Here is a 72,089-nt window from a genome sequence, read left to right as displayed (position 1 = left end):
GAAGTGGGGACTCGCCCCCAAAGGCAGAAGACCCATCCCACCTCAGTGTCTCAGGAAACTTGTATACAACCTTAGCCAGGTAGAGGAGACTCGCCCATCCAGGCTGGAGACCCCTCAAACCTGGCAGTCTGTGGGAGCTCATATACCACCAAAGCCACAGTAGAATGTACTTGCACCTCTTGGAGAAAGACCCCTCCAACCAGGGTGTCAAGGGGAACTCAAATACCACCACAGACAGGATATATAGGACTCACCCCTCCATGAGGGAGACCCCTCCCAACTGGGTGTCTGAGGGAGCTTTTATACCTCCGCAGCCAGGGTAGAGGGGACTCGCTGCTCAAGTCAGGAGACAATTCCCACCTGTGTGTCAGGGGATCTCCTGTACCGCTACAGACAGGATAGAGGAAACTTTCCCCTCCAGGTGGGAGACCTCTCCCACCTGGGTGTGGGGGGAAGATACTAAACTTCCACATCCAGGGTAGAGGAGATTCACCCCTCCAGGCATGATACCCCTTCCACCTGGGTTTTAGAGGGAGCTCCTATACAACCTCATGCAGTGTAGAGGGGACTCTACCCACCAGGCGGGAGACTCCTCAAACCTGGCTGTCATGGGAACTCCTAAACTTCAGCAGCCAGGGTAGAGGGGACTTGCCCCTCCTGACAAGAGACCCCTCCTGAAAGAAAAATGACCACAACACTCAGAGTGACCAAGAGAGCTTTATTGCAGCAGTGCAACAGAGGAGAAAAGAGAGAAAGAGAGAGAGAGAGAGAGAGAGAGAGAGAAAGCACATGCAAGAGAGAGACAGAGAAAGCAAGAGAGAGAACAAGAGAGAGAGCAAGAGAGAGAGGGGCCCCGAAGGAGGGAGCTTTTATAGCCCAAATCTAATGAGGTCTCTGGGTCTGCAAGCTGCCTTGTTGGCACAAGGGGGGGGGTAATTGTTCGGCCTTCAGCAGGGGGTTGAGTGTTCAGCCTTGAGCGGGGGCTTGGGCATTTGGGCTTGAAGCAAATAGTTGATAAAGAACCAGACAGAGGGTTTAAGTGGCCAGGTCATCCTGCAGCTAACTTTGTTTGACATGCCCTGCAGAAAGCTTACTCAGCCTGTCCTGCACCTAATATTTTTCCCTTTTTGTTTTTCTAAGTGATACAGGGGATGGCATAAAGTCCTCTGGTTACTTCCTGCTTAATGGTGGGCCTAGAAGGTTAAGTGGAGGAATGTTCGGAGGACAGTTCTGAAAACACCAGGGCAGCCAAAAATAACACTCAGTGGCTATAGATAACTACTTTGATAGGGGTAAAGTCCTCAAAAGTTCCTTGAAGCCACAAGTCATCGATGGCATCAAACCAGTTTTGAGCAGAGGAGATTCTTGGTATTAGCCATTGGTCCTGTTGTAGGGACTCTAGGAAGTATTGGAGGTGGCTCAGTTGAATCCAGTAATGTTAAGGGTGATAGCCTGATTGCAGCCAGTGGAAGGACAATCACCTTGACCCATAAACTGAGAGTGGGTGGTGTCATCCTGGTGGCTTGGTTGTAGAAGCAGCATCTGTGGTTTGAGATAAAAACTTGAGAGAGAATAATGATTAATAAAAGAAGAAAAGAGTTGGCAAAAAATTTTGAGTTTAGTGGTCATGGTGGAAATACAGGACTGGATATTTGGCACAGTTGCCTTTTTAAAGTGGGAGACATAGTACCAGGGAGAGTGTCTAAAAGCTTGGTCACCATTGGGGTAGTAAGTAAGACTGTATGGGGTCCTGTCCAGGGAGGTTCCAATGACTGAGAATGCAGTTCCTGAAGTAAGACTGAGTCACCCAGTTGAAGAGGGTCCAATTCAGTTCCTGGTTGTGCTGGGGATGAGGCAATGAATGGCGCAGGAAGGCACTGGTCTGCGTGTTCCCTGAGAAGTGAGGGCTGGATGGTTGTCTGACTGGGTGGAGGTGGGAAGTCTGAACCTGGGAATGATCTCCTCAATTAGGATGGAGGCAATGGTGTCAGCAATTTCCCTGTATGTATGGAAGGCTTCTATCCAATCTGAAAAAGTATCAACCAAAGTAAGTAGGTAGCGAAGCTTTTTGTGCCTAGGCATGTGAGTAAAGTCTTCGCCTGGCTAGTGGCTCCTCATCTGATGTGTGGGGAGTTTAGGTTTGATGCTTCTTTATGGGGATGCTGTAGAGAAGACAGAACAAGCAGAGTGGACCTGCTGGAGAGTAGTTCTAATTCCTAGGAAGGGAAAAAGGGGTTGTAAAATCTGGAAAGGGGGTTAGAGTGGGTTTTATGTGGGGGCAGAGTCTCTGAAGTTAGAGGAGTTGGTCATGAGTCCCAGTTGTCCATCTTGGGCATCAGGTGATAGTAGTTGATTGACTGACTGGTTGGTGAATTTGTGTATCTGATCTTGCAGGAACTTCTGTAGGCGATTTAATAGACATGGTCCCATTAGGAGAAAGATAAAGAGGACTAATAGGGGTCATGCAAGGGGGAGGAGCCAAGGCCATACTTGACTGAACATTCACCATTGAGACTGTTGGCCTGGTTGCTGTCTCCTCTTTTCTAGCTGTTCTTGTCCTTCATTACTCCCAGGAATGACTGTTTTGGCTTAACTGTTTTGGGTAGGTGTTTAAGATTAAGCTGGTCAAAATTGTCTTTGTTTCTATCTATTTTTAAGGGTCTCTCATGGGGGAACTTGAGAACAACTTCTTAGTTCTGATAGTGCCATTTGCACTAGGATGGGTCCAGGTCTTGCTTGACCATGTGGCTTCCCTTGAAAGAATCAGGGATGTCTCCTGTCTCTAATGACCCTCCTACTCACAGCAAGTGCATTGATTGGCTTTTCATTCTCTGGTGGTCTCAATAATCTCCCTGATCAGGAGGTTATGTGAATCAGAGTTGCAAAGCTCTTTAGAAAATTTTCCTGTTCCCTAGATTCAGACTGACTCAGAGGGCCAGAGTCAAATTTTTTTGGCCATTTTAATTTAAATTTAAGTCTTGATCATAAACATCCAGCAAAGTCAGTTTCACCTTAATTAAGAGTACTGGGCTTTAGCTGAAGTCTGGCCTACTTTGGAGTCATTCTGTCATGTAGTAAGATGGGAGGCACAGCCTTATCTCAGGTAAGACAGGGCTCTTTATAAATCTTAGGTAAAGTGTTCTAGTATTGAAATTGATCTTTGTTTCTTAAGTATCAATTTATAAAGTTTACATATATTGTTGCTTGATGTCACATGAATACTAGCTAACACAATATGATATTACATTCAAAATGTACCCCAGTGTATAGAACTTTATATTTATCTTATTGATAACAGGTCCAGTTATAGAAAATTAAATGATATAAATAAATTTCCAATATATTATTTTTATAAGCCTAAAATTACCATGCAGCCTTTTGGAGAACATCAGCTTAATATAATTTTTAAAGCTTCTATCTTAATGATTTATTTACCTGGAAAATATGAACACATTTAATATACAAACAAGAGTAATAGTACCACAATTACTATTGACGTTTTTATATTAATCAAGTTTAGCTCTTAAAGAAATAACAAATTACAATATTGCAAAATAACAATTGTTGTTTAACCATACTTGTATAATTCTTAATTCTTTCAAGGTTACTTGCTCAAAATACTTACATATATAGCTAACATACACAGATCTTCTTTATCACTTACTTAAACCAATATAGCCAACGTACACAGACCTTCTTTATCACTTGCTTAAACCCTCTTATTTACTTAATCATATAGACCCTCTTATCCAGAAACACATTTTCCTACTATTAAATCTATACCTACAACCTTCTAACTGCTCTTTCCCATCTGTTAATTCCTTCTTTATTCACACTTTGAAACAATCCTTGTAAATTTCTTAATTTAGGCAAATTATTCTATTTTAATAAGAGATATTTTGTTATCTGCAGTACACAATTAATCACATCTGTTTACCATTTCATGAAAACATTTACACTGTTTAAGTATATAGAATTATACTGTTGAATGTTTAAGTATATAGAATTATACTGTTGTAGGGACGGACAAGGCAAGGCACCTAAGATAGCAGTGAAGATAGAGAAACAGTCTTATTTGGTTGCAGCCAGATTCAGAGTGCAAAGCTTCTGCTGTAATCAATTAATTCCCTGAACCCCAAGATTAGGTAGTTTCAGAATTTTGCACCCAGCATGTAAAGGGAGGGGCCCAGAAGTTTATAGTCTACAGAAGTTCAAAAAAAGCAGTTTTTTTTCTGTTCTGGGCAAGTTAATCCTTTAAGGACACCTGGGAAGGGGAGAATTTTTTTTTCTTTTTCTTTCCTCCCCCTGCCAGCTGTTATCATGGAGCCCAGTTAGTAACTCCCTTATCTTAGAATTGTAGCCATCTCTGTTAAGCCCAGCTCAAGGCCAGAGGCCTTGTTTACATATTTTATGAAAAACTAGTAAGGGGGTGTCCAGCACCTAAAGTGCTGATTTTTTCCAGCCAGTGGCCAAGTAAAACAGGACAACACGAAAAGAGGAAGTTTATCTACATTAAACTCTTTTGCAGAGATTCTTTTGCTGAAAGTCCTAAAATCAGCCATGATGAATATTGCTGGAGAAGGTCAGTTAAGACTTTTCTGTGGGCCTAGGTAGGGAGGGGGAAGATGGGAAGGTGGGGCTGAGAGCAGCTTCTGTGGATCTAAGAATAAGGAAGGTGATGTAAAATAATAATGGGAAAGGGGTTTGGGATTTTCCCTAGCAAGGAAAACTTGAGCAGCAGAACAGGTAGAGCAGAGGGGAAGACAGGAGTGAATATACCCAAAAGCCTGTAAGAAACAATTTTTAGTAACCTTGTTTTCAGTGATGACAAAGCAACTTTAAAGGTAATTTTCACCAGATCTTGGATAGGGGTCTGAGGGCTCTCCTCAGCTAGTTTGAGCTTTGGGTTAGCTGGTAAGAGGACCTGGTAGGACTGGACAGGGTGTGGGCACTGACAGGAGAAGAGAGAAATGAGTGAGTGGGTGGATTCCTTCAGTAACTGCTACCTCAGCAAGGGGCAATGGTCTGAGGAAGGGTGGCAGTGTAAGTACTAGGTTTTGATCTAGTACTTAGAGGGGGGAAAGCAGGTTACTGAGGTGGGAGTGATGGTGGAGAGTCTGGGACACAAGGCTGAGGGTGAGGATCTGTTGGAGCCGGGTGATAGGATGGAGGTTCATTAGCAGGGTCAAAAGTAGTGAATGAGTCCAGAGGAGGAGAAAGTTGGGGATTGGTGGTTGGGGGGGTTGGTTTGCAGGCTAGAAGAATTTGTAGAGGTTTGAAAGAGGTGCAGAGAGCAGGATTGGAAGAAATCTTGGACATAAACAATCTCTACACATTTTTTCAAACTCTCACAGTAATTGTAGAGATCCCTTATAATGGAGGGATCCAGGGACCCAAAAGGGGGCTATCTGTTTTGGTTGTTTAAGGGATAAGTGGGCCAGGCCTGGGTGCCATATTTGATCAATTTGGGGGTTTGATGTCTTGTGTCAAGAAGAGGGTTTTGAGGTTATCCAAGAGGCATTGTAGGGAAGAGTCGACCGGCAGAGAGGACACATTACCCATGTTGCAAAGGTAGTATAAAGAGGAGGGGAGAGGATACAAACGTAGTATAGGGGAGAAGGAAGGAAATGCAAACATAGTATAAGGGAGAGGGAAGGAGACGCAAAGATCATATAAGAGAGAAGGAGGAAACTGATTTATTGGCAAAAGGGGTGTCCCCGCTAGAACCAAAAATCAGGAGTGCCTTAGTGGCAGGTTCGAGCTGCAGAGATTGGTCATCACCAAATCCTGACAGTTGAAGCTCTCATCCTGGATGGAGCTGGAGCCATGGGAGACCTTGGCCAAGGCTTTTCGGGACCCCTCCTGGAGAGATTGGATATGCCCAGGGCCAGAAAGAGGGGAAAGAGAGAGACAGGGGGAAGAGAGAGGAAGGGGAGGGTAAACGTCTCTCTAGTGGCTGAGTCTTGAAGGTAAGAGGACTAGGACTTTAGGGGAGCCACAGAAACTGTGAAGATCTGGGTGGGGTGATGTTCAGTTCTCTGTTATGTGTCCCTGGAGGCTCGACAGTCCTTTGAGGGAGACCTATAAAGCCTATGCTGGTAAACTACCAGCTGGGAAGGGAAGGGAATAATTTTGAACACAGGAGTCTATTCTGCCCAAGGAAGGAGTACCTGAGGGCCATCTTAGCCTTAAAGGCTATGGTGGGGTGTTTTCCTCCCCACAGGTGGGCACAGAGGTTTGCCAGACAATCAACAGTCAATCCTCCTGATACCACCATTGGGTTTAGGACTCCAGGAAGGGGAAACTCACCAATTGATGGCCAGTTGTGGATGTAGTTCTGGCGGTCAAGAAAATGGGTTCAGGCTGTCTAGTGAGTGGCACTTCTGAAGGAAGAGGGATCCAAAAGTGGGTTTTAATACTCTCCTGGGTTTCGGCACCAATGAAAGAAAAGTGACCACAACACTCAGAGTGACCAAGAGACCTTTATTGCAGCAATGCAACATAAGAGGAGAGAGAGAGAGAGAGAGAGAGAGAGAGAGAGAGAGAGAGAGAGAGAGAGAGAGAGAGAGAGAGGAAGCACGCACAAGAGAGACAGAGAAAGCAAGAGAGCGAGCAAGAGAGAGAGGGTCCGGCAGGATGGACTTTTTATAGCCCAAATCTAATGAGGTCTCTGGGTCTGCAAGATGCCTTGTTCGCACAAGGGGGGGTAAGTTTTCGGCCTTGAGCAGGGGGTTGAGTGTTCATCCTTGAGCGGGGGCTTGGGCGTTTGTGCTTGAAGCAAATAGTTGATTAAGAACCAGACAGAGGGTTTGATTGGCCATGTCATCCAGCAGCTAACTTTGTTTGGCATGCCCTGCAGACAGCTTACTCAGCCTGTCCTGTACCTAAAACCTCCCACCTGGGTGTCAGAGGTGGCTCTTATATACCTGCAGCCAAGGTAGAGGGGACTAGCAACTCCAGGCAAGAGACACCTCTCATATGAGTGTGGGAGGTGGAGTTCCTATACCAGCCAAGTTACTGGGGACTTGCCCCTCCAGTCAGGAGACTTCTCACTCCTGGGTTTCACAGGGGAACTTGAATACCATCTTAGCCAGGATAGAGGGACTCCCACCTTGGTGTCCAGGGGAGCTCATATACCACTGGAGCCAAGGTAGAGGGCTCTTTCCCCTTCAGACAGGAGACCCCTCCCAACAGGGTTTCAGGAGGATCTCTTATGCAGCAGCTAGGGTAGAGAGGACTGACCTCTCTATGTGGGAGACCCCTGCCACCTAGATATGGGAGTGGGAGCTCCTATACCTCTGCAGTTAAGGCAGAGCAGACTCGCCCCTCCAGGCGGAAGTCCCCTCCCACCTGAGTGTAGGGGGTGGAGCTTATATACCCCTGCAGCTAGGGTAGTGGGAACTCACCCCTCCAGGCAGGAGAACCCTTCCACCTGGGTGTCAGGGAGCGCTCTTATACCACCAGAGTCATGGTATAGGGTACTTTCCCCTTCAGCCAGGAGACAGCTTCCATCTGGGTGTCCTGGGGAACTACTATACCACTGCAGCAAGATAGACGGGACTCTAGCCCCCTGGAGGGAGACTTCTCCCAATTCGATGTCAGGGGAGCTTCTATACCGCTGCAATCAGGGTAGAGCAGATTTTCCCTTCCAGTCAGGAGACCCCTCTCACCTGGGTGTCTGAGTGAGCTCCTATACCTCCACATTCAGGGTAGAGGAGACTTGCCCCTCCAATAGGGAGATTCTTCCCACCTGGGTGTCCAGGAAAGCTTGATTACTGCAGCAGCCAGGGTAGAGGGGACTCGCCCCTACAGGTGGGAGACCACTCCTACCTGGGTGTGTGGGGGAAGGTCCTATACTGCCACAGCCAGGGTAGCAGGAACACACACTTGCTGGTGCAAGACCCCTCCCACTGGGTGTACTGGGAGCTCTAATATGGCAAGAGCTAAAGTAAAGGGGACTCCCTCTTCCAGGGGATACCCCTCCCACCTGAGTGTTGGGGGAGCTTGTATTCCACCAATATCAGGGTAGAGGGAACTCGGCTGTCCAAGGGGAAGACCACTCCCAGCTGTGTGTAGGGGGGCGCTTGAATAGCACCTTAGCCAGGGTAGAGAAAACTTGCCCCCCCCCAGGCATGAGAACCCTCCCACTTGGGTGTCCGGTGGAGCTCGTATATCCCAGCAGCCAGGGTAGAAGCAACTCACACATATAAGTGAGAGATACCTATCACTTGAGAATGGGGATAACTCCTCTACCACCTTTTCCCGGGTAGAGGGGACTCGCCCCTCCAGTAGGGAGACCACATAAACTGGGTGTCAGAGATCTCCTATAAGGCCAGAGCCAGGGGAGAGAGGACTCGACCCTCCAGGCAAAATATCCCTTCCACCTGGTTTTCAGGGGTGTTCATATATTTTCACAAGCAGGGTAGAGGGGATTCGCCACTGGAGGCAGGAGATCTCTCCCACCTGGGTGTAGGGGGGCCTCCTATACCACTGCAGGCAGGGTAGAGGGACCTCAGCTATCCAGGCTGGAGACACTCCCACCTGGGTGTCAAGGGGAGATTATTTACTGATTTACTGTCAGGGAAAGCTAGTAAACCTCTCCAGCCAGGGTAAAGGGGACTTGCCCCTTCAGGTGGGAGAACCCTTCCATCTGGGTTTCGGGGGAGCTCTTATACCACAGCAGCAGAAATAGACGGGACTCGCCCCTCCAAGCAGGAGGCCCCTCCCATCTGGGTGTATGGGAGAGCTGGTACACCCCTTCAGCCAGGGTAGAGGAAAGTCACCTCTCTAGGCGGGAGACCCCTCCTACCTGGGTGTCAGCAGAGTAGAGGGGACTCTAGCCTCCTGGCTGGAGACTCCTTCCAATTGGGTGTCAGGGGAGTTCCTATACTGCAGCAGCCAGAGTAGAGGGGCCTCCTAGCTCTAGGAGGGAGGCCCCTCCCACCTGGGTGTCAGGGGGAGTTCCTTTACCACTGCAGCCACGGTAGAGTGGACTTGCCCTTCCAGTCCAGAGAACCCCTCCCACCTCAGTGTCTAGGTGAGCTCCTATATCTCCACAACCAGGGTAGTGGGGACTTGCCCCTCCAATCAGGAAACCCCTCCCTCCTGGGTATCCAGGGGAGCTTAATTGCTGCAGCAGCCAGTGTAGAGGAGACTCGCTCCTATAGGCGGGAGACCCCTACCATCTAAGTGTCATGGGAGCTCCCATACCGCCACAGCCAGGGTAGAGGGAACATGCCCCTGCAGGTGGAAGACTCCTCACACCTTGGTGTACTGGGAAGTCTTACATGGTAAGAGCTAAATTAGAGGGGACTAGCCTTCCAGGCAGGATACCCCTCCTACCTGGGTGTCTGGAAGAGCTTGTATATAGCCACAGCCATGGTAAGGGGACTCATTGCTGGAGATGGGAGACCTCTAACACCTGGGTGTCTGGGGGAGCTCATATATCTCCACAGCCAGTGTAGAGGGGACTCTCCCCTCCAGGCGGAAGACCCCTCCACCTGGATGTTAGGTGGAGCTCATATAGCCCAGCATCCAAGGTAGAGGCAACTCACAACTCCAGGTGACAGGCACCTCCCACTTGGGAATGGAGGTAACTCTTATACTGCCTTAACCAGGGTAGAAGGGACACACCCCACCAGGAGGAAGACCCCTCTCACATGGGTGTCTGGCGAGGGGGAGTTCATATACAGCTGAAGCTGTGGTAGCAGCTACTCACCCATCCAGGCGGGGGACCTGTTCTTACTGAGGGTAGGAGGGGGCTCTTATACCCTGCAGCCATGGTTGAGCAGGATAGCCCCTTCAGGCGGGAGACCTGGGTGTCACGGGGAACTTGGGTGTTGCAGGGAACTTGTATACCACCTTAGCCAGGGTAGAAGAGACTCGCCCATCCATGAGTGAGACCCCTCCAACCTGGCTTTCAGCGGGAGCTTATATACCACCACAGCCAGGGTAAAAAGTACTTTCCCCTTCTGGTGGGAGACCCCCTCCCACCAGGGTGTCAGGGGGAGCTCATATATCGCCCCAGCGAGGATAGAGGGGACTCACCCCTACATGCGGGAGACCCCTCCACCTGGGTGTCAGGGGAGCTCCTATGCATCCACAGCCAGGGTAGATGGGACTCACCCCTCCAGGTGCGAGACCCCTCCATCTGGGTTTCAGGGGGAGCTTATACCGCTGCAGCCAGGGTAGAGAGGACTTGCCCTTCCACTCGGGATACCCCTCCCACCTGGGTGTCTGCATGAGCTCCTCTATCTCCCCAGCCAGAGTAGAGGGGATTAGCCCCTCAAATCAGAAGATCCCTCCCACCTGGGTGTCTGGGGGAGCTTGATTACTGCAGCAACCAGGGTAGAGGGGACTTGCCCCTACAGGCAGGAGACCCCTCCCACCTGGGTGTCCAGGGGAGCTCCTATACTGCCACAGCCAGTGAAGAGGGAACACTCTCCTGCAGGCGGAAGCCCCCTCCCATCTGGTTGTACTGGGAGCTCTTATATGGCAAGAGCTAAAGTAGTGGAGACTCGCTTCTCCAGTTGAGAGACCCTTCCTACCTATGTATCAGGGGGAGCTTGTATAATGCCAAAGCCAGGGTAGAGGGGACTCGCCCGTCCTTGCAAAAGACCACTCCCACTTGTGTGTAGGGAGGCCCTGGTATACCGCCTTAGCTAGTGTAGAGAAGACTTGTTCCTCCAAGCGGGAGATACCTCCCACCTTATGGAGATTGTATACCTCCACAATCAGGGTAGAGGAGACTCATTGCTCCATCGGGAGAACCTTCCCACCTGTGTGTCAAGGGGATTTCCTATACCGCCACAACTAGGGTAGAGGGGACTTGCCCCTCCAGGCAGGAGACCTCTCCCACCTGGGATGTGGTGGGGGAGATCCTATACCACTGCAGCCAGGGTAGAGGGGACTCGCCCCTTCAGGAGGGAGACCCCTTCCACCTCTGTGTCCTGGGGAGCTCCTATACCACTCAAACCGGTGTAGAGGGGACTCACACCACTAGGCGGGAGACCCCTCCCACCTGAGTGTCAGGGGGAGCTCTTATACCCCCACAGCCATTGTAGAGGGGACTCGCCCCTCCAGTGTGGAGACCTCATAAGCTGTGTGTCGGGGGGAGCTCCTATACCACCAGAGCCAGGGAGACAGGACTCTACCCTCCAGGCAGAATATCCCTTCCCCTGGTTGTCAGGGGAGTTCATATATTCCCACAAGCAGGGTAGAAGGGACTTGCCACTGGAGGTGGGAGACCCCTCCCACCTGGGTGTAGGGGGAACCTCCTATAACACTGCAGCCAGTGTAGAGGGGACTCGCCCCTTCAGGCCGGAGACCCTCCCACCTGAGTATCAGGGGGAGATCCTTTAATGCCGCAGCCAGGGTAGAGGGGATTCGACCCTCCAGGCGAGAGACCCATCCAACCTGGGTGTCAGGGAAAGCTACTAAACCACTGCAGCCAAGGTAGAGAGGACTCACTCCTTCAGGCGGGGAGACACCTCCCATATGAGTATGGTGTGGGAGCTCCAATACCACAGCAGCCAGAATAGAGGGGACTCGCCCATCCAAGCAGGAGACCCCTACCACCTGGTTGTCAGGGGGAGCTCATATACCGCTGCAGCCAGTGTAGAGAACTCTTCCCTCCAGGCGGGAGACCCCTCCCACCTGGGTGTCAGGGAGAGCTAGTATACCACTGCACCCAGGGTAGATGGGATTCGGCCCTTCAGGCGGGAGACCACTCTCATCTTATTATGGGGGCGGGGCAGCAGCCAGGGTAAAGGGGACTCATCTTTCAATGTGGGATACCCCTTCCACCTGGGTGCCAGGGGCGGGGGTAGCTCTTGTCCCCTACAGCCAGGGTATAGTGGACTTACCCCTCCAGGGGAAGACCCATCCCACATGGGTGTCTGGCGAGGGTGGGTTCTTATACAGCTGCAGCTGGATAGCAGTGGCTTGCCCCTCTGGGCGGGAGAACCCTCCCTCCTGGGGGTAGGAGGGGGCTCTTATATCCGGCAGCCATGGTTGAAAGGACTGGCCACTTCAGGCAGAGACCCCTCCAACCTGGCTATCAGTGGGAGCTCATATACCACACTAGCAAGGGTAGAAAATACTTGCCCCTCCTGGCGGGAGACCCTTCCCACCAGGGTGTCAGTGGGAACTCATATACCGCCACAGCCAGGATAAAGGAGACTCGCCCCTCCCTGCAGGAGACCCCTCCCACCTGGGTGTCTAGGGGAGCTTGTATACCTTTGCAGCCAGGGTAGAGGAGACTCACTGCTCCAGTCAGGAGACCCTTCCCACCTGTGTGTCAGGGAGATCTCGTATACTGCCACAGCCAAGGTAGAGGGGACTGGGTGTGTGTGTGAGGGGTAGATCCTATACCGCCACACCCAGGTCAGAAGGGACTCGCCCCTCCAGGCAGGAGACACCCCCCCTCCCACCTGAGTATCAGGTGGAGCTCATATACTCCAGCATCCAGCTTAGAGGCAACTCACACCTTCAGGCGAGAAACACCTGCCACCTGGGAATGGGAGTAACTTCTATACTGCCTTAGCCAGGGTAGAGGGGACTTGCCCCTCCAGGCGGTAGACCCCCTCCCACATAAGTGTAAGGTGGAGCTCATATACCTCAATAGCCAGAATAGAGGCAACTCACACCTCCAGGCGATAGACACCTCACACCTGGAAATGGGGGTAACTCCTATACCACCTTAGCCAGGGTAGAGGGGACTTGCCCCTCCAGGCAGAAGACAGCTCCCACATGGGTGTCTGAGAGTAGGGATTCCTATACAACTGCAGCTGGGGTTGCAGCGACTTGACCCTCCAGGCGGGAGACCCCTCCCACCAGGGTATCAGGAGGAGGTCTTATACCACTGCAGCTACAATAGAGGAGACTTTCTCCTTCAGGCAAAGACCCCTCCCACATTGGTGTCAGGGCGAGCTTGTATTCCCCCTTAGCCCCTGTAGAGTGTACTCACCCCCTCCCAGGTGGGAGACCTCTCCCACCTTGAGGTGCAAGTCCCCTCTCCCTTGGCTTCAGAGGAATAAAAGGCCCCCCAACACCCAGATGGGATGGGTCTCCCACCTGGAGGGGCGAGTCCCCTCTACTTTGGCTGGTGCCTTATAAGAGTTCCTGGAACACCCAGGTGGGACAGGTCTCCCGTGTGCAGGGGTGAGTCCTGTCTACCCTGGCTGCGGTGATATATAAGGGCTGCCCCCCTATACCCAGAGGAGAAAGGTCTCCCGCCTGAAGTGGCGAGTCCCCTCTACCTGGCTGCAGCAGGATACCAGCTCCCCACCCCCACACACACTCTTAGGTGAAAGTGTTCTCCTGCCTGGAGGGTCCAGTCCCTGCTACCCAGCTGCAGTTGTATTCGAGACCCCCACCACACATACACCCAGGTGGAGGAGTCTCCCACCTGGATGGGCGAGTCCCTTCTACTTTGGCCAGTGCTTATAAGAGTTCTGGGGACACCCAGGTGGGAGGGGTCTCCCACGGGCAGGGGTGAGTCCCATCTACCCTGGCTGCAGCGGTATAGGAGATGCCCTCCCCCATACCCAGAGGAGTTTGGTCTCCTGACTGAAGGGGTGAGTCCACTCTACCCTGGCTACAGCGGGATATGAGCTCCCCCCAACAAACAGGTGAAAATGTTCCCCATCTTGAGGGTCCACCTGTGTTTTGGAGGGGCTTTTTTGTATACCACCATAGCCAGGGTGGAGGGGAATGGCCCCTTTACATGAGACCCTCCCATCTGGGTATTGAGGGGGGAGCTTGTGTAGCCCCACAGCCAGGGCAGATGGTTTCACCCCATCAGACTGGAGACTCCTCTCAACTGGGTGTCCAGGGAGCTTTGTTAGGGCACCAGCCAAAGTAGAGGGGACTCAACCTTCCAGGCGTGAGACCCTTCCAACCTGGGTTTCCGGGGGAGCTCATATACCACCTTAGCCAGGGTAGAAAGGACTTGCCCCTCCATGCGGTAGACCCCTCTTACCTGGGTGTCTGGGGGAGCTTGTATACCACCACAGCCAGTGTAGAGGGGACTCCTAACACCAGGCTGGAGGCCCTCCAATTTGGCTGTTTGTGGAGCTCATATACTGCTGCAGCCAGGGGAGAGGGGACTTACCCCTTCAGTCAAGAGAACCCTCTGATGCGGGTGTCAGGGGTGCTCCTATACCGCCTCAGCCAGAATAGAGGGGACTTGCCCCTCCATGTGGGAGACCCTCCCACCTGGGTGTTTGGGGGAGCTCATACACCGCAGCAGTCAGGGTAGAGGGGACTCACCACTCTAGGCAGGAGACCCCTCCCACATGGGTGTTTGGGGGAGCTGTATACTGTTGCAGCTAGGGTAGAGCACACTCATCCCTCCAAGTGGAAGACCCCTCCCACGTGGGTGTCAGGAGGAGATCTTATACCATTGCAGCCAAGATAGAGTGGACTGGCTCCTCTAGGACAGAGACCCTTCCCACCTGGGTGTCATGGGAGCTGGTATACACCAGCAGCCATGGTAGAGGCAACTTGTTCCTCCAGACAGGAGTCCCCTCCAATCTGGGTGTGTGTGTGGGGGGCTTGTATACTGCTGCAGCCAGGGTAGCAGGGACTCGCCCCTCCAGTTGGGATACCCCTCCCACCGGTTGACAGGGGGAGCTTGAATAGAGCTGCATCCAGGGTACAGGAAACTCACCCCTATAGACGGGAAACCCCTCTCACCAGGGTGTCTGGGGGGAGCTCGTATACTGCCATAGCCAGGGTAGAGGGGTTTGTCCCTGCAGGAGGAAGACTCCTCCAGGGAGCCTTTATAGGGCACCAGCCAAAGTAGAGGGGACTTTCCCTTTCAGGTGGGAGACCCCTTCCACCTGGGTGTCAGGGGAAGCTCCAATATTGCTGAAACCAGAGTAGAGGGGACTTGCCCCTCCAGTCAAGAGATCCCTCTAACCTGGCGAGCAGCCAGGATAGTGGAGACTTGCCCATCCAGGCAGGAAACCTTCCCACCTGGGTGTCGTGGGGAGCTTATATACAACCTTAGCCAGGGTAGAAGGGAATCACCCCTCCAGGCGGCTGATGACTTTCACCTGGTTGTTGGGGGGAATTCTAATACCACCAAAACTAGGATAGAGGGTACTTGCTCCACCAGGCAGAGACCCCTCCCATCAGGTGTTAGGGGGAGCTCATATAGTGCAGCAGCCAGGGTAGAGGGGACTTGCCTCTCCGGGTGGGAGACCCCTCCACCAGCAGATTGAGCTAATATGTGTAAAGCTGTGCTAAATGGAGTCAATACCTGTTATGGAAGGTTGCCAATGAGGAATTTTGCAAGGAGACGGCTAGGCAAAATGCAGCAGCTGGTTATCCTCAGAGAAATCTAGATATGTTGTTAGGAAAGGGACCTTATGAGGATCAGTAGCAACAAATTGCATATGATCCTGGCATATACGCACAAATTGCTGCAGAGGCGGTTAGGGCATAGAAGACTTTACAAGGACATGAAGGTTTACAAGGTCAATTATCTAAGGTAATACAAGGAGCTAATGAATCTTATGCTGAATTTCCAGATTGGCTTATTCAAACAGCTACCAGAGTTTTGGGGAATACAGAACAAGCAATGCCATTAATAAAACAACTGGCTTATGAGCAAGTGAATCATTGGTGCAGAGAAGTCATTAGACCATGGAAACATGAAGATTTAAACACATACATTAAATTATGTAGAGACCGTAATGAACAAGAGCAAGTCGTGGCAGAGGCAGTAAAACAGGCTTTAGATGCCAGAGACATTAATGAACAAGGGCAAATCGTGGCAGCTGTAGTAAAACAGGCTTTAGATGCCAGGCCAAGAACAAAGAACATGCTACAATTGTGAACAAACAGGACATTTTAAAAGGAATTTCCCCAATAGGAGGAGGGTTTAACAAAACTAGGTATCAAAGGAATAGAATACCGGGTATTTGCCCACGATGCTGTAGAGGGAGACATTGGGCTAATGAATGCCACAGTCTGGCTGGCGTCATGTTCAAGTTGTTAATGGATTCAACCAAGCTTACAGTGAAGGGTGCTTGAGGTCATAGGTTGTTACAGCCTCTTTTAGCTGCTTCACTGTTTTGAAATTTAAAGCATGGTGAATTCGCTGCCCTCCTGCCTCAAATACAGGGCATGTTAATACTTGAGATCCTGTCTCAGGATCCCAACTATCAACTGCGGGGGTTGGGGGCCTCCCAGCATATGGAGGTGGCCTTGTTAGTTGGACATTTACGTCCTCTGGTGATAGAAAGGTGTTAGTAGCAGTCTCCTGTAGAGGTGGCGCTGTTGTGGACACTTACGCCCTCTGGTGACAGAAAGGTGTTAATAGCAGTCTCCTTTTGTAACTTTCCCCCTGATGGATTTTTCTGCTCTAAGCTTTCTTTCTCTATCTTTGTCTGAACTGAAGGCTTTGGACTAAGCAAACCAGATACCAATGCCCACAATGTCAGTGTGACAACTGGCAGAGTTCCTGGGCTTTTCTTTTCTATTCTTTTTAAATCTTCACCATGATAGTTCCATTGTGATATATTTAGCAACTCCTCCTTGAAAAGCCATGGACTACATTTTTGTATTGGATCAACATATGCCCTGACTGCTCTTGATTTTACTGGGATGCCTTCTTCCTCTAACAATTTACTTAACACTCTTTTGGTTTGTTTTTTTACTAATTTCTGATCCCATATTTCTACTATAATACAACCCAACAAGATAACACCAAATAAAACCGAGACAGAATGAAATAAAAATGGAACCACACAAAATCATTATATCAGCCTTTCTATCCTCCTGAAATGTATATCCGTCCTTTCTCCCTATCTGTTCCTTAGGCGCAAATAGTTTTTCCTCAGATGTGAGCGGTTTTTCTTCCATCTCACTCATCTCCAGGGACGGGCAACTTAAAACAAAAGTGAAGCAAAACAAAAGAAGAATCTTAAAATGGCTACCCATCCTCTCCCCCTGCCCTCAGGGACGAGCAGTTTACCTTATTACTTACCCACAGTGGTTCCCTGTATGGGCCACCAAATGCCGTAGTCTGGCTGGCGTCATGTTCAAGTTGTTAATGGATTCGACCGAGGGGGCTCCTACATCCCCACAGCTAGGGTAGAGGGGACTCGCCCCTGCAGGCAGGAGACCCCTTGCACCTGAGTGTTGCGGGGGGGGGGGCTCATATACCGCTGCAGCCTGGGTAGTGAGGACTCACCTCTCCATGCAGGAGACTCTTCCCACCTTGGTGTCACGGGGAGCATGTATACCACCTTATCCAGGTTAGAAAGGACTCACCCCTCTAGGCAGGAGATTCCTCCCACCTGGGTGTCAGGGATAGCTAGTATACCACAGGAGCCAGGGTAGAGGGAACTTGCCCCTTCAGATGGGAGACCTCTCCCATCTGGGTATGGGGGAGAGAGCTCCCTACTGCAGCAGCCAGGTTAGAGGGGACTTGCCCCTCTAGCCAGGAGACCCCTCCCACCTTTGTGACAGGGGTGAGTTCCTATATAGCTGCAGCCAGAGTAGAGTGAACTCACCCCTCCACGTGAAAATCTCCTCTAGACAGGAGACCTCTCCCACCTGGGTGTCAGGAAAAGCTACTATACTACCACAGCCAGGGTAGAGGGAACTCGCCCCTTCAGGCAGGAGAACACTTTCATTTGTTATGGGGGGATCCTATACAGCTTCAGCCAGAAACCTGCCCCTCAAGGCGGGGGACCCCTCCTACCTGGGTGTCTGGGGGAGCTTGTACACTGTTTCAGCCAGGGTAGAGGTGAGTCATTCCTCCAGGTGTGAGACCCCTCCCACCTTGGTGTCAGGGAAAGCTAGTATACCACCACAACCAGGTTTGAGGGGACTTACCTCTCCCGGCAAGAAACCCTTCTCACCTGGGTTTGGGGGTGGGAAGCTGTTATACCACCACAGCCAGAGTAGAGGTAACTCACCCTTCCAGGTGGGAGACCCCTTCCAACTTGGTATTTTGGGGGAGATCCTATACCGCTGCAGGCAGGGTAGAGGGTACTCTCCCCTCCAGGCTGAAGACTCCTCCCACCTGGATGTCAGGAAAGCTCCTACATCACAACAGCCAGAACAGAGGGGATTCGCTCCTCCAGGCTGGAGATCACTTTCACTTGGGTGTGTGTGTGGGGGGAGCTCCTATACTGCATTAGCCGGGGTAGAGTGGTCTCGGCCTTCCAAACGGAAGAACCCTTTCACCTTGGTGACAGGGGAGATTCTATACAGAGCAGCCAGGATAGAGTGGACTCTCCCCTCCAGGCGGGAGACCCCTCCCACCTGGGTGTCAGGAGTGAACTCCTATACTTTCACAGCCACGGAAGAGGAACTCGCCCCTCCAGGCAAGAAATCCTTCCCACCTATGTATGGAGGGGGATCTCTTCTACCACTGCAGCCAGGGTAGAAGTTACTAGCCCCTCAAGGTGGGAGACCCCTCCCTCCTTGGTGTCCAGAAGAGCTTGTATACTGACTTAGCCAGGGCAAAGGAGACTCTCCCCACTAGGCAAGAGACCCCTCACTCCTGGGTTTTGGGGGGACCTTCTATACCACCGCAGATAGGATAGAGGGGACTCACCCTTTCAGGCAAGAGACCCTTCTCACCTGGGTGTGTGTGGGAGCTCCTATACAGCAGCAGTCAGGCTAGACAAGATGCGCCCCTCCTGGTGGGGGACCCATCCCACCTGGGTGTCAGTAGTAGCTCCTTTAGTGCTGCAGCCAGTGTAGAGGGGACTGGAACGTCCATGCAGGAGACCCCTCCCACCTGGTTGTCAGGGAAAGTTAGTATACCACTGCAGCAAGGGTAGAGGAACCTTGGCCCTCCATGCAAGTGACCCCTACCACCTGGGGCTATGTGGGGGGGGGAGGTCATATACCATTGCAGCCAGGGTTGAGGGGATGTTCCCCTCCGGGCATCAGACCCCTCCCACCTGAGTGTCTTGGGGAACTCATATACCTCCGCAGGCAGAGTAGAGGTGACTCTCCCCTCCTGTAGGGAGACTCCTCCCACCTGTGTATCAGGGGAGCTCATATACCACAGCATCCAGGGTAGAAGGGACTTGCCTCTCCAGGCGGGAGACCACTCCCACCTGGGTGTGTGTAGGGGTTCATATACTGCCCTAGCCAGGGTAGAGGGGACCCGACCCTCCAGGCAAGAGACCCCTCCCACCTGGGTTTCTGCAGGAACTCCTATACCACAGCAGTCAGGCTAGAGGGGGCTCGCCACTTCAGGCAGGAAACCTTCCAATCTGGCTATGTGTGTGTGTGGGGGGGCTCTTATAAGGCTGGAGACAGGATAGAGGGGAATCATCCCACTAGGTGGGAATCCTCTCACACATGGTTTTCAGGAGGGATCATATACAGCTGCAGGCAGGGTAGAGGGGACTTGCCCCTCCAGGCGGGAGACACCTCCCATCTGGGTATCTTGTGGAATACTTATAACACTGCACCCAGGGTAGAGGGGACTACCCCCTCTATGTGGAAGACCCCTCCCACCTGGGTGTCAGGGGAGCTCCTATACTTCTGCAACCAGGACAGAGGGGACTTGCCCCTCAATGCAGGGGACCCTCCACCTGGGTGTCTGCTGGACCTCAAACACTGCTTCAGCCATAGTAGAAGAGACTCACCACTCCAGGCGGGAGACTCCTGCAACCTGGGTGTCAGGGGGAAATAGTATTGTGCCCCAGCCAGAGTAGAGGGGACTCGCCCCTCCAGGCAAGAGAACTCTCCCATCTGTGTATGGGGTGTGAAGCTCTTATACAACTGCAGCCAGGATAGAGGTGATTCGCCTCTCCAGGCGGGAGATCTCTCTCTCCTGGGTATCCAGGAGAGCTTGTATACCGAGTTAGCTAGGGCAAAAGGGACTCACACCACTAGGCGGGAGACCTTTCACACATGAGTGTCAGGGGAAGCTCTTATACTGCCTCAGCCATGGAAGAGGGGGACTAGCCCCTTTAGGCTGGGGACCCCTCCCATATTGGTGTCTGGTGGAGTATGTATTCTGCTGCAGAAGGGTAGAGGGGACTTGCCTCTCCAGGCGGGAGATCCCTCTCACCTGGGTGTCAGGGTAGCTTGATTACCACCACAGCCAGGGTAGAGGAGACTCGCCTCTCCAGGCTGGAGACCATTTCCACCTGGGTGTCAGGGGGAGCTTGTATCCCGCCACAGCCAGGGTAGAGGGGACTCACCCCAGCACGTGGGAGACCCCTCCCATCTGGTTGTCCCGGGAACACTTATAAGGCACCAGCCAAAGTAAAGGGGACTTGCCCCTCCAAGGGAGAAAACCATCCCACCTGGGTGTAGGGGGAGCTTATATTCCTCAGGAGCCAGGGTACAGGGGACTTGCACCTCCAGTCTGGAGACCCCTTTCACCTGTGTTTTGGAGAAGCTTGTATACCGACAGGGTGGAGGGGAATCACCCCTCCAGGCATGAGACCATTGGGTATTGAAGGGGAGCTCGTGTACCACCACAGCCAGGATAGCAGAGACTTGCCCCCCTAGGCAGGAGACCCCTCACACCTGGTTAGCAGGGGAGCTCATATGCCACCGCAGGCAGGGTTGATGGGACTTGCCACTCCAGGCAGGAAACTCCACCCACCTGGGTGTACAGGTGAGCTTGTATACTATTGCAGCCAGGGTAGAGAGGAATCGTCCCTCCAAGCAGGCGACCCATTCCATCTGAGTGTCAGGGGGGAGCTCATATACCGCCACAGCCAGGAGAGTGGGGACTCGCCCCTACAGGTGGGTGACCCCTCCCACCTGGGTGTTGGGCAGAGCTCCTATACATCTGCAGCTAGGGAAGAAGGATTCACCTCTTTAGGTGGGAGACCCCTCACACCTGGGTTTTGGGTGGAACTCAAAACAGCCACAGTCAGTATAGAGATGACTCACCCCTCCAGACCAGGAAACCGCTCCCACCTGTGTGTCGGTGGGGAGCTTGTATACCACCTTAGCCAGGGTAGATATTACTCACCACTCCAGGCAAGAGAACCCTCCCACCAAGGAATCAGGGGGGAGCTCCTATACAATGGAAGCCAGGGTATAGTGTATATGCCACCCCAGGCGGGAGATCCATCCCAACTGGATATTAAAGGGAGCTCTTATACAGTTGAAGCCAGGGTACAGAGACTGGCTCCCCTGGCTGGAGACACCTCCCACCTGGGAGTTGGTGGAGGCTAATAAACCCTTGCAGCCAGGGTAGAGGGAACTCACCCCTCCAGGCTGGAGACCCCTTCCACCTGGGTGTTTCAGGGAGCTTGTATACCAAGTTCGCCAGGGTAGAGGGGACTGTAGGTGCAAATCCCCTGTACCCTGGCTGTGGTGGTATATGAGCTCCCCCAAAAACCCAGGTGTGTGGGGTCTCCCACGTGAAGGGATGAGTCACATCTACCTTGGCTGTGGCTGTTTTGAGTTCCCCCCAACACGCAGGTGAGAGTGGTCTCCTGCCTATAGGGGTGAGTGCCCTCTATCCTGGCTGCAGAAGTATAAGAGCAACCCCCAAAACCCAGGTGGATGGGGTCTCCTGCATAGACGAGGGAGTCCCTCTACCCTGGCTGCTGAACTATAGGAGCTCCCCCGAAACCCAGGTAAGAGTGGCCTTCCATCTGGAAGGGCGATTCCCCACTCTCCTGACTGCGGCTGAATATAGGGAGAAAGGGAATAAGAGGAATGTGTGACACAGGGAGAGGAGGGATCATGATCTAGATTCACTGCAGGGTTTCAGGATTGGGGAGCAGGGCCTGGGATGAAATAGGCCAAAGACCACAGGAAAGGGGCACTGCTACCTTTTCCCAAAGGAAGACTGCAGGGCCAAATATCCCAGTTCCATTCCCTGGCTCTGGTGAGGATCCTGGGAAAGATATCTGGAAAAGGAGCCCAGCAGGGACAAGGACAACAAGAGGGCCAAAGGAGGGCACAGCATGAAGAAGGGTGTTTGTGGGGTGTGAGTCAGGACCACAGAAAGTAGCCCAGGCTAGGGACCTAGAAGACAGCCCTGGCTAGGGGAGAGCAGGGAAGAGTGGGGTCGAGCAGGCATGGATGGCACTAGGGTTCTGAGATGCAGGAAAAACAAGGGGAGCAGAGAAGCAGCCCCAGTGAGGCCCACAGTTCAAGCCCAGGGAAGCATGGAGCAAGAAGGACCCCTAGAGGCTCAAGAGAGTAGCAAGTCCAGGGAATGAAGAGCCAAGTGTCAGTGCTGGGGCAGGGGGCTCAGGACAGTGGACATGGATGGGGAGGGAAGGCAGAGGATCCAGCTGGGGGAGACAGGCTCAAGGCCCAGCACCACTGCCTGGTGTCAGGGTTCCAGGTGCAGCCCCAAGGGCCTAGTGAGAATAAGTTGTCCAAGCAAGGGTCAGGGTTCTTTTTCCCATAAGGCACCCTAGCCCAGATGATGATCAAGGGCCAGGTACCAGGCCAAAGGGCGTGGCAAGGGACAAGGGACAGGAGAAGTGCAATGTGACAGCACAGTGGGGGTCACGGTGGGTGCACAGAGGGGCAACAGCCAGGAACTAAACAAGGAACCCAGGTAAGGGACTGACCCCACCAAAAGGTATTAGGGAACCAATGAGCAGGATGCCCCTGCTCCAGGAAAAAACAATAGGGGAAGGAGAGGTAGGATAGGCGCTGGGATGAGGAGACAGAGAGCTGTGCAAAGGGCACAGAGGAGAGTGAGCTTAGGGCTAAAATCAAGGGGTGCCCAGGTCAGACACAACAGGAAGAGACACCACAGAAAGGAACACAACCCGAGTAACGAATTAAGGCTGGCAGCCAGGCCAGGGGACGATAGGGTGAATGGTCAGGGTGAGGGTGGGCTGGGTTGGCTTACGGGCAGTTTGCAAGGCTAGAGGGCAGGAGAGAGAAGGCAGGGGATCAACCAGGACAAGGTCATTACTAGGCTCAAGTACACTGCCAGTTTTCAAGTTTGGACGACAAAGGGGGCCCAGATGAGGAGAAGGGCTGTGTTGCCCATAGGGATCATTTAGGGCTCAGAGGCCAGACAATTCCACTCCTACCCAGGTGAGTAGATCCTCAGAGAGAGACCAGTACCAAAGAAGGGCAATGTGAGGGATACCTTTCATCCGGGATTGGGGGGGGGTGTCAGCGGGGAGCCAGCAACCATTGGAGGAGACGAGGCTAGGGAGAAGCATGGGGAGAGCAGGGTCCTGGCAATGACAAGATACCACAGTACAAGGGGAACAGAGGGGTAGAACAGGAGCAGGACCAAGCAAGGGGCCTGAAATCAAGGAGCAGGGACACGATCCTCAAGAAGGGCTACTGGGTGCTCCAGCAAGGAGCCAGGCCCAAGAATGGGAAACCAAGTGCCAGGACCCAGTCCTGGGTCCTATGAACACAGACAGGTCTGCGGTGGGGAGAAATGGGGGCAAGGGTAGTTGGTGGCACAGCGAGAGGAGGGCTCAAGGCCTAGGTTAACTTCTGGGTGTCAGGATCAAGGAGCAGGGCCAGGGCTGAGAGAATCCAAAGTCCCAGGCAAGGGGCACAGCTATATTTTCCCAAAGGGAGCCCACAGGGCCAAATGCCCAATTCCAGCCCCCTGGACGTGGTGAGTATCCTGGGAAAGGGATCTTGAAAAGGGGCCCACCAGGGACAGGGACAACAGGAGGGATGAAGGAAGGTACAGCATGAAAGGTCAGAGGAAGGGTGTTGATGGGGTGCAGGCCAGGATTCCAGAAAGGAGCCCAGGCTTGGGACCAACAGGAAGGCCCATGTCAGGAAGGGGCAGGGAAGGGCGGGGCTGAGCAGGAGGGTGACAGTAGGGTTCTGAGGTTCAGGGAAGCCAAGGGGAGTAGGGTACTGGCCCCAGCAAGGCCTGCAGTCCAAGCCAAGGTAAGCACGGAGCAAGAAGGTCCTCCAGAGGCTCCAGCAAGGAGGCAGGCCATGGAATGAAGAGCCAAGGGCCAAGTCTTGGGCAAAGGGTTCAGGACAGTGAATAAGACTTTGGAGGGATGGTAGGGTATCCAGCAGGGGGCAGGCAGGCTCCTGGCCCAGGACGACTGCCAGGTGTCAGGTTCTCGGTGAAGGACCAAAGGCCTAGAGAGAGCAAGGGGCCCAGGTAAGGGGCAGGACTCAGTTTCTTATAAGGTGCCCTGGCTCAGATGAGAATCCAGGGTCAGGGACCTGGCAAAGAAGGCCTGGTGTGAAGGGGTCCAGGAGGAGGTTGATGGGAGGGCATGGCGGGGGAGTCTCAGTGTGTGCGTATGGGGGCAAGGTCCAGGACCCAAGCCAGGTACCCAGATAAAGGACCCACCTGACTGACCATGGATGAGAGAACCAAGGAGCAGGAGACCTGCAGGCCCCAGGGGAAAGCCTGAGGGGAAGGGGAGGAAGGGCTATGAAAAGATAAGGAGACAGAGAAAAGTTAAAAGGTCACCTAAGTGAGCATGCTGGCAGTCCCAATCCAGGGGCCCCAGGTCAGATCCAACAGGAAGAGACTTCATGCTACGTCAAGTGACATGAGGAACACTATCAGGGTCTCATGTGAGCGCCAGGCCCGGGGACTGAAGCACAAAGGGTCAGTTAGGGAGGGCTGGGTTGGGGCAGCATGCAAGGCCAGAGGGTAGGGGAGGGAAGGGAGTGAATATCTCAGGGCTGGGTTGGAGCAGGTCGCATGTTAACTGCCAGGCCTCAAGGTTCAGGCAGCAAAGGGGACTCAGGCAAGAGGCAGGGCTGTATTTCCCATAGGGAGCCTTAAGGGTGCAGAGGCCAGCCAATTTGGCTCCTCTACCCAGGTGAGTAGATCCTCAGAGAGGGACCTGGACCAAAGGAGAGTCACAAGAGGGCACTGTGAAGGTATACCTGGCGTATGGAGGTTGTGGGGGTGGTCGGTTGGCAGCCTGGACCCATTCAAGGAGCCCAGGCTAGGAAGAAGCAGGGAAAGTGAAGGGTCCGGACAGTGCCAGGATACAATAACACCAGTGGAACAGAGGGGAGGTACAGGATGGGGTCAATAAAAAGGGGCCTGAAACCAAGGGAAGGGAAAGGGTCCTCGAGAAGGGCATCCAGGGGCTCAAGCAAGGAGTTATGCCCAGTAATGGAGAGCCAAGTGATAGCACCTGGGACAGGGTGAATGAAAATGGATATGGATGGGTAGGGGAGGAAGGGGAGAAATCTGAGCAGGTGGTGCAGCGGGAGGAGTCTTATTATGGAAGTAGGGGCCTAATTTGATATGACGGAGATTTGAGCCTACTTCTTCTTCTATTAGATACAGGGTCTCTAGTTTAATTCCTAGGTCCCTAATCAATTTTGAGCTGAGTTTTGTGCATGGTGAGAGATAGGTTTTATTTTATTTTGTTTCATAAGAATTTCCAGTTTTCCCAGCACCATTTGTTGAAGAGGCTATCTTTTCTCCAATGTATGTTTTTGGAGCCTTCGTCTAATATAGCTGTAATTACATGTGTTAAGTTGTGACCTCTATTTTATACCACTGGTCTACCAGTCTATTTTGGTGTCAAAACCATGCTATTTTGTTACTATTGCTCTGTGGTATAGTTTAAGGTCTGGTATAGTAACGTTATCTGCTTTACCCTTCTTGCTAAGAATTGCGTTTTGTATTCTTGGTCTCTTCATTTTCCAGATAAATTTCATGACTGCTTAATGCTCTTGGTATTATGGTCATTATGACAATATTATATATGTTTATTCAAGCATAAGGGAGATTATTCCATCTTCTAAGGTCTTCTTTAATTTTATTTTTCTTTAGAATTCTGTAGCTTTCATTGTAGAGGTCTTCACCTCTACATACTACTCTTCAATGGTAGTCCACAAAATATGTCTCAGTAAATATTTTCAATGAACTCATATTCAGTACTATTTCTGACCACAATGCAAATAAACCTAGGAATCAACTAAAAAATCTTGGAAACTCTAAGAATATATAATATGTAATCAACTTACTTTTGCATGTCCAACAAATCAAGACTCCTGTAGCATAAGAATTAAAATCAAGAACCCACCCCACCCAGACCCATCCTGTTGCCCTTGAGCAGGTGCTCTCCTTTGGCCTTCTTGTCATTTCGGTCTCTCCCAAGTCGTCTTTCCTGATTCCCTTCCCATGATGCTCAACAGGCAGGGTACTTGATCTAGCATTGTGGCCCTGTGAGCTCTCTTTGGGAAAATGTAGCACTGCCCCTTGTCTGGGTCCTTTTGCCTCCCTCAGCCCATGCCCTGCCAGCTAGTCTGGAGGAAGCCCATCAACCCTTAAAACCCAACAAAGCGGGTGGGGATACCAGCACGGTTCTGCAGCAGATCCAGGTACCCGGTTTCCAACTCCCCCACCCTTAGCTGCGATAACTCAAAATATTTCCCACAAGTTTTTGGGACTTGTAGCTTTCAATGCAAAACAACAACTGTACAGGCACCTGGTTTCTACCTCAGAGACTAGAGTAGGGAAGATACAGGTGGAAGCTCATGTCCTTTCACACTGGCTATACCCACCACCCTGAAAACAGAGGCTCAAGCTAGGAATAGACAACATCACCTAATGAAAGCAAGAAAAACAGTGTTCTAAGAGACTTTCTTTTCTCTTTCTCTCTTTTCTTCTCTCTCTTCCACAACTTCAACATATGTGAAACCAAGAACTGTGCATGAACAACCGAATTACAAAAGTAATATAATATAGAGAAATTGCAGATACCCCACCTTCCCCCCATTTTTTCTTTATTTCTATCTTACTTTCCTTTTCCTTCTCACTTATTTCTCTTTTCTTCCTTTTATTTTTTCTTTTCTTCATTTGTATTCCCTCTATCCAACTTTCAATCTCCTTACTTTTGCTATCTATACATAGGATATATCTATCTAAATATAGATAGGAAGTTGAGTTTATACATTCTCTCATAAATTACCAGTCTATTGGTTAGAGTTCTTCAAAGGTGCTAAGTTAGTTTAACCACATACCCTCACTCCATTGCCTCTAAGTATAACATCCTTCGTCTGAAATTAAGTTTTCCATATGCCACCAGATATGGTATGACTTTTACGAAACTAATGACTATATTCTTAAATAATAATTAAAACCAATATCTATAGACTTAGAATCTATAAATGTATTAATAATGAAAACTTGTGCTTAGATGATGTACTGTTGATATTGGGTACTGTTAACATTGTCTTTCTCCACAAAAAAAGGGATTTTGGAACTATACAAGAACAATACAAATATATAAGGGCAAAACCATAAACACAACAGATTCAAAAAGCTAGAAAGAATCATGAGCAGTATGAAAAGACAAGGAAAGAAAGGACCACAAACAATACAGGTCAATTCAACATTAGATGAGGTAATATCTGCAGCTGATGGAATGTCAGACAAAGAGTTCAGGATATACATGCTTCAGATGATTTGGAGTCTCAAGGAAGACATTATACATCAAATTCAGACAATGAAAGATCACTTTGACAATGAATTACATAAACAAATTCATGAAGCAAAAGATAAACTCTATAGGGAGATAGAGGATATAAAAAACAAACAAACAGAAATCCTGGGAATACAGGAAACAATAAAACAAATTAAAAACTCAAATGAGATTATTACCAGTAGAGTAGAACACTTAGAAGATAGAATTTCAGACAACAAAGACAAAGTTTTTCAACTTGAAAAAAAACATAGCTCAGCAAGAATGTTAAGAAATCATGAGCAGAACATCCAAGAATTATGGGATAACATAAAGAAACCAAACTTAAGAGTTATTGGGATACAAGAGGGTAAAGAGGTGCAAACCAAGGTAATGAACAATCTATTCAATGAAATAATACTAGAAAACTTTGCAGACTTAACGAATGAAAAAGAAATACAAACACTAGAAGCCTACAGGACACCGAATGTACAAATCATGAGATCCACACCAAGACACATAATAATGAAGACGCCCAACATACAGAATAAGGAGAGAATCTTAAACGCCACAAGAGAGAGGAAGCTGATTACATTTAGGGGTAAACCAATCAGGATAACTCCTGATCTTTCAACACAGACTCTGAAAGCTAGAAGATCCTGGAACAACATATTTCAAATGCTGAAAGAAAAAGGGTTCCAACCAAGAATCATGTATCCAGAGAAATTAAGCTTCAGGATTGAAGATGAAATAAAAATCTTCCACAATAAAGAAAAGTTAAAAGAATTTGCAGCTAGAAAACCAGCTCTTCAAAACATCCTTGGCAAAACATTACAGGAAGAGAACATGAAAAATAACAATGAAAATCAACAGTGGGAGGTAGTACAGTAAAGGAAAAACTAATCATAAAGGAAAAAAGAATCATGTTAAGTAACATACATAATCAAATATGGCTGGAAATACAAACCATATCTCAATAGTAACCCTAAATGTTAATGGCTTAAATGCACCAAACAAAAGTCATAGGCTAGTAGAATGAATTAAAAAAAAAAAGATCCCACAATATGCTGCCTACAGGAGACTCATCTGATAGGAAAAGACATACACAGACTGAAGATGAAAGGTTGGGAAAAATCATACAACTCATATGGACCCCGGAACCAAGCAGAGGTGTCCATACTTGTATCAAATAAAATAGACTTCAAGCCAACGTTAATCAAAAGGGATAAACAAGGACACTACATACTGCTCAAGGGAACCATACACCAACAAGACTTGATGGTAATTAATATATATGACCCAAACAATGGTGAAGCTACGTTCATCAAACAAACTCTTTTCAAGTTCAAGAGTCAAATAACAACACAATAATCATGGAAGATTTTAACAAACCTCTCTCACCACAGGACAGTTCTTCCAAACAATAGTTGAATAAAGAAACCATAGGGCTCAATAATACAATTAACTTAGACTTAATTGATATATACAAAATATACTACCCAACATCAAGTGGATACACTTTCTTCTCAGCAGCACATGGATTGTTCTCAAAAATAGACCATATATTATGTCACAGGTAAAATCTAAGCAATTAGAAAGGAGTAGAGATACTACCATGCATTTTATCTGATCATAATGGAATGAAATTGGAAATCAATAATAAAATGAGAAAGAAAAAAATACTACATCACATAGAGATTAAGCAATATGCTACTGAATGAACAAAAAGTTACAGAAGACATCAAAGAGGAAATTTAAAAATTCTTAGAGGTAAATGAAAACTCAGACACAACATATTGAAATCTCTGGGACACTATGAAAGCAGTACTAAGAGGAAAACTCATTTCATGGAGTTTATTCCTTAAAAGAAGGAAAAGACAACAAATAAATGACCTCACACTAGAAATCAAAGCCTTAGAAAAAGAACAAATCAGCAGAAAATACAGCAGAAGGCAAGAAATAATTAAAATCAGAGCTGAAATCAATGAAATAAAAACAAAAGAAACAAATAAAAAAAATTGACAAAATTAAAATTTAGTTTTTTGAAAAAATAAATGAGATTGATAGACCAATACCCATGCTAACAAAAAGAAGAAGAGAGAGAACCCAAATTACTAGCTTATCGGATGAAAAAGGCAACATCACAACAGACAATTCAGAAATACAGAAGATAATTAGAATTTATTTTGACACCCTATACTCTAATAAAATAGAAGATAGTGAAGGCATTGATAAATTCCATAAGACATATGACCTACCCAGATTGAGTCAGGATGATATAAACAACCTAAACAAACAAATATCAAGTGAGGAAATAGAAGAAGCCATCAAAAGACTACCAACCAAGAAAAGCCCAGGACCAGACAGATATACAGCAGAGTTTTACAAGAACTTTAAAGAAGAACTAATACCAATACTCTACAATCTATTTCAGGAGATAAAAAAGAGGGAGAACTTCCAAATTCATTCTATGAGGCCAATATCACCAGGATTCCCAAACCAGATAATGACACCTCAAAGAAAGAAAATTACAGACCAATATCCCTAATGAATTTAGATGCAAGAATCCTCAATAAAATTCTGGCAAATTGGATACAAAAACATATCAAAAAGATCATGGACCATGATCAAGTAGGATTCATCCCTAGGATGCAAGGCTGCTTCAATATACAGAAATCAATAAACGTAATTCACCACATCAATAGACTTAAAGATAAAAACCATATGATCATCTCCATAGATGCAGAAAAAGCATTCGACAATGTACAGCATCCCTTTATGTTCAAAACACTAGAAAAACTAGGGAAAACAGGAACTTACCTCAACATTGTAAAAGATATCTATGCTAAGCCTCAGGCTAACAACATTCTAAATGGAGAAAAAATGAAGGCATTCCCTCTAAAATCTGGAACAAGACAGGGATGCCCTCTGTCACCACTTCTATTCAATATAGTTCTCGAAATACTGGACGGAGCAATTAGACAGACAAAATAAATTAAAGGCAATAAGATAGGAAAAAAAGAACTTAAATTATCACTATTTGCGGATGATATGATCCTATACCTAGAAGACCCAAAAGGGTCTACAAAGACACTACTAGAGCTAATAAATGAATTCAGCAAAGTGGCAGGGTATAAAATCAACATGCATAAATCAAAGGCATTCCTGTATATCAGCAACAAATCTTCTGAAATGGAAATGAGGAAAACCACCCCATTCACAATATCCTAAAAAAAAAAAATACTTGGGACTCAACCTAAAAAAACGAGGTGAAAGATTTATACAATGAAAACTACAGAACCCTAAAGAGAGAAATAGAAGATCTTAGAAGATGGAAAAATATACCCTGTTTATGGATAGGAAGAACTAACATCATCAAAATGACAATATTACCAAAAGTTCTCTATAGGTTCAATGCAATGCCAATCAAAATCCCAACAGCATTTCTTGTAGAAATAGATAAACCAATCATGAAATTCATATAGAAAAATAAAAGACCAAGAATAGCAAAAGCAACTCTAAGCAGGAAGAGTGAGACAGGCAGTATAGCGATACCAGACTTTAAACTATACTACAGAGCAATAGTAACAAAAACAGCATGCTACTTGTACCAAAACAGGCAGGTGGACCAATGGTATAGCATAGAGGACACATAGACCAATCCATAAAATTACAACTATCTTATATTCAATAAAGGGGCTAAAAGCATGCAATGGAGGAAGGATAGCATCTTCAACAAATGGTGCTGGGAAAACTGAAAATCCATATGCAACAAAATGAAACTGAATCATTTTTTCTCACCATGCACAAAAGTTAATTCAAAATGGATCAAATATCTTGATATCAAATCAGAGACTCTGCATCTGACATAAGAAAAAGTTGGCTCAGATCTACATATCATGGGATCAGGCTCCAAATTCCTTAATAGTACACATAGCACAAGAGTCAAAAATAAGAATCAACAAATGGGACTTACTCAAACAAAAAAAGTTTTGTGTTTTTTTTCAGCAAGAGAAACAATAAGAGAGGTAAATAGGGAGCCTACATCCTGGGAACAAATATTTACTCTCCACACTTCAGATAGAGCCCTAATATCCAGTGTATACAAAGAACTCAAAAAATTAAACAATAAAAAAACAAATAACCCAATCAACAAATGGACCAAGGACCTGAACAGATACTTCTCAGAGGAGGACAAACAATCAATCAACAAGTACATGAAAAAATGCTCACCATCTCTAGCAGTCAGGGAAATGCAAATCAAAACCACCCTAAGATACCATCTCACTCCAGTAAGATTGGCAGCCATTATGAAGTCAAACAACAACAACTACTGGTGAGAATGTGGGGAAAAGGGTACACTTGTACATTGCAGGTGGGACTGCAAATTTGGAAAGCAGTATGGAGATTCCTGGGAAAGCTGGGAATGGAACCACCATTTGACCCAACTATTGCCATTCTCAGACTATTCCCTGAAGACCTTAGAAGAGCATACTATAGTGATACTGCCACATCAATGTTCATAGCAGCACAATTCACAATAGCTAGACTGTGGAACCAACATAGATGCCCTTCAATAGATGAATGGATAAAAAAAAAAGTGGCATTTATACACCGTGGAGTATTACACAGCACTAAAAAATGACAAAATCATGGCATTTGCAGGGAAAAGGATGGCATTAGAGTAGATTATGCTAAGTGAAGCTAGCCAATCCCTAAAAAACAAATGACAAATGTCTTCTTTGATATAATGAGAGCAACTAAGAATAGAGCAGGGAGGAAGAGCATGAGAAAAAGATTAACATTAAACAGGGATGAGAGGTGGGAGGGAAAGGGATAGAGAAGGGAAATTTCATGGAAATGGAAGGAGATCCTCATTGTTATACAAAATTACATATAAGAGGATGTGAGGGGAAAGAGAAATAAATTTAAAAAAGGGAGAGAAATTAATTACAGTAGATGGAGTAGAGAGAGAAGATGAGAGGGGATGGGAGGGGGGATAGTAGAGGATAGGAAACGTAGCAGAATACAACAGTCACTAGTATGGCATTATGTAAAAATGTGGATGTGTAACCGATGTGATTCTGCAATCTGAATACAGGGTAAAATGGGAGTTCATGACCCACTTGAATCAAATGTATGAAATATGATATGTCAAGAGCTTTGTAATGTTTTGAACAACCAATAAGAAAATGGTTGTCCTGCTGAATTCTGCAAAATATTTGAAAACTTACACCAATTTTTTCTCAAATTATTCCAAAAACAAGAAGGTAAAATAATTATTTTAAACAAGCTAACACTGGAATCAGGAAAGGCCAAAAGATAAATGAAAACTAAAGAACAATATCTTTAATGCCATAGACTCCAATATTTTTAAAAGTATACTACCATACTGAATCCAACAGTACATTAAAAACAGTATTCTTCATTGTATAGTGGAGCTCATCACAGAAGTTTAAGTTTGGTTCAATACATGCAAATTGATAAGCATAGTATACCATATAAATGGAAGGAAAGTAAAAACCATATTGGTCCTCTTGAATTTTTCAGTGTTCATGCATGAAAGTGGCATAATGAGTCCCAGCATTGGTATATCCACAGGACACTAATTTTAAAAAAATGTAAACATATTGATGATAGTAGACGGAGCAGTGCTGCGTGGTGGTGGTAATGGAAATGGTGGTGATTAAATTTGGCCAGATTATGATCCATGCTTTTGTCATAATACCAGAGGGTATAGATGTGTTGTATATAACTAAATAAATAACATAGTCATCTCAATGAATGCTGAAAAGGCATTGAAAAAACATCATTTTAAATAATGTTGATGATTTTTAAAATTTCATGGGAATTCAACACAACAAAGGCCATTGGTAATAAGCCAACAGCTAACAATTTATAGAAAGAGGAAAACTAAGATCTGGAAAAAGACATAGATGTTCACTGTGTTGGCTTTTTATTGCTGTTACTAAAATATCCAACCAGAACAAATTGGAGGAAGAAAAATTATTTTGGCTCACACTTTCAGAATTTATGCAACTTAAATAAATAAAGGGCATCCAAATTCAAAACACAGGAGGACACATTGTCACTATTTAAAAAATCATGATATACATAGAAAATATATAAAGAAAAAACCAAAACCTCCGTCAAAACTCTAGATTAACTTATACATAAGTTTAGCAAATTTGCCAGATACAAAATCAACATTAAAATGAGTTGTGTGGCTATATGTCAATAGTAATTTATCTGAAGGAAAAAAAATTGTTCAACATTACTGGCAATCAAGGGAATGCAAATCAAAACTGTATTGAAATTTCAATCTATGTAAGTCAGAATGGCAATCATCAAGAACACAAATAATAATCAATGCTGGCAAGAATTGGGGGTTCACTTTCACATTATTGGTGGGATTATAAGTATAGCCATTCTGAAAAGCAGTATGTAGATTTCCTCAAACACTACAAATAAAATCACCATACCATCCAGCTATCCCATTTCTCAATATTTATGCAAAAGAACTAAAATCAGCATACTATAGTCATATCGGCACATAAATATTTATAGCAGCACAATACACAATACCCAACTTTGGAACTAACCCAGATGGCTATCAACAAATGTATAGATTAAAAAGTTACATATAGGGGCTGGGATTTTGGCTCAGTGGTGGAGCATTTGCCTAGCATGTGTGAGGCCCTGGGTTCAATCCTCAGCACCATATAAAAGAAAAAGAAACAAATAAAAAAGTAATTTTAAAGTTACATATATATTGGAGTTTCAATCAGCTATAAAAAACAGTGAAATTATGACATTTTCTGTTAAATGGATACACCTGGAAAACATCATGCTAAGTGAACTAAACTGGACTCAGAAAGTCAAGGCTTGAATGTTTCCTCTCACATGTGGAATTCAGATTAAAATAAAAGACATTTAAATAATAATATGAATATTCTTCAATTTATTTCAGGAAATAGAAAAAGAAGCAGCACTTTCAGACTCAATCAATGAGGCCAATATCACTCTGATTCCAAAACCAAGCAAAGACACATCAAAGAAAGAAAACATCAGACCAATATCTCTAATTAACATATATGCAGAAATTGTAAATGAAAATCTGGCAAATAAAATAAAAAAAAACATATGAAAAAGATTGTGTACTATGATCAAGTGGGATTCATCCCAGGGATGCAAGGTTGGTCCAACATATGGAAATCAATAAATATAATTTATCACATCAATAGACTCAAAGATAAAAATGATATGATTATCTCAATAGATGCAGAGAAAGCATTTGACAAAATACAGCATCCCTTCCTGGTCAAAACACTAGACAAACTAGCGATAAGTGGTAAAGGCTATCTCTGCTAAGCCCCAAGCCAACATAATTCTAAATGGAGAAATATTGAAGGCATTCCCTCTAAAAACTGTAACAAGGCAGGTATGCACTCTTTCCTCACTTATATTTAGCATAGTTCTTGAAACATTGGCATGAGCAATTAGACAAATGAAAAAAAAATAAAAAGATACACATAGGAAAAGAAGAACTGCTGATAATATAATTCTATACCTAGAAGACCCAAAAACTTTAACCAGAAAACTTCTAGAACTAGTAAATGAATACATAAATGTAGCAGGATATAAAATCAACACCCATATATCAAAGGCATTTCTCTGTCTCTCTCTCTCTCTCTCTCTCTCTCTCTCTCTATATATATATATATATATATATATATATATATATATCAGTGATATATCCCCTGAGAGAAAAATGAGGAAAAGTTCCCAATTTACAATGGCTTCAATAAAATAAAATACTTGGGAATCAACTTAACGAAAGAGGTGAAAGATCTATACAATGAAAAATAAAATACAGAATCCTAAAGAAAGAAATCAAAGTAAACTTAGAAAATGGAAAGATCTACATTGCTCTTGGATAGTCAAAATTGATATTATCAGAATGACCATACTACCAAAAGCACCATACAAATTTAATGCAATTCCGATCAAAATGCCAATGGCATTCCCCACAGAAATAAAAAAAAAGCAACCATGAAATTTATATGGAAAAATAAGAGACCCAGAATAGCTAAAGCAGTTCTTAGCAGGAAGAGTGAAGCAGGTGACATCACTGTACAAGAACTTTAACTATACCACAGAGCATTAATAATAAAAACAGCATGGTATTTTCATCAAAACAGACCTGTAGACCAATAATACAGACTAGAAGACACAGAGACTAACCCACAAAACTACAATTATTTTATATTAGACAAAGGTGAAAAAAACAGACATTGGAGAAAAGGTAGCCTCTTCAGCAAATGGTGCTGATAAAACTGGAAATCCATATGAAACAGAATGAAATTAAACCCCTATCTCTCACCGTGCACAAAATTCAACTCAATGTGGATGAAGGACCTAGGAATTAAACAAGAGATTCTGTGTCTAACTGAAGAGAAAGTAGGCCCTAATCTTCATAATGTGGGATTAGACCCCAACTTCCTTAATAAGACTCCTATAGTGCAGGAATTAAAACCAAGAATCAATAAATGGGATGGATTCAAATTAAAATGTTGTTTTTCTCAGCAAAAGAAAAAATCTATGAGGTGAATTGAGAGCCTACATCTTGGGAGCAAATCTTTACCCTTCACATATCAGATAGAGCACTAATTTCTAGGGTATATAAAAAACTCAAAAAGCTAAGCACCAAAGAAAATCCAAAATGCCATAAATAAATGGGCAAAGGACCTGAACAGACAGTTCTCAGAAGAGTATGTACAATTAATCAACAAACATATTTAAAAATGTTCCTCATTTCTAGCAATTTGAGAAACACAAATTAAAACTACTCCAAGATATCATCTCACTCCAGTCAGAATTGCAGCTGTTATGAAGACAAACAACAATAAGTGTTGGAGAAGATGTGGAGAAAAAGCTACACTTATTCATTGCTAGTGGAACTGCAAGTTGATGAAGCCAGTTTGGAAAGCAATGTGGAGATTCCTTGGAAAACTGGGAATGGAACCACCATCTGTCCCAATTATTCTTCTCCTGGGTCTACACTCAAAGTATTTAAAAAGAGCATACTACTGGGGAACAGCCACATCAATGTTTATAGCAGCACAATTTCACAATACCTAAGCTGTGGAACCAACCCAGATGGCATTTAGTAGATTAATGGATAAAAAACGTGGCACATGTAAACATTGGAATATTACTTAGTAATAAAAGAGAATAAAATCATGGCATTTACAGGTAATTGGTTGGCATTGGAGAAGATAATTCTAAGTGAGCTTAGCCAACACCAAAAACACAAATGCCAAATATTTTCTCTGATATAAGGAGGCTGATTTATAGTGAGGCAGGAGAGAGAGCATTGGAGGAATAAACAAAATATAGATATGACAGAGGGGTGTGTGGTGAAGGGAGGGGCTGGGGGTTTGCAAGGATGGTTGAATTTGATGAACATCATTATTCAAAGTACATGTATGAAGACATGAATTGGTGTGAACATCCTTCATATACAACCAGAAATATGAAAAATTGTTCTCTATATATGTAATAAGAATTGTAATGCATTCTGATGTCATTTAGTTTTTTTTAAAAAATCAATTAACAACATTTTTAAAAATAAAAACATAATGTACATGATATTTCTGATAAAACAATATGTACATAACAAGTATCTAATGAAATTTTTTTGATGAAACTAAAAAAGAAATACATCAGAGTCAAGTCAGTTGTGAACATGGCATTAGATCAACTGCAGAGCAGAGGAACAACACAAAGTTCAAAAGAGAGAAACAGCAGAACAATTTGGCAGAGAAATACCTGTGGAAGGAAATCTTATGTGATACAGAGGATGCAGTTAACTGATATTTCAAGTTAGCTCTGTTTTTCTCAACTCATAAGTAGGAAGTTGAGGCAGAGATCCATATTTCCATGTTGTGGAGGTCATGCTGAAGCTTACTGCTATGGGGACCTAAAAATTAGCAAATACCAGCATATTGTCCTGTCCAGTGCCTGATATAAATCCTCAGGGGCACGTAACAGAATGTTATGGAAAAGGCATAAATATATCAATAGAGTTAGGGCCAGACTATAGCTAATCTCTGCTGAGCTTCAGGGTCTCACGTGACTACTAGAATTTGCTTTGTAGTGCAGGACAAAAAAACTCCACTCTTATTGGAGAGGATATAGCAAATCTTGTTCACTCCACCACCAGTGGAGTTCACTCCACCACCATGACTGTCCAAGTTTCAGTCCATGAGTATAATTATGACTAGCTGTTTGGTTTCCTGACCCTTTCTCAGCTGGTCTTTCAAGTCACCAAGCTGAAAGACAAAGTGAATTTTACTCCCCTATTTCTGTCCTGAAATCCCCTGGATTCAGTTTTATTTATGCCTCTTTCCATAACATTCTGTCATGTGCCCTTGAGGACATATAGCAGGCACTGAACATCACAATATGCTGGTATTTGCTAATTTTTCATGTTCCCTTAGCTATACAGAGAGTGCAACCCATTCCAATTTTTATCTCATTCTTGTGGTTGTACATGATGTGAAGTTACAGTAGTCATATATTTGTATATGAGCATAGAAAAATTATATATGATTCATTCTACTGTCTTTCATATTTCCATATCCCTTCCCCTCCCTTCATTCCCCTTTGTCTAATCCAATTAACTTCTATACTTTCTCTCCCTACCCTCCCTTGTTATGGGTTAGCATCCACACATCAGAGAAAAAATTCAGCCTTTGTTTTGAGGGGACTGGCTTATTTCACTTTGCATGATATTCTCCAGTTCCATCCATTTACTAAAAATGACATAATTTTATTCTGATTAAAGCTACATGTTAACTGCTGGAATTCCTCTGCAGGAGCCTCACTCTGCTTTGATGTAGGCTGTTCAGAATAAAACTTTGATATACAAAGCTGCACATTCTTGTCCATCTTGAATTGATATGGAGGGAAGCAAAGAACTATTTCAACCAGCTTCAGTCCCAGGACATTTCAACAGGAAGCTTGATGAGCAAGATGAATAGGGGGAAGGGTTTAATAACCCACAGCCCTTGCTATCTCAGAGGGGCACACAGCCAAAAAATAAAAAAGAGCAATCTGGCATAGGGAGTAAATTTATCCATGCTTGAAAAAAATTTTGACAACCTCAGTGGAGAAAATTCCATCATTTCTTACTAAGAAGGATTTTTTTTCTAAATTTACTTATGGTTGCTGCTTGGTTCATGTACACACACACACACACACACACACACACACACACACAAACACACACACACTTCTTTTTCTTCTTTAATTTCCTTTAATTAATATTTGCTATTCTGTTTTAGTTTTTTTTAAAGAGTATTCTTGCTTTTTGTTTTCTTTGGGGGATTTTATTTTTAATTGTTTGATTTTATTTTACTTGCTTCCCTTTCTCTCTTTCTCTATCCCTCTAATGGACAAACCTGTTTCTCTTTCTTTTTAATTTTCTCTTCTCTTTCATCTAATTTATCGATTTCAAGTGAAAACTCTCTTGTGCTCTCTATGTTTGACTTTTTCAATATTCTAATCTTTTTTACACTACCAGGAGTCAGAGTTGTGGTCAGTTGGTAGAGCACTTGCCTAGGACATAAAAGACACAGGGTTTGATCCTCAGCACTACATATTAATAAACAAAATAAAGGTACTGTGTCCAACTACAACTAAACATTTTTTTAAAAAAAACTACTTTAAAAATAAATAATAAATAAATAAATTATATTTTAACATATTTTAAATCTACTTAGTTCAGCCATTTGGGGAAGAGAAGAAGGTAGATCATAGTAACACAAAATATCATAGCAGCTCCAAAAGAGTAAATCTAAATAGCAGTTCTCTAGCCTCAAACTTAACCTAATAACCTGAGAAGAGCAAAGGGCACATTGACTTGAAACTTATGACCTAAGCTCTGGGGCAAAGTTTCTGATTGATAGTGCAAATAGAGAACTGGAAATGATTGGAATGATTATTGTCAGACATAATATGGTAATCTCTTAATCTCCTCTACCAAGCCTAGAAGGGGCTGTAAGATAAGCTGATGCATTCTATACATTTCCCAGCAGTGGAAAGATAGATTCATGGAATGATGAATTTAAATGAACTGACAGAGTAGGAGGGTGTGAAACTCTGTACATACATTCTAATTTTAAAAACCTCAGCAAGGGGGCTAGGGTTGTGACTCAGTGGTAGAGTACTTGCCTAGCATGTATGAAGCACTGGGTTCAATCCCTGGCACCACATAAAATAAAAACAAATAAAGTAAAGGTATTGTGACCATCTACAATTAAAAAAATATATTTTTAAAAAGAAAAGGCACCTATTAAAAAAACTCAGCAAGAAAAAATCAATTTGCATCAGCTGCTTAAGTTAATAGATTTCTAATATATCCCCATACTTTGTGTTTTTTCAATGCTTTATATAATTTTAGATGTTTTGTCCATAAATTTTATTCTTTTATGATATTTATGTGTTCCTTTTTATCTATCTCTTCTTTCACTTTCCTTCATACTTTATGATCACCTCATCTTAATGTCTTTTTTCACTCTCCAAATATTTTTCTTCCTTTTTCTCTTTACTATATTTTCTTAATTTTGTTTTTCTAATTTTATATCTTGTTCCAATCAAATATATTTTACTGCTTTTAATGCTTAACTTTTCAGCCCATTCTAATCAATTCTCACATACTTATCTTTGTCAAAAAGTTATAGTCATCCATAATAATAACTTGTATAGAATATATTGATATAGGGTTTGTTATCAAATTACCATTGTTAGTGGTGGTTACTCTCTCCTTCCAAAGTTGTACTGGTGGTTGAAACTAACTATTTCAATCAATGATCAAAAGTTGAAACTAACTATTTCAACTTTTGATCATTGATTACAATGATCAAAAGTGTGAAATCTAAGACATATGCTCAGTGTGGAACTTATTAATAAGAGACATATCCTCATTAGAATTTCTCCCCCAAATGAGAAGAATCCATCTCTATATATACACAATAATAAAACTTCAGAAGATATAAGAAAATAGACAAATAACATATCTTCAGAAAGCTATGACCTCCAAATAACTTAATCCAAAAATATTGATGTGAATGATATTTGAAAGAATATAAAAATTATGCTTAAATAGAGTTTGAATGAACTAAAAGTACTAAGAAATGAGATTCTGGAAAGATGGCAGAAAGGAAGTAGGCAGTGATTTTTTCACAACAGAAAAAGAAGATAGTGAAGAAACAATATACCACAGAGGTGAGTAACCAAATAAATGCTATTAAGACACAAAAAGACTTGGAGAGACTTGAAGTTTGGTTACCAGAGTAAAAAGTATGCACAGAGTTCCCCAACCCTGGATCTGAACCAGGGTGAGAGAAGGGTGGAGGGACAACAGAGAGAGAAAAATGGAGCAGAAAACCACATAAACTCACCCCTTTAACAACATTTGGAATGAAAACCAGAGAAACTTAAAATGAGAGGAACAGTTGTGTCTTAGAAGCAGATCAAGCAGCATAAAATTAAACCATAAATAGAAATTCTCTGCTAAGCACTGCAGATAATTTTGGGGAGTCCACAGTTGTCCAGTGACCCTCTAAAATTAACATGGAATCTTTTCAACTCCAGAAAACAACAAATTAAATCAGAGCACCCTTTCAGTGTATTCTCTTAAGTATTCTGCTAGAAAGTACATGTAGAGGGATTGCCATTAGCTGAAAGTCACTGGAAACTCACTCCCCCTCACCACAAACAAGGGAAATGTATGGACCAGTCCACCTAAGGAAGTGCTTGCCAAAACCAGCACTAGCTCAAATTCTGCAAAGGTTTGGGCAGAGACAACCAGATGCTCGCAATTCAGGGTAGGGGAAGTAAGAACTCAGATCTAAGCAGCAAGGTGGTTTTAGCACTAGGCAAGGAAAGGAGATAGGGAAGCTCTTAGAACCAATTTCACCACCCCTTGACATTGGCGGGGGAGACAGGAATGGAGGTTACAACAGTCCTAAGAAACCTAGAGTGATGGTTCCTCTAATAATGGGCCTGCATGTAGCTAACCTGGAGATAAGCTGCTTGAATATCCAGTGGCATAGAGATACAGATCTCCTAGGTTTTGGCTGCACATGATGGAAAGAAGCATAACATAAAAGTGCCGAGACCATTACCACAATCAGCATGAGGTCAGGAAAGGCAAAAAATTGCCTGGGATCAAGAAAACAAAAAGCAATAGCCACTAGCCTGACTCATGTCCCAGCCTAATACAGCTCCCAGTGTGACACATGACCATAAACCATGAAATGATAGGACACTGGATACTGACTGTTATGTTTTGGGAGTGAGGTGTCCCTTAAAAGCTCACATGTAAGAAAACATGAGAGAGTTCATAGATGAAATGATTAGGTTTTGAGAGCCTTAACCCAATCAAAAAATTAATCCCCTGATGGGCTTAATTGAGTGGTAATTGAAGGTAGGTAGTTTGTGGCTGCAGGAGATGGAATATTTGGGGTATATATTTTGTATCTGACAAGTAGAATCTCTCTGCTTCTTGATCACCATGTGAGCTTCTTCCCTATTCCAAATTCTTCCTCCCTGTTGTTCTTCCTTACCTGGAGACCTGAGGAATAAATCCAGCTGTCAATGGACTGAGACCTCTGAAACTGTGAGCCCTCAAAGAAACTTTTTCTCTTCTACAGTTGTTCTGGTCAAACCTTTCAGACCCAGTGGTGAAAAAAACTGACTAAAACACTGACTAGACCCTGCCTCAATCACAATCAGCAGAGGAAACTGGCACCTGCCCTTCACAACTTGGGCCAGTGGAAATTAGAACACCAATGAGCACAGCTGGGTCAATTTACTCACAAATAATGACAGAACCTCTGTGAGATTCATAGTCCAGGGTGAAAGATTCTAAAACAAGATGACCTGAATCAACAGCTGAATGATCTATGCTTATAGAAAATCACCAGATATTATACAACCAATAAAAGAAAACCTGTAGAGGGGAACAGATACATGGTAAACCACAACAATCACACACACAAAAAAACAGAGTCTGCACCAAGAACTTCTGCATGCAGAAATTCTGCACACAATAGAAACAACCAATGAACACAAAACCACACCCTATAAATAGTTAGCCACAGGCCTCTGAGCTGATAAACCAGAACCATTTGTTGGGAGATCCATAGCCACTAGGAGAGTGGCTCCTATTCCCCAACACCTCTGGAGGGATCCAAAGCCAAAAACCATGGAAATCTTCTAAATGTTTCAAATCCTAATGAAATACAATTCAAGATTCAATAAGAATTTTCTTCACCATGGCATGGTCTACTGCAAATAACTCTAATGTCAATTTTGATCATATATATCACCATTTAACTTAATTATTGGTTCTTACCCTCCTGGTCAAAATTGTTCCTCAATCTATTTGAATCTATTTTTTTCTCTTTTTTTGGTGTGTATTATTATTATTATTTATATATAACAGCAGAATGCATTACAATTCTTATTACATAAATACAGCACAATTTTCTATATCTCTGGTTGTATACATAGTATATTCATAACAATCCCAGTCTTTATACATATACTTTGGATAATAATGATCATTATATTCAACATCATTAATTAGCCCATGCCCCTTCCTTTCCTCTACCACCCTTCTGCCATATCTAGAGTTCATCTATTTCTCTCATGCTCCCTATCTCTATCCCACTATGAATCAGCCTTCTTATATCAAAGAAAACATTTAGCATTTGCTTTTTTGGGGTTGGCTAACTTCACTTGGCATTATTTTCTATAGCTCTATCCATTTACCTTCAAATGCCATGATTGTATTCTCTTTTATTGCTGAATAATATTCCATTGTGTATATATGCCACATTTTTATTCATTCGTCTATTGAAGGACATCTAGGTTGGTTCCACAGTTTTTCTATCTATTGTGAATTGTGAGGCTATAAATATTAATGTGGCTGTATCACTGTAGTGTGCTGTTTTTAAGTCCTTTGGGTATAGGCCAAGGAGAGGAATAACGGAGTCAAATGGTGGTTTCATTACCAATTTTCCAAGAAATCTACACACTGCTTTCCATATTGGTTGCACCAATTTTCAGTCCCACCAGCAGTGTATGATTGTACATTTTTCCCCACATCCTCATTAACACTTATTGTTATTTGTCTTCATAATAGCTGCCATTCTGACTGGAGTGAGATGAAATCTTACAGTGGTTTTGATCTGCATTTCTGTAATTGCTAGTGATGATGAACATTTACTCAAGAATCAACTTAATGAAAGTGGTAAACGATCTATATAATAAAAATTACAGAAACTTAAAGAAAAAAATCAAAGGAGAACTTAGAAGATGGAAAGATATACCTTATTCTTGGATAGGCAGAATTAATATTATCAAAATGACCATACTTGCAAATGCACCATACAGATTTAATGCAATTCTGATAAAAATCTCAATGACATTCCTCATAGAAATAGAAAAAGCAATCTTGAAATTCATCTGGAAAAATAAGAGAACCAGAATAGCTAAAGCAGTCCTTAGCAGGAAAAGTGAAGCAGGTGGCATCACTATACCAGATTTTAAAATATACTACAGAGCAATAGTAACAAAAACAGCATAGTATTATCACCAAAATAGACTAGTAGACAATTGGTACAGAATAGAGGACACAGAGACTAACCCACAAAACTACAATGATCTTATATTAGACAAAGGTGTCAACAACATGCATTGGAGAAAAGATAGCATCTTCAACAAATGGTGCTGGGAAATCTGTAAATCCATATGTAATAAAATGAAATTGAACCCCTATCTCTCACCATGCACCAAACTCAACTCAAAATGGATCAAGGACTTCAGAATACAACCAGAGACCCTGCATCTATCAGAATAAAAAGTAGACCCAAATCTCCATCATGTGGAATTAGGCTCCATCTTCCTTAATAAGATTCCTGTGGCACAAGAATTAAAATCAAGAATCGATAAATTGGATGAACTCGAACTAATTTTTTTTTCTCAGGAAAAGAAACAATCTGTGAGGTGAATAGAGAGCCTATACCTTGGGAGCGAACCTGTACCCCTCACACATCAGATAGAGCACTAATCATTAGGATATATAAAGAACTCATAAAACTAGACACCAAAAAAAAAACCAAATAACCCTATTAATAAATGGTCCCAGGATCTAAAGAGACACTTCTCAGGAGAAGATTACAATCAATCAACAAACACATGAATGATTTTCTTCTAACCATTAAAACCCTTAATTGGAATCATTTTTTCCTATCTTTTTCTTCCTAGCCCTAGTTTATACTGGCTTCTTCAATTCCCTATTCTCCTTTTCACACTGTCTGACACTACATCAAATATCACAATCTACAATTTTCTCCTTTTTACCTTGTTCCATGTTATTCTATTCTATCTTCTCATGATTTTTTTCTCAATCTTTTCCCAACACTCTTCATCCTTCTTTCAGTCCAAATATAATGTCATAACAATTTTACTGTATTTAATAATTAATTATTTAGCATGCTCCAGAGCCTTACTACAAGTTATGCCTGGATGAGTGAGAAAATTAAAAATGACATCAGCAAGTCCTTCACATTTCATAAAGTTGAATAGTATGTGGCTTGGATCAGAATTGAATGAAGTAAATAGGGTCCAGCAGCATCTCTAAAAGTGGACCTGATATTGGAATCAACAGAGGACACAGATAGTTAAACTATTAATACTTGAATATTCATCAAATACAGTCTTATAAGAAAAAGAATCTCTCATGGTTCCTTGCTTAAGAAAGAATTTATAATGATCCAAATAGATGAGTAGACATTCAAGCAAATGAAAAATAAAAAGAAAAAATATCTTCAAAAAACTATCATTTTTATAAAACTGACTCCATCAATGTCATAGTGAAGAAAATGTTAGAGGAAACTTTTAGAAAATTTATAGTAAAAATGTTCAATGATCTAGAAGACATAATGAGTGAAATTAGAGAGAAAACAGGAAGTAAAGTATCACTTCAATAAACAGAGATTCTGAAAAAGAACAAAAAGGAAATCCTGAAAATGAAAACCCCAATAAACCTAATCAAAATAGTTAATGGAACACTTCACTAATATATTAGACTACTTTGTAGATATTTTCAGGCACAAATTATATAATCTTGAAAATAATATTGACCACAAAAATAATATATTAAGTGACCATGATAATAATATTTAAGAAATTTTAGATAGCATCAAGAATCAAAATTTGAGAATTTGAGAATTACTGAGGTATATGAAAGCTGCCCAGTGGGGGAGGAGGAGCCGCCTCACAGGGATTGGTTCCTGTATATGGAGAGGAGAAGCTTGGCCCAGTGGGCACAGATCCACCTACTGGAAGAGAAGTTAATCGAACTCTAAGACTGCATTTTTAAAATTTTTTTAAGATTTTTATTTTATTTTATTGTTATTTTTTATTTTTTGTTTTTTCATTTCTTTTCAATTTTTTTATTCCCCTTTTCTTGAATTCTACCTGTTTACTCTCATTCTCTTTATCGACTTCTTCCCTCCCCTTCTAATATCTTTCCTCCCAAGCATTAGGACGCTGTTTATGTGTAATTTACTAAATGTGTATAGGTAAATGTTCCAAGGTGTTATATAGTGCTACCAATTCCCTAGCTACCCCCAAATACTTCAGAAAATTTTCCTGTTAATATCCCTCGTTACAAGAGCAATCTTCCAAGGTTGCCAAGATATACCAACTTCTATACCATCACATCACTCGACATAAACATAAGTCCCAAGACCAATCCGCAGATCACTATATGCCATCAGAATCCGTACAGAGTTCATGAAATGAATGAATCTGCTTTACATTGCAATAAAATTAATCATCTCTTGTCATAGTCTCCCATCACAAAGGAGAGACTCCAGAGATACACAAAAGCAAAATAAATTTATAGGAGTAAACAGTAACTCAGCAGTCTAACAGAACAAGAAGTAACATGAGCAGCATGAAAAAGCAAGGAAGAAAAGGAGTACAAACAATGCAGGACAGCCTAAATCTACAGGAGAACCTAGAGGCATCAGAAAAATGGTCAACTAAAGAACTCAAGGAATACCTTATACAGATGGATGGAATCTTAAAGAGGACATGAGACAGCAAATTCAAACAATGAAAGAACACATTGAAAATGAATTACATAAACAGTTAAAAGAAGCAAAGAAGAAAATTTACCAGGAGATAGAGACTATTAAAAAAAAACAAACAATAATCCTAGAAATGAAGGAAACTATAAACCAAATTAAAAACTCAAACGAGAGTATCACTAGCACAGTGGAGCTAGTAGAAGTCAGATCCTCAGACAATGGAGACAAAATATATCATCTTGAAAAGAGTCTAGCCAACTCAGAAAGGCTGGTAAGAAATCATGAGGAAAACATCCAAGAGATATGGGATAACATAAAAAAACACAAACTTAAGAGTCATCGGGATAGCGGAAGGTATAGAGGTCCAAACCAAAAAAATGTGCAATCTATTGAATGAAATAATTTTACAAAACTTTCCAGATATAAAAAAGGAAATGGAAGTACAAATTCTAGATGCATACAGGACACTGAGCATACAAAATCACAGTAGACCAACGCCAAGACACATTGTTATGAAGATATTCAATACACAGAACAAAGAAAAAATATTAAAAGCTACAAGAGAAAGGAGGCAGATTACATTCAGGGGTAAAGCAATAAGGTTAATGGCTAATTTTTATCACAGATGCTGAAAGTGAGAAGATCCTGGAACAACGTATTTCAAACATTGAAAGACAATGGATGCCAACCAAGAATTTTGTATCCAACAACCGTCAGGTATGACAATGAAATAAAAATCTTTCATGATAAACAAAAGTTAAAAAAATTTGCAGCCAGAAAACCAGCATGGCAAAGCATCTTAAGCAAAACACTACATGAGGAAGAAATGGAAAACAACAACCAAAACTAACAGTGGGAAGTACCTCAGTAAAGCAAGAGTGGGGGCAAAAAGCTAATCATGGATGAACAAACCAAATTTTTAAAAAAGATAAATAATCAAACATGACTGGAAGTATAAACCATATATCAATAGTAACCCTAAACATTAATGGCTTAAACTCAACAATAAAGCAACATAGCTGTCACCTGGATTAAAAAAAAAAAGAAAAAAAAAACAGATCCAACAATATGCTGCCTTCAGGAGACACATCTGATCGGAAAGGACATACACAGGCTGAAGGTCAAAGGCTGGGAAAAATCATACCATGCACATGGTCCTCGGAAGCCAGCAGGGGTAGCCATCCTCATATGGAATAATATCGACTTCAAGACAAAGTTAATCAAAAGGTATAAGAAAGGACATTATATACTGTTAAAAGGAACCATTCACCAACAAGACATAACAATTATCAATATTTATGCACCAAATAATGGTGCTGCAATGTTCATAAAACAAACTCTCCTCAAGTTCAAAAATTAAATAGACCATAAAACAATAGTTATGGGTGACATCAACACACCTCTCTCACCATTGGACAGATGCTCCAAACAAAAGTTGAATAAAGAAACTATAGAACTCAATAACACAATCAATAACCTAGACTTAACTGATATATATATATATATATATATATATATATATATATATATATATATATATAGTATATCAACCATCATCAAGTGGATATACTTTTTTTCTTAACAGCACATAAATCCTTCTCAAAAATAGACCATATATTATGCCATAGGGCAACGCTTAGTAAATATAAAGGTGTGGAGATAATACCATGCATCTTATGTGATCATAATGGAATGAAACTGGAAATTAATGATAAAAGAAGAAAGGAAAAATCCTACATCACATGGAAAATGAACAATATGTTACTGAATGATAAATGGGTTACAAAAGACATAAAGGAGGAAATCAAAAAATTCTTAGAGACAAATGAAAATACAGACACAACATATCAGAATCTATAGGTCACAATGAAAGCAGTTTTAAGAGGGAAATTCATTGCCTGGAGTTCATTCCTCAAAAAAATAATAAAAAAAATTGAGCTCACACCTTATCTCAAAATCCTAGAAAAGGAAAAGCAAAACAACAGCAAATGTAGCAGAAGGCAAGAAATAATTAAAATCAGAGCAGAAATCAACGAAATTGAAACAAAAGAAACTACTGAAAAATTTGACAAAACTAAAAATTGGTTCTTGGAAAAAATAAATAAGATTGACAGACCACTACCCATGCTCACAAAGAGAAGAAGAGAGAGAACCCAAATTACTAGCTTACGGGATTAAAAAGGCAACATCACAACAGACAACTCAGAAATATGGAAGATAATTAGAATTTATTTTGAAACCCTATACTCCAATAAAATAGAAGATAGTGAAGGCATTGATAAATTCCTTAAGACATATGACCTACCCAGATTGAGTCAGGATGATATAAACAACCTAAACAGACAAATATCAAGTGAGGAAATAGAAGAAGCCATCAAAAGACTACCAACCAAGAAAAGCCCAGGACCAGACAGATATACAGCAGAGTTTTACAAGAACTTTAAAGAAGAACTAATACCAATACTCTACAATCTATTTCAGGAGATAGAAAAAGAGGGAGAACTTCCAAATTCATTCTATGAGGCCAATATCACCAGGATTCCCAAACCAGATAATGACATCTCAAAGAAAGAAAACTACAGACCAATAACCCTAATGAATTTAGATGGAAAAATCCTCAATAAAATTCTGGCAAATCGGATACAAAAACATATCAAAAAGATTGTGCACCATGATCAAGTAGAATCCATCCCTGGGATGCAAGGTTGGTTCAATATACAGAAATCAATAAACATTATTCACCACATCAATAGACTTAAAGATAAAAACCATATGATCATCTCCATAGAAGCAGAAAAAGCATTCAACAGTGTACAGCATCTCTTTATGTTCAAAACACTAGAAAAACTAGGGATAACAGGAACTTACCTACATTGCAAAAGATATCTATGTTAAGCCTCAGGCTAACAACATTCTAAATGGAGAAAAACTGAAGGCATTCCCTCTAAAATCTGGAACAAGACAGGGATGCTCTCTGTCATCACTTCTATTCAATATAGTTCTCAAAATACTGGATGGAGCAATTAGACAGACAAAAGAAATTAAAGGCATTGAGATAGGAAAAAAAGAACTTAAGTTATCACTATTTGCGGATGATATGATCCTATACCTAGAAGACCCAAAAGGGTCTACAAAGAAACTACTAGAGCTAATAAATGAATTCAGCAAAGTGTCAGGGTATAAAATCAACATGCATAAATCAAAGGCATTCCTGTATATCAGCGACAAATCTTCTGAAATGGAAATGAGGAAAACCACCCCATTCACAATATCCTAAAAAAAAAAAAAAAATAGTTGGGAATCAACCTAAAAAAAGAGGCGAAAGATTTATACAATGAAAACTACAGAACCCTAAAGAGAGAAATAGAAGATCTTAGAAGATGGAAAAATATACCCTGTTCATGGATAGGAAGAACTAACATCATCAAAATGGCAATATTACCAAAAGTTCTTTATAGGTTCAATGCAATGCCAATCAAAATCCCAACAACATTTCTTGTAGAAATAGATAAACCAATCATGAAATTCATATGGAAAAATTAAAGACCCAGAATAGCAAAAGCAACTCTAAGCAGGAAGAGTGAGACATCCAGTATAGCAATACCAGACTTCAAACTATATTACAGAGCAATAGTAACAAAAACAGCATGGTACTGGTACCAAAACAGGCGGGTGGACCAATGGTACAGAATAGAGGACACAGAGACTAATCCACAAAGCTACAACTATCTTATATTTGATAAAGGAGCTAAAAGCATGCAATGGAGGAAGGATAGCATCTTTAACAAATGGTGTTGGGAAAACTGGAAATCCATATGCAACAAAATGAAACTGAATCCCTTTCTCTCACCATGCACAAAAGTTAACTCAAAATGGATCAAAGATCTTGACATCAAATCAGAGACGCTGCATCTGATAGAAGAAAAAGTTGGCTCCGATCTACATATTGTGGGGTCAGGCTCCAAATTCCTTAATAGTACACCCATAGCACAAGAGTCAAAAATAAGAATCAACAAATGGGACTTACTCAAACAAAATTTTTTTTTCAGCAAGAGAAACAATAAGAGAGGTAAATATGGAGCCTACATACTGGGAACAAATATTTACTCTCCACACTTCAGATAGAGCCCTAATATCGAGAGTATACAAAGAACTCAAAAAATTAAACAATAAAAAAAAAATAACCCAATCAACAAATGGACCAAGGACCTGAACAGACACTTCTCAGAGGACATACAATCAATCAACAAGTACATGAAAAAATGCTCACCATCTCTAGCAGTCAGGGAAATGCAAATCAAAACCACCCTAAGATATCATCTCACTCCAGTAAGATTGGCAGCCATTATGAAGTCAAACAACAACAAGTGCTGGTGAGGATGTGGGGAAAAGGGTACACTTGTACATTGCTGGTGGGACTGCAAATTTGGAAAGCAGTATGGAGATTCCTGGGAAAGCTGGGAATGGAACCATCATTTGACACAGCTATTGCCTTTCTCAGACTATTCCCTGAAGACCTTAGAAGAGCATACTATAGGGATACTGCCACATCGTTGTTCATAGCAGCACAATTCACGGTGTATCCAACCTAGATGTTCTTCAATAGATGAATGGATTAAAAAATGTGGCATTTATACACAATGGAGTATTTCTCAGCACTAAAAAATGACAAAATCATGGTATATTCAGGGAAATGGATGGCATTAGAGCAGATTATGCTAAGTGAAGCTAGCCAATCCCTAAAAAACAAATGTGAAATATCTTCTTTGATATAAGGAGGGCAACTAAGAACCGAGCAGGGAGGAAGAGTATGAGAAAAAGATTAACATTAAACAGTGATGATTGGTGGGAGAGAAAGGGAGAGAAAAGGGAAATTTCATAGAAATGGAAGGAGACCCTCATTGTTATACAAAATTACATATAAGAGGAAATGAGGGGAAAGGGAAAAAACAAGAGAGAGAAATGAGCTACAATAGATGGGGTAGAGAGAGGGGAAGGGAGGGGAGGGGGGATAGGAAGGGGATAGGAAAGGTAGCAGAATACAACAGACACTAGTATAACAGTATGCAAAAATGTGGATGTGTATCTGATGTGATTCTGAAATCTGTATATAGGATAAAAATGGGAGTTCATAATCCACTTGAATCAAATATATGAAATAAGATATGTCAAGAGCTTTGTAATGTTTTGAACAACTAACAATAAAAAAGAAAATACTCTAAGCTCTTCAATCCAAAGACAGATTGTCAGAGTAAGTTTTAAATAACAAGACCCAACAATATATTGTTTGCAAGAAATGTACCTTACAGACCTATACATTCAGAGACTGAAGGTGAAAGAATTGGGAAAGATATAAACTGCAAATTGTACCTGAAAACAAGAAGAGGTAGCCATTCTTATGTCAGGCAAAATGGAGTTCAAACCAAAATTAATCAGAAAAGACAAGTAAGGTCACTTCATAGTGGATAAGGGAATCACCCAACAAGATATAAGGATTGTACATTTTTATGCTTCAAACAATGGTGCATCTATGTACATAAAACAAACTTCCCTTAATATTAAGAATCAAATAGACCACAATACAATAGCACAGGTTGACTTCAACACATATCTCCCAATACTATATAGATCATTCAGACATAGATTAAGTAATTATTACTTAGATATAGAAAAAAAAACCCTATTAATCAAATGAACAAACATCATTAGAATATTTCATCACATTAATGACTGATTTATACATCATCATCAGAACATGGGGTATTTTCTAATGTGAATCATATTTAATATCACAAAGCAAATGTTCACAAAAATAGAGATAATACCTTGCATCTTTCAGGTCATAAAGCAATGAAACTAGAAATCAATGATGAGATTTTTTTTTTAAAGAGAGAACACCTGGAAACAAGAAAAATACACACTTGAAAGACAATGGATAGCAGAATAAATCAGAGAATAAATAAAAAAACTTACAAAAAATATCAATATTGACACAACATATCAAAAATACCTGATACTTTATGAAGACAGTTCTAAGAGGAATTCAGTGTATAGCTCTGAGTTCATGCATTCAAGAATTTGATACTAAATAAATAATCTAACATTATATCAAAAAGTCCTAGAGAATGAACAAGCTAATATCAAAGTCAGCAGAAGAAAGGAAATAATTAAAATCAGAGTTAAAATCATTGAAACAGAGAATTAAAAATATAATCCAGACACAGTGGTGCAGACATGAAATCCCAGAGACTTGGGAGGTTGTGGCAGGAGAATTACAATTTTGAGACTAGCCTCAGCAACTTACTGAGACATGAAGTAACTTACTGAGAATCTGCTCAAATAAAAATAAAAGGTGGGGGCTGAAGTTGTGGCTCAAGCGGTAGTGCGCTTGGCATGCGTGCCACCCGTGTTCGATCCTCAGCACCACATACAAACAAAGATGTTGTGTCTGCCGAAAACTAAAAAATAAATATTAAAAAATTCTCTCTCTCTCTCTCTCTCTCTCTCTCTCTCTCTCTCTCTCTCTCTCTCTCTCTCTCTCTCTCCCCACCCCCCTCTTTAACATAAATAAATAAAAGGGGCTCAGTATGTGGGGATCAGTTGTAATGAACCCCTGGGTTCACTTTTTCTGCCAAAAATATAAAATAAAATACAAAGGGCCCATGGAATGAAAATTTGGTTTTATAAAAGGATAAACAAGATTGATAAAATATTTTCAAAATAACCAAAATAAAGCATTAGAAGACTCAAATAAATAAAAGATAAAAACGGAAATTTCATCAAAACATACCACTGAAATCAAGAGTAACACCAAAAATTTTTTAAATGCATATTCCAATAAGCTAGAAAAATTTAAAGATACTGATAAATTGAACCATGAGGATATAGAAAACCTAAATATGTCAATATCAAGTAATGCAATTGAAGCAACTATCCAAAGTTATCTATTTTGTTCAAGATGTTAAATGTTCCCCCAAATCTCATGTGTACTACAATGCAAGAAACATAGAGGTGAAATATTTGTCTTCTGAGAACAATAATCTCTTAATACATTTTATCCCCTGATAGGGATTAACTGAGTGGTCACTATAAATAGGTAGTGGGTTGCTGGAGATGAGTCATTGGGAGTGTAACTTTGGGGTTTATACGTTGCCCATAGTGAGGGAAGCTGTATCTGTATCTGTCTCTGTCTCTTTTTCTCTCTTCTCTGCTTCCTGGTGCCATGTCTAAGCCACTTTCCTCCATTATGTTCTTCCACCATGATGTTCTTCCTTACCTTGGGTTCCAAAAAATAGAATTAGCCATCTATGGACTAAGACCTCTGAGCCCGTAAACTCCCAAATAAACTTTTCCCATCTAATTGTTATTGTCAGGTATTTGGGTAACAGCAGCAAAAAAAAAAAAAAAAAAAAAAAAAAAAAAGCTATAAAAGCCAGGACAAGATGGATTCTCAGCCAAGTTTTATGTGACATTAAAGAAAAAACTAATGTCAATACTCTTTAAATTATTCATGAAATATAAAAGGAGAAATTGACTTTTAAATTCATGCTATGAAACTAGTATCACCCTAATACCAAAATCAGACAAAGACATCAAGGAAAAAAACTTTCAATTTGATATGCTTGATAAACATAGATGCAGACATACTTTATAAAATATTGGCATCTCACTTTCAAAACCATATGAAAAGATAGCACACCATGATCTAGTGGGTTTTATTCCAGGGATGCAAGGTTGGTTAAACATATGAAAATCAATAAAAGTAAATAGACTTAAAATCAAGAGTCACATGATTATCTAAATCTATGCAGAAAAGCACTTGAAAAGTGCAACAATCTTTCATGTTTAAAACACTAGAGAAACTTTGGATAGAAGGAACTTATCTAAACATTATAAATTCTATATATAAAAAACTCAAAGCCAGCATCAAACTGAATGGAGAAAAACTGAAACCATTTAATCTAAAACCAGAAATAAGAATTCCTACTCTCACTATACCTATTTAAAATTTCACCTGAAAACTCTTGCTACAGCAATTAGGAAAGAGAAAAAAAATAAAGAAATAAAAACGGGAAAAGGAGAGCTCAAATTACTTCTGTTTTCTGAGAACATGATCTATATTTAGAAAGCCCTCCATCAGAAGGTTTCTAAAACTAACAAATAAATTTAGTAATGTAACAGGATACAAGATCAAAATATATAAATCCATTGCTTTCCTATACTGCAATAAAGAATCTTCTGAAAAACAAATTTAAAAAAATTATTCCATTCATAACAACCTCAAAAATAAGATAAAATTATTGGGAATAATTCTTAGGAAGGATGTTAATGACCTCCAAAATGAAAACCATAGAACAATAAAGAAAGAAATTGATGAAGACCTTACAAGATGGAAAAAGTTCCATATTCTTGAATAGGCAGAAGTAATATTAAAATGGTAATACTACAAAAGCATCATACAGATCCAATGCAATTTCCAACAAAATACCAATGATATTATTCACAGAACTAGAAAAAGCAATTCTAAAATTTATTTGGAAAAAATAGAGATCCAGAATAGTCAAAACTATTCTAAGCAAAAAGAATGATGCTGCAGGTTCACAATACCAGACCTCAAATAATTCTTCAGAGGTATTGTAATGAAAACAGCATGGTGCTGACATCAGAATATACATGAAGACCATTGAAATAGACTAGAAGATGAAGAGGTAAATCCAGATAAATGCAATTATCTAATACTAGACAAAGGTGCTAAAAACATTCATTGAAAAAAAGATATACTTTGCAACATATGGTGCTGGAGAAAATGGATATACATGAGGAAGAATAAAATGTGACCCCTTTCCTTTGCCCTTTACAAAAGTCAACACAAAGTGGATCAAAGACCTAGGAATTATAACAGAAACTCTGCAACTACTAGAAGAATAAGTAGGCCTCTGGACTCACTCGGTCCAACCAAAGCCCACCAAACACCTGAGAAGGATGTGGCAATGGAGTCAAAAGGGAAAGGGAAGGAGAAGTGGAATTGCATGGATGGTGAAAAGAGACCTTCATCGTTATACAAAATACATGTATGAAGATGTGAATTTGGTATCGACATATCTTGTATACAAATATATGATAAATTATGGTATAAATGTGTACTAAGAATTGTAATGCAATATAATAATAATAATAATAATAATAGAGTCATGTAATAAATAAATAAATAAATAAAAGTTTAAAAGAGAGAGAGACCTTCAGAGACCAATTTCAGAGAAAACTGTCCACTTTATTATTGCATCGGCAAGCCGTATATGCATACTCTGCTACTGGACAAATTTAGCTGAGGTCATAATAATCCAATGAGCTAGCAACACCCTTATGAGCAGCAACCAATAGGCTGAAAGATCAGCTACAAAAAAAAGCAGAAGGAAGGGAACATGCTGTGCACCTGAGGGTGGCCAGGTTATATGGTGATCAGATTAGTGGTGGTTGGTGTTCCAAACCACAAATATCCAAAACCAGTGTGCCAGGCCCTAAGAGCTCCTCACATAGTCAACCCAGGCTGCTTTCCAGCTCATATGCCCAACATCTCCCTCCTCTGAATTTTCCCTAAGAACCTCAGCAAGCATGGTTGCTTTCTGTTCAGTGCTAGGTATTCTTGGCAAAATTGTCTAAAAATACAATAAAACACAATAAGTAAGACAGCAAGCAGAACCAATATGATAATATTATAGGGGAACATCAATTTATAAAGCATTTTTTCAGTTCTCAGTCAATCCCTGAAACAAAGAGTAGGCTATCAAGGTAGACAATTTAGTCTTCTTAATTTTGACAATTGCCTTAGTGAGGTTACATTTTCAGACACAGCATATTGGGGACACAAATACTAGTGAATTTAGGGTCACAAGTGAGCCTTTGCAACTAAAACAGTATATCTAGTTGTTCCTGGTGGAGGTCTAGTTCTTGGTGAATGACTAAAATAGAAGCTCCAGATAGTTTATTTAACTCATTTTGAACAGCAAAAACTTCTGCCATGGAAGTAGAAAAATTGTTTACAATATGAGCAGTCTGGATACCCTGAGTGAGCAAAGCAGTGGCAGTGGCTGTGGCAGTGATGGCAGTCACCAGGGCAATAATCCCAGCGTTTTTGAAGTGAAATGCATGCCTTCTCCAGTGCAAGTATCATTCAGAAGTTTCTTCATCTCCATTCCCCATGGACTTCTCCATTCTCTGGACAGATTCACTGGAAGCCAGATTGCTGGGGACACTCCGAGGATAAATATATGTTTAGCTTTCATAGAAGGGATTAGGCAATTTGTGAGCTAGGAGGCTATATTGTCTTTACAAGGGATCTCTGTATGAGTGATATTTATGCCATCAGTATCATTGATTATTAGTGTAGAAAAGAGTGGAATAACACAAGCCCGTGCATAGTGGGTATGTGTATAATTTTGGATAAAGGTGAATCCATGGTTAGGGCCTTATCTCAACATGGACCCATTTATCCAGCTAGCTACTGTCAATTTGATGGATCTAGCAGCCAGAAATATTGGTGTGATATCCATCCCACCATATTGATTTCCTGCATAATAGTTGGTAACAGCTTGTCCTGTGTAGCAGGTACTACAGTAGCCCATATGGGTTCTGGACACAGCCAAGGGATTCCAGGGAGCCACACCTGCCCAGGTGCATAGGTATTGTTCTTCCCCAGAGATAGTCCTCTTATTGAAGGGATAAGGCCTGATGTGATGAATTGATTCCAGAGAATGGCATCATTATCTGAGGGGAGCTTTCCAAAAAGCATCTTAGGGTTTTTGGTAGCAAGAGACTTTTGCATTTGTCATTGGGGAGTGTATGGCTATTGGTAGCATTAACTATAACTCTAAGGTCAGTGAGAGATAGCCCAACATATGACTTCTTATATTTATCTACAATATTTTCATTAGCAAGTGCAAAGCAAAGGGGATTCTTTTGGTTATATGTCTTATTACCAACTACAGAGAAACAAATTGTCAGAAAAGTCATGGGAATGCTGGAGCTCCATTGTACAGTTGTTTCTTGTACAGCTAATTCATGATCAATAAGGTTAGAGTTATTGGGAAAGAGTTTAGGTAGTGTTTCTTCCCAATTGGTCACCGTAAAAGACGTGGCCTAGTGAACAAAACCCAATTTACCTTCTGAGAGGCTTCACTGTTATCAGTAAGTGCCACGAAAATTAGAACCACATCATAGGCCCAGGGATGGGGTTGACACCAGGCAAAGGGGCCAATATGAAGGCTTGTCAACAAGACATTTAATATCACAACAGGTTACTTTACATGAGGTCAGTTTGTGTTGTTGAGTTTTTTGTGAGGTTTATCCTCCAGAGTTAGTTCTTTCATCTTCCTGGTTAGTGATTCTGGGGGTCCAGGGCTTGATGTTTCAGGGAGGCACACAGATGGGTAGAGGAGCCTGTTAACACATGCAAACCCTCAACCCATGGTTAGGATGGGCCCTAGGCCATTCCATTAGTTTGTTATGGGATCCTTCCATGAGACCATAGGTAAACTGGAAGGCCCTATGTGGGACACCCAATGTTTATGGGCTGCTGTTTGTGTCAAAAATTTTAAATTTAAAAGAAAATTTAAATTAAATGATGTTTTGTTCAAGGCATCACGAGGGGACTTGGTATACTTTTTCCCCTTCTATTTTTATACCATGTTCTAAATTCCTTGTGTGTTCTCTCTATGATGCCTTGATTCTGAAGGTTATTAGGGGATCCCAGTTAAGTTCTGTGTATTCCAATCATTGTAAGCTGCCTGAAATGTCTTGCTAGTTTAGGCTGGCCCATTGTCAGTTTTAATAGACATAGGAAAACCTATGATTGTAAATAATTTAGGGAGATGGGAGATGACCTTTTTTTGTGGTTTCTCCTTTGGAGATTGTACCCATTACACAGCCTGAATAGGTATCAATGACTACATGTATAATTTAAATTCTTTTATCTTCCTGGTTGCTGGTTCTGAGGGTCCAGGGCTTGACGTTTCTGGGAGGCACACAGATGGGTAGAGGTGTGCATAATGGGTGATATCCATTTGAAATAAAGCATCAGATTTTAACCATCAGGGATTCACTCAAGCAGGTTGTAAAGGGCCTGTGGGGATAAAAGAGCCATATATATATATATATATATATATATATATATATATATATATATATATATATATATATATATATATATATATTGTGACTAGATGTTTGCAAGTCTCTTTAATCAGTTCTGGAAGTAATATGTGGAAGCTCTGGACATTCTTCCCAGAACAGTCCCATTTCTTCATATCCCCAACAAGTGGAGCTCCCTCTTTATTTGATATTACCTATTTGCTGCTTTAATACAGCTGCCATGGCTGAGGAGAGCAGAGAGGCTTGAGCCACTTGTATCCCTATATCCTGGGTGGCCAAAATCCAGTCATCAAGTGTAAAATTACACAGAGGAGCAATGGTAGCCCTGTTCTCTTTGTTTAATCCTTTCCAGATTAACACCTTAACTATGGTTTTCCTAGGTCCTGCATGAGATACTTTCCCTCCGACTGCCTTGTTTACTCTACTGACAAACTGTAGCAAGTCTTCAGTGGCTTTCTGCCTTAGGCCCTGTGTAGAAACTGTACCTCCCCCAGATGGTAATTTCCTCCAGGCCCTTAAATCACAGAGTTGCACCTGATCAAAATAATTTGGGGACCTGTAGCCTGTACTGTAGATTCCCTCTCCCTGCAAACATTCAGCTTGAAGGTTAAACTTTGCGGTGTTGTTGCAATCCCCCTGCTGTTCACATTCATCATAAAAAAATGCCTTCATCTTTAGGTATGTGGGGGGGTTCAAGGGCGACCCTTGCCAAGTCTTTCCAATCTTATGGGCAGTTTAAATTTAGGCTAATCATATCAAGGGCCTGTCCAGCAAAAAGTCCCCTAGGTCCATCCTCCTGCACTGCCTTCTAAAAATTTTTTGGGTAGCTAGGTCATGAGGATACCAGTGCAGTGGCCTATCAGGGGTGGTGTTGGTGCTAACTTAGAATGCAGCTGGCATATCCTGTTAATAGGAACGCCATGCTTGGTCCATTTTCTGACATAAGTCTGAGAATAAATTGGTATCTGATCATGAAGGAGGGGGCCTGGGCCAAGGTGGAGGGGGGCCTACAAGGCTCTCCTTTTTACCTTCTTCTACTTGTAATTGTTCCATTAAAATTGACAAAGGGGGGTAAATTTTCTTTGGCTTAACTATGTTTGGCTCTTTTCCGTTTGTTGTGGTTCAAAAGACTTTGCATCAGAACTTATCTGTGAGTCTTTCTCCTTTTTTTCCTGTTCTCCTTCTTGTTCCCCTACCATAACCAGGTAGGCGTTTGACACTTTATGCCCCAGGGATTGCTGTATTGCTGTAACAATTAGAAATAAATGATGAGGCAGGGCATATCACTGCCTAACTTCTGCTTATCTTGTGTTAACCATAATTCTTTCCCTTTATACTTGGGTCAAACACATCAGCTGATTTCACCCAGGGATTGGTGTTAACTATTACATTCCAAAAAGTATGTGCTTCCTTTTTATTTAGTGTCAATTCTCTCATGCTAATGAGGGTGCACAGCAACTGCATCTGCGGGTCCTTAGTAGATGTTGGCTGTTACCTAACCCTTCCCCTATTTCCTGATGGTCCAACACCTGCACTTGCCAAATTGCCTCGGTTCCTTGTTCAGGCACCAGAGGTGGCCTCACTGGGTCCAACCAAAGCCCTCTGAACAGCTGAAGATGGTGTGTTGATGGAGTCAAAAAGAGACATCCAGAGACCAGTTTCAGAGAACACCATCTACTTTATTATTGCATAAGTAAGCCTTTTATGCATACTCTGCTACTGGGAAAAGTTACCTAAAGGTCAAAATAATGCAATGAGCTACCAACACCCTTACGAGCAACAAAAAATGAGCTGAAAGGTTAGTGACAATAAAAGCAAAAGAAAGGGAACATACAATGCACCTGAGGATGAGCAGGTTACCATGGTGGTGGGGCTAGTGTGGTCAGTGTTTAGACTTCTAAACTCACAAAATAAAACCAAAAACTATTAGGTCAGATAGAATCAAATTTAAAAGCTTCTGCACAGCAAAAGAAATAATAAGGAGCATGAAAAATTCCTGCAGAATTGGAAAAGATATTTGTCACCTGCTCCTTAGTTAGGGCATTAATATACTGAATATATAAAGAACTTAAAATATTTCACACCAAATTTAAAAAATACCCAATTAATAAATGGACAAAACAGTTAAGCAGACACTTCTCAGTTGAAGAAACACAAATTGTCAATGAATACATATATAAAAAAAAACTGTTCAACATCTCTAGCAACCAGGGTAATTCAAATCAAAACTACATTAAGATCAGAAGATGGAAGAATACTGGAAAGCTGCATTCCAAGTCAGGCAGTGTTTTGGGATCAACATGGCAGGTATGAAACCCAAAGAGGTAGATGAAAGAGAGATTTCACCAAAAATCAATATTGGATATTGAAAGTGGCTTAGATGTTCACAAATTTGGATAAAATAAACAAAAAGAAAGAATATATTGGAGCCAACCTGGCTACCAAAAACAGCAATAGTGGCACTAATACATCACAGAGGGAGGGAGCACAAATATTTGGAATAAAAAAACCATAAGATCAAAATATCTTCCTACACGTATCTGATCCAGAAGCTACACCATTCATTGGTACTTGAAAATCAAGATCTGTATGTCAACTGGCTGCAGAGAGCTGAGGGGAGAGCCATGTGAGAGTGATCCTGCTTCAGCAGTGGCTCCATGAGACTAGGTACCAGTTCAAACTCTGTCACAATATTTCAACTGGTGCCAACTTGGAGGCTTAGGGTCTTCCTGGTGGAATATAAATAAAACAGGCACAGAGAAGATGGTACTCAGGAGAATTCAAATTAGGAGGCTTATAGGTAGCCAAACTCACTTCTCTTTTGAGTTTGAATGCTCAAGTGACCAGCTAAAGAAGGCCATGAGTCTGAGAAGGTGTCAAGGGTGGGGAATTCACACAAGGATTACATCTGGGAAGACTGTGCTCTGAGCAGCAGTGAGTGGAGTATGATTGCATTACTTGAGAAGATCCTGGGAACGAGACTTGCATCAGAAATTGGCTACTATCAAGCCCAAGGGGTAGTTTAATCTAATTCTTCTAAAGCAGACACAGGCAAACAAAGTCCTAGAGGCCTGATTAGACCTAAGCCCCACCTAGTGAAACTTCCCTCAAAGACCTCTGTATATGCTTTACCCAGGGATTGCACCAATCTAGTCTAAATGAATGAAACCCCAACTGACTGTATTTCCTAACCCAACCCACCTCGTGATGGTGAGAAGAGAAGCTGAAACTTATATCAAACAACTGTAATCTTAGGCTTTTACAACTGACACCTCAGGAAAAAAAAACAGGAAGTGGTTAATAACTTCCACCCCTTGCTGTCTCTATCTGAACATAAGTCCATAAGAAGTGGGGAAAAAAGACTGTTGGACATAGAAGTGATCACGTGATCTGGTCAAATATTTTAACCATCTCAGTGGAGATAATTTTTTATTCTTTATTAAGAATTTCCTTTGTTTGAGAGAGAGAGAGAGAGAGAGAGAGAGAGAGAGAGAGAGAGAGAGAGAATTCTTGTTGAGCTAATTAATTCAAGAATACACACACATACACATACTTTTTTGGTTTTTTTTCTCTAAATTTTAACATTTTTTTAAATGTAGTTATTTTTTCTCTTGTTTTGCCTTTGAGATGTAGGTTCTTTTGATTGTATATTTTGGTTTTGTAATATTTTCATTTGTTTACATCTCTTGATTCTCTTTTTTCTCTTCTCTTCTCCTATTAACTGAAAAATTATGTTGTTCTTCCCCCTCCCATTCTAATAATGGGCTTCTCCTATTTTCCCATTTCTTCTGTATAAACATCATCATCCACATCTCTTCTGCATTATCAATGTTCACTTTCTGAAATTGTAAACTCTTTATTCCCTAAAACAGTTTTCCCCTAATTAACTGTATTTGTACTATTTTTAGAACTAATTGGCTTATATAACTCTAGCCCATGTCATTAATACTGAAGCAATTATTATTGCTGTAGATGATGTGGTTGACACCTGTTGTTTGCTTTAAAGTCATATATAGTTCACAATTATTGTTTTTATGGTTGACAATTGCTGAACCTACCATTCCTGGTATTGGTGGTAGCCAATGTTGAAGAAGTCATAGTAGAAACTGGGTATTTATTTCAGTGCTACATATTGTTTGCCATAGTTGTTACTATTATTTATGTTTTCATATTCTGTGAGGTGTTGGGATCCTACAAGAGCATTAAAGTTTATGTTTAAAGACTGCTGCTAAATCAATCTCAAACAAAAGATAGCAACTGTGCTTCACACATAAATTAATAACACTAAATCTTCAGCTATACATTAATAGAAAAATAAAAGAAAAATCTAATGATTTGATTTTGTAATTTCCACCCCATTCAAATTGGAGTGATCATAAATATACTAGATAACATAGTAGGTACATATTAACAAATTCCTGATCTAATTTATAGTCCTTTATTGTTAGTACTCTTGTTAAATGCTGATTCCACCATTACTGTAAATGCAGCATATAATATTACATATGTTAAAGTAGACTGAACACTTATCATAAATCTGTACATTTAGTGATGATATCAGTAACACTAATGGCTTCTCCCTTTATTCAAGAATAGATTGGGAAACTTCAAGTTCACAGAGATCCTGCACCTGTGAAATTCTCCACATCTCCACCAAGTAACAATGAATCTTACTTCATAATCTATTACACCTGAGCTCTGACATTACACCAATTCAAAGAGGTAAGAAGGCAAAATCCCAAAACAAAAACAAGGACCCAAGGAGGAAGAACCAGACTGGAACCTCGGGTCCTTGGCATGTACCCATACTTTAAAAACAGAGAGAATTTCCACAACAAATAAGAAAATTAATCATAAAATGACATGTGTAAAAATGAGGTAAAGTAATCCACTTCAATTGATACATAAAAACAAAACATTAGAAAACAGGCAAACAAATCTCTTTGCTAAATCCACAGTTGCCTTCCAAAAGATTGTGCTGATAATAAGGGGGATGAAAAAAGATAGAAAGATTATTGAAAGCTAATTATCAAAATGTTCAATAAACTAAAATAAAATGTAAAAAATAAATTAAAAGAGCAATTACATGAGATGAAAGACCACTATAAATTGGTAGAAAGAAATGGAAATAGTGAAAGAAAACAAAGCAGAACACCTAGAAATAAAAGACACAAATAAACAAATTAAAAATTCACTTGAAGTCATCACTAACAGATTAGAATGTGTAAGAAATAGAACCCCAGACCTTGAAACCATAACTTCAGGTCTTGAAGATAAGGTATATGATCTTGAGAACAAGAAGAAAAAATATATGACATGAGTGGACGATACAAAAATTATTTTTTTATTGATTTTAAAAAATAACAGCGAAATGCATTATGATTCTTATTGTACATATGTACCAAAATTTTTCATATCTCTGGTTGTAAACAAATTATGTTGATACAAATTTGTGTCTTCATACTTGTACTTTGGATGATGATATCTATCACATTCCACCATTCTTGCTAATCTCCTGCCCCTTAACTTTCCCTCTCACCCCTCTGCCCTATCTAGAATTCATCAGTTCCTACCATGCTCCCCCTCCTCCCCCACTGTGAGTCAGCATCCTTATATCAGAGAAAACATTCAGCATTTTTGGGGGGTGGATCGGCTAACTTCACTGAGCATTAACTTCTTCAACTGCATTCATTTACCTGCAAATGCCATAATTTTATTTTCTTTTATTGCTGAGTACACTTCTATTGTGTATATATGTCAGACTTTTTATTCATCCATCCACTGAAAGGTATCTAGGTTGGTTCCACAGTTTAGCTATTGTGAATTGTGCTGCTATAAACATTGATGTGGCTGTGTCCCTGTAGTGTGCTGTTTTTATGTCCCTTGGATATAGACCAAGGAGAGAGATAGCTGGGTCAAATGGTGGTTCCATTTCCAGTTTTCCAATAAATCTCCATTCTGTTTTCCATATTGGCTGCACCAATTTGCAGTTGCACCAGCAATGTATGAGTTTACCTTTTTCCTCACCTCTTCACCAACACTTATTGTTGTTTGTCTTCATAATAGCTTCCATTCTGACTGGAGTGATGTTACCGCTGTTGACCAGTGACGAGTTCTTGCTTCTCCAGTGTTGAATAATAACACCAAAGAAGCATGCTGAGGCAAGGTCAGAGTAGAAATTAAAAGTTTATTAAAGGATAGCAGAAAAGACTTCTCCCGGAGAAAGAAGGGGACCCGAGAGGTGGAATCCGTGGAAGTGCAGTTGTTTCCCCTTTTTATAGTTTTGGTGATAGAATGTAGGTTGAAAGGCCCAGGGGTGGGACACAGGTGGGCCTAATTATCACCTTTTGGGATGGGATTATCACTTCTCTGGGATGGGCTATTTCCAAATATGTTGGGGCTGTTGGTTAACACTTCTTTGAGGTGGACTTTGGCCTAGGGCCTTTTCAGGACTTCATAAACATTCCATGAGTTGTCCTGTTTTCCCTGAGTCATTCTCAGTATGCCCTCCATTTTAGATTTCACTCGGTATTAGACCCAATTTACCTAACTACACTGACTACCTAACTTTAAATCTGGCTTCAGTGAGATGATATTTTAGAGTATTTTTGATTTTCATTTCTCTAATTTTTAGAGATGATGAACATTTTTTCATATATTGCATAATTGACTGTATATCATCTTCTGAGAAGTGTCTGTTCAGGTCCTTGGCCCATTTGTTGATGAGGTTAGTTGTTTTTTGGGGGGCTTAGCTTTTTGAGTTCTTTATATACCCTAGAGATTACTGCTCTACCTAATGTGTGAGGGGTAAAAATTTGCTCCCAGGATGTAGGCTCTGTGTTCACCTCAAAAACTGTTTCTTTGGCTGAGAAGAAACATTTTAGCTTGATTCCATCATATTTATTGATTCTTGGTTTTAAATCTTGCTCTATAAGAGTCTTATTTAAAAAGTTGGTGCCTAATACCACATGATGAAGATTAGCTTCTACTTTTTCTTATATTAGATGCAGAGTCTCTGATTTAATTATTAGGTCTTTGATCCACTTTGAGTTGAGTTTTGTGCATGGTGAGAGAAAGGGGTTTATTTCATTTTGTTACATATGGATTTTCAGTTTTCCCAGCACCATTTGTTGAAGATGCTATCTTTTCTCTAATGCATGTTGTTGGTACATTTGTCTAATATAAAATAAATGTGGTTTTGTTGGTTAGTCTCTGTGTCCTCTATTCTTTATCATTGATCTACCAGTCTTTTTTGGTGAAAATACCATGCTGTTTTTGTTACTATTGCTCTGTAATATACTTCAAGGTCTGGTATACTGATGTGACCTGCTTCACTCTTCCTGCTAAAGATTGCTTTAGCTATTCTGAGTCTCTTATTTTTTCAAATAAATTTCACTATTGCTTTTTCTATTTTGGTAGGAGTGTCATTGGGATTTTGATAGGAATTGCATTAAATATGTATAGTGCTTTTGGCAGTATAGTCATTTTGATAATATTAATTCTGCTATCCAAGATCAATTGTAGATCTTTGCATTTTCTAAAGTCTCCTTTGATTTTTTTCTTTAGGGTTCTGTAGTTTTTATTGTATAGATCTTTCACCACTTTTGTAAAGTTTATTCCCAGATATCTTTTTTTTTTTGGTTATTCTAAATGGAGTAGCTTTCTTCATTTCCTTCTAAGAAGATTTGTCACTGATGTACAGAAATGCCTTTGATTTATGAGTGTTTACTTTATATCCTGCTACTTTGCTGAATTAATTTAATAGTTCTAGAAGTTTTCTGGTGGAACTTTTTGGGTATTCTAGGTATAGAATCATACCATCAGCAAATAGTGATAATTTAAGTTCTTCTTTTCCTATACATATCCCTTTAATTTCTTTTGTTTGTCTAATTGCTCTGTCCAGCATTTCAAGAACTGTGCTGGATAAAAGAGGGAAAGAGGGCATCCCTGACTTGTTCCAGTTTTTAGAGGGAGTGCCTTTAATTTTTCTCAACTTAGGATGATGTTGGCCTGAGGCTTAGTATAGCTAGGCTTTACAATTTTGAGATATTGTTTTTGTTATCCTTAGTTTTTCTAGTGTTTTATACACAAAGGGATGCTGTATTTTGTCAAATAATTTTTCATATGATTCTTATCTTAGAGTCTATTGATGTGATGAATTACATTTATTGATTTCCATGTGTTGAACCAAACTTGTATCCCTGGGGTGAATGCCACTTGATTGTGATGCACAATCATTTGATATGTTTTTGTATTTTATTTGCCAGAATTTCATTGAGAATTTTTGCATCTATGTTCATCAAAGATATTGGTTTGAAGTTGTCTTTCTTTCATGTGGCTTCGCCTGGTTTTGGGATCAGGGTGATATTGGCCTCATAGAATGAGTGTGAATGTGCTGCCTCTTTCTCTATTTCCTGAAACAAACTATAGAGCACTTGAATTAGTTCTTCTTTAAAAGTCTTATAGAGCTTGGCTGTGTATCCATCCACTCCTGGTCTTTTATTGGTTGGTAAGCTTCTGAAGGTGTCTTTCATTTCTTCTCTTGATATTGGTCTGTTTAAATTGTGTATATCTTCCTGACTCAATCTGGGAAAATCATATGACTTAAGAAATTTTTTGATGCCTTCAATGTCTTCTATTTTATTGGCCTATAAGTTATCAAAATAATTTCTAATTATCTTCTGTATTTCTGTAGTGTCTGTTGTGATATTACCTTTTTCATCACATATGCTGGTAATTTGAGTTTTCTCTCTCCTTCTATTCGTTAGCATGGCTAAGGGTTTGTCAATTTTATTTTTCAAAGAAACAATTTTTAGTTTTGTCAATTTTTTCAATTATTTTTTGTTTCAATTTCATTGTTTTCAGCTCTAATTTTAATTATTTCTTGCCTTCTTCTGCTTTTTCTGTTGATTTGTTCTTCTTTTTCTAGGGCTTTTAGATGTAGTGTGAGATCATTTATTTGTTGACTTTTTCTTCTTTCAAAGAATGAACTCCATGCAATGCATTTTCCTCTTAGTACTCTTTTCATGGTGTTCCAGAGATATTGATATGTTGTGTCTATATTCTCATTTACCTCTAAGAATGTCTCAATCTCCTCCTTGATGTCTTCTGTAACCCATTGTTCATTCAGGAGCATATTGTTTAGTCTCCAGGTGATGGAGAAATTTTTATTTTTTATGTTGTCGTTGATTTCCAATTTCATTCCATTATGATCTGATATAATGCACAGTAGTATCTCTACTTTTTTATATTTTCTAAGAGTTGCTTTGTGCCATATTATATGGTCTATTTTAAAGAAGACTCCACGTTCTCCTGAGAATAAAGTGTATCTTCTTGACGCAAGTTGAAATATTATATATATATATATATATATATATATATATATATCAGTTAAGTCTAAGTTTTTTATTGTATTATTAATATCTGTACTTTCTTTATTCAACTTTTGTTTGGAATATGTATCCAGTGGTGAGAGAAGTGTGTTAGAATCACCCAAGATTATTAGATTATTATGTTGTGGTCTATTTGATTCTTGAAATTGAGAATAATTTATTTGGTGAACATAGCTGCACCATTGTTTGGGGCATATACATTTATGATTGTTGTTTTATTGGTGTATTGTTCCCTTGAACAGTATGTAATGTTCATCATTATCCCTTTTGATTAACTTTGGATTGACGTCTACATTATTTGATATGAAAATGGAAACCCCTGCTTGCTTCTGTAGTCTATATGAGTGGTATGATTTTTTCCCAAACTTTGACTTTCAGTCTGATATTTTCGTTCCTATCAGATGAGTCTCCTGTATGCAGCATATAGTTGGGTCTTTTGTAATCCAGTCTGCTAGCCTTTGTGTTTTGACTGGTGAATTTTATCCATTAATATTCAGGATTATTATTGAGACATGGTTTGTATTTCCAGCAATAATTGTATATTTTTATTAATTAACTTGACTTAATTTTCTTCTTTGATTAGGTTTTCCTTTAGAGCACTACCTCCATCTTCTGATTTTTATTGTTGTTTTTTATTTCCTCTTAATGAATATTTTGCCAAGGATGTTTTGTAGTGCTGGCATTCTATCTAAATTATTTGAAATTTTGTTTATCACAGAAGGTGTTTATTTTGTCTTCAATTTGGAAGCTTAATTTTGGTAGATGCAAGATTCTTGGTTGGAACCCATTTTCTTTCAGAGCTTGATATATGTTGTTCCAGGATCTTCTAGCTTTCAGGGTCTGTGTTGAAAAATATGATGTTATGCTAATTGATTTTCCCTCATATGTAACCTGATTCCTTTCTATAATGGCTTTTAAAATTCTCTCCTTATTCTCTATGTCAGGCATATTATTATAATGTGCCTTGGTGTGGATCTGTTGTGATTTTGTACATTTGGTATCCTATTGTCTTCTTGAATTTGAATTTCCAATTCATTTTTATGTAGAAAGTTTTCTGATATTATTTCATTGAATAGATTGTTCATCCCTTTCCTTTGGACCTTTATGTCTTTCTCTATCCCAATAACTCTTAAATTTGGTCTTTTTATGCTATCCCATATTTCTTGAATATTCTGTTCATGGTTTCTTACCATTATTGCTGTGATCTATGTTCTTTTCAAGATGATATATTTTATCTTCATTATCTGATGTCCTATCTTCTAAGTGGTCTACTCTATTGGTGATGCTTTCATTCAGGCATTTAATTTTATTTATTGTTTCTTTTATTTCAAAGATTTCTGTGGGTTATTTAGAAAAACAAAAACCTCTATCTCCCTGTTGAGGTGATCTTTGTTTCTTGGATTTGTTTATATAGCTCCTTGTTAAAGTGATCTTTCACTGCTTGTATTTGCTCTCTTATATCTTCCTTGAGTTCACAGAACATTTTAACTATGGATACCCTGAACTCTTTTTCAGTCATTTTTTTTCTGCTGTGGTTGCCAATAATTCTAGTGATGCTGTGTCTTGATTTGTCTGTGGTACTTTCTTCTCTTGTCTTTTCATGTTGCTCGTGTGTCTTTCTTTCCAGCTCTGTGGTTCTGGTGTGTTATTACTCTAGAGTTTTTAGTGCTCTTGTAGGATTCCATTATCCCTACTTGTGAGGAAGGACAATATTAACTGATCCCAATATCCACAATATATCACCTATGAACAATTTGTTGTTATTAAGACATTTATGGTTTATTCTCAATGTACTGAAATGTTGGATCCAATTATAATCTAAAATAAAATAAGTAGTTTCATAAACAGGTTTAATGTTTCTGATGGTAGACAATGAACTGGGGTGGGGTTAAGATAATATGCTGAAGGGGAAAAATGTGTGGGTGTAGAGTTCGTATATCTTAGGTAATGTGAAAGAAAAATCCAGTGAAGAGGGTTAGTAGCAAGAAAATACCTAAATGAACTTGTTTGGATGAAAAAAAAGTACTATGCATAACTAAAAAGCTTTAATTTAAAAATAAATACATTGAGATTTTATCTTAGTACAGTCAGAATGACAATTTTCAAGAATACAAATGATAAGGGTTGGCAAGAATTCGGGGAAAATGGTGAATTCATATATTGTTTATAGGATTGCCAATTAATGCAACCACTGTGCAAAGCAGAAATATTATTCATAAAATCAAGAATGGAACCACCATATGACACTGCTAAACCATTCCTCAATATATATCACAAAGATCTAAAATCAGCATATTGATAAAGCCACATCAATATTTATAGCGGCCCAATCCACAAGAGCAAAGCTATGAAACCATGAAGGTGCCCTTCAACAGATTAATGGTTATAAGAAATATAGGGCTGGGATTGTGGCTCAGTGGTAGATTGTTCATGTGGCATGTGTGAGGCCATGGGTTCGATCTTCTGCGCCACATAAAAATAAATAAAAAGAAAAGGGTATTGTGTCCAACTAGTTCTAAAAAATATTAAAAAATAAATAAGTATTTATACACAATGAATATTAATTAGTCATTAAAAATAATGAAATTATGTCATTTTCTGGTACATGGATGGAACTAGAGACTATCATGCTCAGTGAAATAATCCAGACACAGAAAAACAAAAGTTGAATATTTTCTCTTAAACACAGAAGGTAGTTCAAAATAAGAAAGGAAATGAGAGAGAGATAAAGGAAAAATGTGGAGGTGTTCTTTCAAAATAGAAGAAACATCAGTGGACTAGATGAAGGTGATTGAGGGAGACGGAGAAGAGATGGCATATGGGAAAAAATGGAAGAAATCTGACATAACTTTCCTGTGTGCAAATATGAACATGCCACTGTTAATTTCACCATCATGCATTTCCACATGAAAAAAATTTAGAAACAATAGTACATAGCTGAAATATCAGTAGGTGAGTAGAGGAAAAGAAGCATGGAATGCAGGAGTGCAAGGAAAAGGGAAATACTGGGCAATGGGTTAGAGAAAATTATATTTATTGCCTTTATAATTATGTCAAAATAAATCCTAATGTTATATGTAACTAAAAAGTGAAAGAGTATTTTCATAAAGAGATAAAAATTCAGAAAAAAAATAACTAAACAGAAATCCAGGAACTAAAAGTCTCAGTCAATCCAATAAAATTAATTGAAAGTACCACCAATATATTTGGTCACATAGAAGAGAGACTTTTAAATCTCAAAGACAGGATATATGATCCAGAACATAATTAGGAAATAGTAAGAATTCTTTATCAAAATACTGAGAAAATTTCAAACAACATTGAGAAGTCAATCCTAAAAATCATTAGAATAAAGTGTATTTTTTAGAAATACTACTAATAATATTTTCAGTGAAATAATATCAGAAAAAAATTAAACTTTGGGAATAAGATAGACAGAGAGATATACGGAGAATTCAGAATACAAATAGACAAAATTGAAAGAGAAACTCTTCATTACACATTATAACACCTAACATACATAACAAGGATATAATTTTAAAATCTTCATGAGAAAAACTTGAGTCTCATTTAATGTTAAATCACAAAATAACATCTAGATAAAAGAAAAGATGGTAAATTAGAGGAAGGATTTACTACCCAGGTGCTCCTTATCATCAGGCTTAAAATGTGGAAAGACTGCTGCTCAGTGGGATGGTTAACTAAAGAAACTAACTGAAATTCAATACCACACATGAAAGGAAACAGTAAAGACACAGAAAGTCAGAAACCTTTAACATAAGAACTAATACATTAGAGATATGCCAATTTGGCTTGTGGTTGCCACAGCCATGGACACTGAGCAGAAACAGGGGGAGACAGAGAGAAAAGCACAGTGGATAATTTTAAAAAATATTGACTTTAGGGAACCTCTGGAATAGAGAAGAAGGCTTAATTTAATGAACCCAGAGTTGGGGGCTAAGTGGTTGTGTGAAAAGCAACCAAATTTCTTAGGCCATGGGTGACTATTTAAGTAGATTGCCTGTGTGGGT

The sequence above is a fragment of the Ictidomys tridecemlineatus genome, assembly GCF_052094955.1.
Source record: "Ictidomys tridecemlineatus isolate mIctTri1 chromosome X unlocalized genomic scaffold, mIctTri1.hap1 SUPER_X_unloc_1, whole genome shotgun sequence".
Taxonomy (NCBI): Eukaryota; Metazoa; Chordata; class Mammalia; order Rodentia; family Sciuridae; genus Ictidomys; species Ictidomys tridecemlineatus.
The sequence above is the reverse complement of the archived record's forward strand: the minus strand, read 5'-3'. Positions refer to the sequence as shown.